General features: G+C 45.3%; 3 protein-coding genes and 1 long non-coding RNA gene across 5 annotated transcripts; 3 read left to right on the top strand and 1 right to left on the bottom strand.

Annotated features, from left to right (window-relative positions):
- The first annotated feature begins 12,374 nt into the window (after positions 1-12,374).
- LOC142881604 (uncharacterized) lies at positions 12,375-15,568 on the top strand. The gene is made up of 4 exons (XM_076015976.1): positions 12,375-12,538; positions 12,661-13,802; positions 14,309-14,419; positions 14,742-15,568. Exons 2-4 carry the CDS (start codon positions 13,061-13,063, stop codon positions 14,837-14,839), a joined length of 951 nt encoding a protein of 316 aa, XP_075872091.1. The 5' UTR covers positions 12,375-12,538; positions 12,661-13,060; the 3' UTR covers positions 14,840-15,568.
- A 905-nt stretch (positions 15,569-16,473) lies between these two features.
- psmd1 (proteasome 26S subunit, non-ATPase 1) lies at positions 16,474-43,255 on the top strand. 2 transcript variants are annotated; one of them, XR_012925606.1, is made up of 25 exons: positions 16,474-16,656; positions 17,313-17,356; positions 18,227-18,300; positions 18,403-18,572; positions 18,847-19,055; positions 19,180-19,323; positions 19,451-19,677; positions 20,246-20,306; positions 20,425-20,553; positions 20,667-20,755; positions 20,857-20,935; positions 21,053-21,226; positions 21,428-21,539; positions 21,677-21,873; positions 22,258-22,353; positions 22,700-22,764; positions 29,527-29,641; positions 31,755-31,871; positions 33,762-33,864; positions 36,416-36,585; positions 36,879-36,971; positions 37,285-37,371; positions 37,917-38,084; positions 41,129-41,370; positions 41,555-41,842. XR_012925606.1 is itself a non-coding variant. In XM_076015983.1 (25 exons), the coding sequence occupies exons 1-24, from the start codon at positions 16,641-16,643 to the stop codon at positions 41,273-41,275; spliced, it is 2,886 nt and encodes a 961-aa protein (XP_075872098.1). In that variant the 5' UTR covers positions 16,475-16,640; the 3' UTR covers positions 41,276-41,284; positions 43,029-43,255. The 2 variants fall into 2 exon arrangements, 1 of the variants encoding a protein (XP_075872098.1); XM_076015983.1 differs by lacking the exon at positions 41,555-41,842 and adding an exon at positions 43,029-43,255 and having other exon boundaries at positions 16,475-16,656; positions 41,129-41,284.
- LOC142881611 (uncharacterized) lies at positions 16,665-17,311 on the top strand. The gene is made up of 2 exons (XR_012925607.1): positions 16,665-16,997; positions 17,146-17,311. It is a non-coding gene; the product is annotated as an uncharacterized LOC142881611 (long non-coding RNA).
- htr2b (5-hydroxytryptamine (serotonin) receptor 2B, G protein-coupled) lies at positions 23,101-28,583 on the bottom strand. Its single transcript, XM_076015984.1, has 4 exons — positions 28,030-28,583; positions 27,053-27,634; positions 25,395-25,595; positions 23,101-24,959 (listed from the first exon to the last, which is right to left on the bottom strand). The coding sequence occupies exons 2-4, from the start codon at positions 27,315-27,317 to the stop codon at positions 24,013-24,015; spliced, it is 1,413 nt and encodes a 470-aa protein (XP_075872099.1). The 5' UTR covers positions 27,318-27,634; positions 28,030-28,583; the 3' UTR covers positions 23,101-24,012.
- Positions 43,256-69,267: the final 26,012 nt, after the last annotated feature.

The raw sequence follows: 69,267 nt of genomic DNA, 5'->3' as shown, positions 1-69,267 counted from the left end.
ATCTGCTGCCAATATAAACATATGTCTTCATCCTGAAAGGGTGATCTCCATTAACGGAGGCAAACGAACCTGTACCCTGCTGTCTGCCTGCAATAATTTTCAGTTTTATTGCCTCATTATAACCCTCAAAGGCCTGAGCCATGCTACTTATGCTCTCGCACTTAAAAAAAAAAAAAAGAAAAAAAGAAAAAAAAGGAAAAAGAAAACACAAACACACAGGTAGTGTTTCCCACCAGGAAGCCCGCTGGCTCGGCTCCCCCTCTGTGTCTGAGCGCTCGGCCCGGGTGATTTACATTGTGTGTGAAAGCAGGCGCTTGGCTGTGTCTTAATGCAGCGCTCCGTGATGGAGGGAGAAGTGGCCCGTAATGAATTGGTGTTAATGAGCTGTTAACTCTGCTCCGGCCCAAAGCACCACAGTAACCCCCTGCTGCCTGGCTTCCAGGGCAACACAAATATATCCACACAGTGGAATCCCCATGTTCGCTGACAACAAAAACTCTTGGCACGTCCAGACCTCACCTCGGCTACCGGCACGCTGAAGTTTTCCCTTGGTCGTCCTTATAGATGTATACGTAACGGTTGTATGCTCTTTTACACACACACACACACACACACACACACACACACACACCGTCCTGACACGTACTTACTCAATCAACCTTTTCCTCGTGTTGACGTGCGCTTGAGGACAGAGGATGCCCAAGGAGAGCTGCTGCTGTGAGCAGATCAGAGTCAAATAACATTTGCACATAATTGTCAGTGTTTGTTTTCCGCTTGTGGAGGGTCCAGTGGGAGGGCTTCACCATGTTGTGCCGACTGTCAGACAAGCAGCAGAAAGGTGTTTGGTCTAAACATGAACCTCAACATTTGTTGCACTAATATTTGGACGTGTGAGCCACATATACATGGCAAGATAAAACAACAACATATGATATACCTACGGTCAGTGTGCTACACACTTTATTTATACATTAGTCCAATAACTTTTGTATTTTTCTTCCATCCTATATGCTCTTTTCTCTTGTCTTATTTTTGAAAATATCTTTGTGAATATTCCTGGTTTGTTTGTTTTTATGCTGATTGCTATTTAGACGCGTCACCACTTGATTCCCTTGACACCCTGATGAAGGTGTAAAGAGCTTTAACAGGTCCCAGCAGGCCCTAGCAGCCATGTATTAATTATTGTTTTATATTTGTCTATGGGACAGTGTTTGATTGTGTTCAAGCTAACAGGTACTCAGGAAAACTGGCATGGAGTTAAAAACTCCCCAACAAATACATGGTTCCTTTATTTCTTGTTTTGTTTTTTTTTCTTTTACTTTTCTGAACCACACAGCGCTCCAAAGTTATTTCACGCAGTCCCACTCTGCGACGGACGGGAACACTCTTCCCTGCACACTGTTGTTCCCCTTGACAAGTGCTAGTTTCGGGAATGACGACACATCATTTTGACAAATCTTCATTATTTTAGCCATTTTGGCGAAGGTGCCGGCCAGTCTTTCCATTTAGGCAATTTTACGAGGCACATCTCAGCCAGTGCTTCATCTTGGCGGAGCCAGCCTGCAATCATGGTCCATGGACTGTATGCTAATTATGAGTGAGATCACCGTCCTTAAAAAGGGGAGGAAAGAAAATAACTCGGTGCACCTTGGGCCTCCGGTGCTGCCTCTGCACAAACATGTTCTCCCACGTTTAACTGTGTGAATATGACCGTGAGGAGAGCCAAGACTCTCTCTCTCTCTCACTCTCTTCCTCCCTCCGCACCCCCACAACGCTGAACACGAGCAAATCATCCTAACGCTGACGATCTGCCAGATGAGCCTCCCCAGCGCTACCTCCCTCCCCTCCACTGGGCAGGGGGAGGGTGAGGGGGGGGTGCAAAGGGAGTGAATCTGTTTGCTCCCGCCCACCTGCGAGTGCGCATTTCAATACGAAAGCATTTTTGTGCTGTCGTGCCAGTTTTACGCACACATGTGCGCCCCACGGAAGGCCCGTCGGAGGTAAAGAGAGCAATTATTGGAGGATGCTGTTAAGTCAATTTTAGAGGCGTCGCTGGAGATTTCGAAGGAAGGAAGAAAGATGCTCGCCCGCAAGGTGCTTTGATAGTCCCTGACAGCGGCTGGCAGCGCTTTATTGCTGGCAGCTGGTCCAGGTGTGAGCCACACATGCCCAGAAACGGTACGCCCGCCTCATTAGGTTGCACCTTAATGGGGTTGGAGGTCTGCTGCGCTCGCTGTGGTTTTAGGACCGACTCTGACGCTGTATGTATTTTAAGCTTGTGTGAACACCCATTAAATTGCGAGTGTGGCTTGCCTCGGAGGCGGGGGGGGGGGGGGCGGGGTGAGGGGAGGAGAGGAAGCGGGTGATTGGACTGGTTGTCATGCTCAGGCATTCAAATTGCCGTTTGTTGCGCCGCGTTAAACCCCCCCCCGGAAAACAACCGCTGCATTTATAGATTCTCCTCCCGACCACTGACGGGCTTTTACAGTTTTGCCGTTCGCAGTCATCATGACCACTAAATTTGTGTAGGTGTTGTCAGTGACCTTTGACCGCAAACCCCTCCCACACCCCCCAACACCCTTGCGGTATTGAACGCCAGCTTTGGTACGTGGAGGTCCACGCCCTGGAGTCCCTGGATAATTGAAGTGGGCGGGGATTGTTGCCATGTCAAAATAAAGGTGTTGCTCTAGTCCTCTTTTTTTCACCCACTCAAATGACTGAAAAAAAAAACTATGAAAAACCCGCATTAGGTCACTTTCATGCAAAGTGGATGATGAGTTCAACACAGCCCAGATATTGTAGGCGTCTTCTTTGACAGCAAGAAGTGTCAGGGTGTGCGCGCGTGTCTCTGTGGTGCATCACTATGCAATAATTTGTATTTTGACAATAAGTAGCTTAAGCAATGATGGGGACACCATGGGGGAAAGAATACAAGAGATTATCATTTTGGAGGGTGATGCTTCCCCTTCACTCCTCACCCCCCGCCACGCTGCCCTCTCTTGCCGGCCGAGGCCGACATTCACTTCAGGTCAGCTATATCTAATGTTACTGGACCTCTTCCTGGCGTAGAGTGACGGAACAAAAGTCTGGCCTGCATTCATGGCCTCGCTCTCTCCACAGGTCCGCTAATGAACATTACCCACCGGTTCACTGAGAAGCAAAAGGCCTGCGGGCGTTCGTCGCCACCCGCAGCTTCCTTAGAGACTAAAGATCCCCAAATAACTTTTTTTTTTTTTTTTCACAGGCCTTTCACTCATTAGAGTGGCCATCCTCTTACCGCCTAGATGCAACAGGAAATGTCCTGGTGCTCTCGTAAGACAGTGTGCCAAAAGAGTGAAACGAGATTCCCATTAATGGGAACAAATTTTGCAGATCAAAGTCTTGTCGAAGAAAGACGTGTGCCCCGTTGATAGGAATGTATTAATGTTCTGTTAGTGCTTGCATGCCTGCGGTTTCAGAAAGTTAGTGTCATCTGTAGCTGGTTCTTCCTGGCTCTGTCTCCGCTGTTCCGAGGAGTAGTATGTGACCTCACATCCTTGACGAATTATCTCGATGAAGTTGTTTGGGTTGTTACCAATTTTCTCACTGTCACGGTTTTAGAAAATAAGGAAAAGGAAAGAGGCGGTCCAACAGACATACAACCGAGATGTAGAATGTGGAGGGAAAAAAAGTAGCTGAACTCAGTTCTCTGTCCACCCAGACACCCACAGAACTCGTGCTTTGATCTGAGCATGAATGTGACTTTTTGTGCCTCTAATACTTAAGGCAGGAAGTCCAATCAGGCCTTTACATTTGTTGAGACAGTCAGATTTCAGGATGTGGTTTTTCTGGGGGATTTAGATCTAAAATGATACAGTAAGCCACAGGCGGCCTTTGTTTGTCATCCCACCCATTTTCTTCTCCCCCTTTGATGGTTTTCGAAACGTGTGCGAGTGAGGTTTTTTTTTTTTTTCCCCCAAATTCAAACGTGAAACTTCATACTCTTTCTGGCCGAGTTGAAAGCAGCTTCCTATATCACAACATTATGATAATCTGAGCGAAAACACATGCCGCCGAGGAAAACTTTAATCGTCCCTGCTATTTTTAACCTCCTGCGTCACTGTACATTTCAGCATCACAAAAGACAGTCTCCAGAAGCCTCGCCACAGGCGTGCGCTCCTCTTCATATGTGCGGGGCGCATGTGCGGGCGTGTGTGCGTGTGTCTGGATAGCGACATCACGGTTTTGGGCGAACCTCTCACAGACATGCCGGAACATGACACATAGTTCCTCCCGGCGTATCCTCATAAACCACAGCGGAGCGGCATTAATGATAAGCACCTGGATTCCCACAAGCTCCCAGTTAGGCCCAAATTCGCGGTAACTGATAAATTGGGATGAGTGGGAGTTAGACGGCAGGGCTCAGTGAATGAAGCCTTTTCAACGTTGGTTCGACGCAAAGGCGAGGAGATGAACGGGGCCTTTATGCCTCCAGCGTGTTCACATGAGAGGAGACCACACATTTGAGAGCAAATGCGATATTAAAGAAAAAAAAAAAAAAGAAAGAAAGAAGGAAGGAAGGGGGACAGTGTTTCCCCCGAGACGGCCCATGAGAATCCAATACACTCCCACGCGTCTGGGCTTGTGTGAGGCCGCCGCCGCCGCACGCAGCGCCGCATGTGACCGCGTTCATCCCCCCCCCCCCCCCACCCCCGGCGACAGCAACCCTTCGCTCCCTCAATCCGGGCCACGCTCCCCGCCGACTTTGATGCGTTTCTCCACTGCATGTGTACGACAATAATCTTTTCACCCCACCAAAAGAGCCGGGGCCACCGGCAAAGAAAAGGCCCGTGGCTCTGCAGGCTTTGCTTCTCTCCGGCGAGACAAAAATCGCTTCCACCAGCACCGCCGAGCGTCTGAACTTGTGGCTGAAAAGGGACGGCGAGCAAATCCCTCTCACGCGCGACAAAACAACACTGTAGCCCCCTTTATAGTGTGACTGGCCGCGAGGAAAGGGCCCTTTTCTGTGTGCGGCAGACACAGTGTCCATCTATCCGTCCGCTGCCCCCCACAGATGTTGACACTGTTTGTTGCGGGTTAAGATGCCCTCTCTAAAGGCCATTGTTCCCCTTGTATCTCCGCCGTTATTGAGGGGTTTTTTTTCTCTCTCCTCTCATTCCGGACGACGGGCCGGAGGTAGCGAGGAGAAAAAGTGCTGAAAGACCTCCGGATGGCAGCCGGCGCTCCAGGGGGCCTTTCTGCCCGGGGAGACCCCGGCAATGGTCTTCATTGTGGGGAGCAGCAGGCAGCCACTGAGGGCTGCGCGCTGGAAGTATTGTGTTGCTGCACACACACACACACACACACACACACACACACGAGTCCCTCTCCAGCACGAGGTCAGAGGTCACCCCCCTCTGTGCCGCTCCATACCTGCCCTGTCCCCTCTCCCCTCGCAGCCCTTTCCCACTCGTACATGCCAGCGAAGGCACAATGGGGAGCGGTCAGCACACCGCCGCCGAGGCCCTTGAAGACTGAGAGGTAGCAGAGCGGAGAGACTAATTCGGTGCACTCTCAAACTTTTCCGATGAATAGCTAATTCGATTAATGGCGCCCGGAAGAGGGATAAACGAGCGGCGGCGGCGGCGGGTCAGAGCTTCGTCTCCTCTCCTGGTTTACAGAGTCCGTCCTCGGCTCGGCTCCGCTGCCGGGATAAAAATCTTATCGCGGCCGCCGCAAAAACAAAACAAAGCCTTATCGACAGCATCTCAGCTGCTCATCTGCTTTGTTGATGAGGGGCCGAGTCATAAGGTGGTGTGTGTGTGTGTGTGTGTGTGTGTGTGTGTGTGTGTGTGTGTGTGTGTGTGTGTGTGTGTGACTGTGCGCCTGCGGATATGTAAGTTTGCCCGGCCCGCACAGACAATGGGACGGTGAAAGAGTGTGTCAAACATTTGCATCCGAGCTGAGCCAGATCCCCCGCTGTTATCGGCTTATCTGGACGCCCCCGTGCTTCCAGGGAATGGCTGTTCTCATGCCTCCGTGCATCATCAGCACCTCCAGCACAAAACACGCGCACGCGGCCACTCATTGGCCTGCACGCAGGCTCTCACGCTAAACTGAAAATGCCTTGTTTTTGGTGTTTGTCCCTGCACACTCACTCTCACTCTACTTCAGGATAGAGGGCTGATGATTTGTAAATGGGTGTTATTGTATTAGTGTATATTGAAGCAATAACGATGGGTTATACTGGTATTATAATTATTATATTTATACTGATACTCATATAAAACAAGAATTGCGAAGGAGTAGAGATTGGGGGTAGGAGTGTACCCCCAGCATATAAGTTTGCGTTTCTTCCAATTCCTTTTTTAAGCATGTTTCATTTCATTTTTACATTTTTACACATTATATTACAGTCCTTGTAAGAAGCATCAGTGAATAGGTAAGAAGTAAACTTTCATGCCTCACGCACCAATCAAAACTATTTTGGCCGTCTTTGGAACAGTTGGTTTATGCAATTTTTTTTTCTTCCAATTTCATCAGGTCAATGTCAATTTTAGTCATTAATAAAGATATAATAAACCATTTATTAGCCATAACAAGGCGTTGTTCTCACTTTAGATCCGATAGCCGCAAAAAGCACAATTAACTGTTAACAAGTGCATGGTTGTCTCATGTTAACTATATTAAGTCAGTGTTTTTAACGCTTGTTGTTGATAAGCATCTTATGGGGTACTTATTACCTATCAACTAATGCTTAATGCATGGACTGTAATATAAAGCGTTCCCATTTTTGTTTCTTTTGTTGACTTATCCACCATCTATTTCATCATTATCGACATTTTCTTTGTTTGGGTTTGTTTCAGTGTCACTGTTTACCCGTTCGAAGTGAAGATTTCAAATCTAATCAAATCACATCAGTGCTGAGGCCTCTGCAGTCACTGCGATTGAGCCTCTCCATCGTTTCCGCCGCTGACTCGCGGCGCCGAGGAAACATGCTGGATGTCATCACTGATTGGGGCTGTCAGCCGTGATGTATGAGTGTGACGGGGCATCTCTGACCTCAGATTAACAGTATATTAACCCTTTCCCAAGGCGAGGCCGGCGTGCCTCTTAAACCCTGACCTCCCGTCCCCTCACGCCACCACAGGGGGTCCTCATTCGCTGCACCCCTCCCCTCCAGTGTCTGCGAGATGCCACATTGTGCTCCCCGCGCGCTATTGTGCGCCGTGTTAAATAATATGCCTTCTGTGTGTCCGCCGACCCCCCCGTTCTCATGCTTAGTTTTAGGGACTGTCCAGGAGTCCACTTCTCGCTGACCAACAACTGCAGGTAGCTTTATGCCTTGCCAGCAGGCCGACTCCTCCACCCAGTCTCCTGCTGATAAAAATTTGTTGCCCTCTGGGTGTGTCTTTTTTCCGCGTGTCAACCGTGGGGGCCCCGACGGGAGATTTGTTGATATGATAACTCGATTAGACCGCAGAATGGATGACACTTTGGTAGGGAGCCAGGCAGCGGCACCCGGGGAGCCTCTGATTTGTCTTCTTAACCTCTCGTCAGGAGGCAACAATTAGTATTAGTAATTGGCAAATTAGTGGTGTTGCCACACGTGTTCTCTCCTCATTTTCAACCCAATTTCAGATGTTGGGGGACTAGAGAGAAACTGGGCATCTGGGACACTGTGCAATCCACAACTTCATGCCTGCTTACCACAGATCGAAATAAAAGCCTTTGAAAATGTTGTACGATTGTCCAGATATTTTCTTTAAAGTGAATGACCACACCGACCCACCCGCCCCTTTTTTCGCCTATTTCTCACTCTTTCCATTCTTGGTGTGTCTCTGTGCTTGCAGAGCAGGGAGGATAATTCAATTAATGCGGCCAAAGGCCTGCATTTCAAATCGTGGTCTTTTGTTTGTCTGCAAGATTTGCATGATGAAGCTTGTGTGTGTAGCACAGCTGAAGGTCCTCCGACATTGTGAGTTTTGTTAAGGTGGCAGAATGAAATGTACATTCATTTGAAAACAAGACCATCACCCCGCCACTGTGATGTCCTTGTTTTCTTTTCATAGCAGTGTTTCAGAAACTCCACAACGTTGCTCGACTGCTAATGCAGATTATAGTTTCTATCGCATTTTTTCCTATTTTATTTAGAAGTTCTCCAATTGCAGCCTTCATCTAAATCCTTAACACAAACCTTTTTTTTTTTGTTGAAAAACTATGAATTTTGCTGTGTGAGGTAATGTGTGTGCAGAGTTTCTTGTCACACCATGGCCTGATTTGGGGACATCAAATGTGTTTATTTATTAAGAGCCAAAGCCAAAGAGCCAAGCATCTTATAATCACACCTTGACATCTTAGTTTCCTTGCACCAACTATTAAAATGTGTGTTCATCTCCTTGTATGTGTGAATGTAATGTCTCTTTAGCACAACTGGCTGAGAGCACTGAAAGAAACAAAAGAGAGTGTGACTCATTTTGAGTTTGCAAAACTGTTGTATAGAAGGCAAAGTTTAATCATGTAGTTTTGTCCTATTCTAAATCCTTTTTTTAAAATAGATTTATCAAACATCATACACCTGCTGTTACAAATAAAACAATTCACTTAATGCACGTTTGACTGAAATCATTTTGCCATGTTTTCCTCAGCTGCTGAGTTCTTTCAAAGCAGCCGTTGTGCCACAAAAGCTCAGGAGCTCGGTGACCTCTGACCTGTCACGCTCTGTGAGTTTAGCCCGATGCATTCAAGGTGTTTTTATCCACGTCGCGCTCTGTGTTCAGGTTTACTAGCCTGGAAAAGTTGCTTACAGTGGACTGTTTGGCTTTGTAAATGTCTCGGGACGTGATGTGAGAGGGGGCGGGTGGAGGAGTCGCAGGGCTCCTGGAGGACACTTGTTGTTGTGTTTTCCCTCTTTTCAAGTTAACTTGTAACCCACTGACCTCTCCGTCCTTCTGTGTGTACCTGCACAGAACAAAAAGAACATTGTGCGTTTGCGTATTTCTATCGCTGCGCTATAAACTTTCCTGGAGATCTCTCTCATCAGTAGGGTTAACGGTTGGCTACAATTAATGGACACAAATTGAGATTGTGCTGAGAGTCACAACTGCCCTTTTTTTTTTTTTTTGATCTGGTCTTATGGCAAAATGTTGGATACAAGAGGCTGCAAATCTTTGCAGTAAGATTACATTAAAATTTTGCATAAAACTCATATTTCTAATCAATTTCTAACAGCAGAATATTGAGCAGCGCTAACCTCTCTGACTTTGTTTCAGTAAATGAGCACATATGCAGAAATGTTTATGCTAATGCTGTGGAGAGGCCAAAAAGGAGGCAATTTTCAGTACTTTCTGTATGTATGTATGCACACACACGCGCGCGCGCGCACACAGATACACACAGACACGTTTGTGTATATACTATTTGCCAGTGTGTTTCATAGCAGCTGTCTGAAAAACATCAGAAACCCTGCGTGAGGGAAGCCTCAAGCACTCTCCTCTGAAATGTGGAGAAAGTTAAATCATATTTCCGTACGTACAAAGATAACTCCCATCACCGTGAAGCCCCATTTTCCAAGTCGGCCCTGCACAGCAGGGGGGGGGGGGGCGGGGGGGCTCTTCTAAACCAACAGTGGGTGACTAACACAGAGCGTGATCTTCCCAGAGGTCTGGGACACAGGAGCAAATCCAACACTGTCCGGTGTTTTCCAGATTGCATGCCTGAAGACTCCCCAGGCTGCCGGGGTATTCCCTGCATCTGATGCGAGGCCGTGGCTGGATATGGACTGTTGTGAGCTGAAAAACATCTTTTGATGTAAGTTGTAATGACCTCTGTGTGGTTTGAACACTCTCTGGCAATAAATGTACAAATCAGCCACTTAACCAGGGAAACTATATCGCAAAGCATTAACAGATGGCGCTGTGGTTTCCGCACGCAGCCAGGACATTCTCCTCCGAGTGACGTGATCTCCCGTAAAAGAACGTCACCGCGGAAATACTCTTCTTCTCTTCGTCATCTCCGCGTCCCCATCTCCCAGAGAGACTTCGTTGTGTTGTGACGCGCTGACAGTGAGTCAGCTTGGTGGGACTGTCACTTGGTGGCGCACTGTGCTGCCCCTGACATATGTCATCATGACAGACGAGGGTTTCCCACCACTTGAGTGACTGCAGCGTTGTACTCTCTCAGAACGTCGCGATGATCACCAGAAGTGGGTAGACAGTGACACCTGGTGGAGAAACGGCGTCGTAACAACTACTTGCTTGAAATTTAGCTTGCTGAATTTGTAATGCAAGCCTGCCATCTAGTGGTTAGTGAAGAGAAAATGAAAAACTGGGACGAACGAAACTGAGGGGGCATGAAAAAAAATAATCACGAGTATACGTTCGGAAGGAATATTGAAATATGAGTGCTATTTCACACTGCTTATTTCGTGCAATTGGTCACATGATATGGTTTAAAAATATCATGCAGAACTGAAAAGTTCTGGAGTTTCCCAACATGAAACCACCACTCCCCCTATGCAAAGGCTTTTGTAAGAAACACAAAAACATGCTGGAATTTAACACCCACTATTCTTCTGTTGAGACCAGGTCATCAGAGTATTTCATTCCCAGACCTTCTCATCAGCGAACCACCTCAAAGCTTGCTCGGGAGAAATGCTGTTTAAAAGATGGATCATGGTTGCCTTTTATCGATTGATCCTACTGTTGATTATCGGACCGTCGTGTGTTGGTAAGAAAGTTCCTCCACTCTTTCAAACAATTCCAGAGAGACTTAAAATCTGACATGGCATTTTTCATGCACTTCTTCGGAGAGTATGAGCAGGCTCATCAGTATATTAGTTTACATACACATTCCAATTTGACCTTTATTTTACCAGGAAAGTCCCATTGAGATTAAAAAACTCTTTTCCAAGGGAGTCCTGGCCAAGAGGCAGCAAAAAATAAATACATTAAAAAATATATATCTTTTTCTGTCAGTAACAAAGAGTCACTGGTGCAGTATCAGTCAAACGTATGGACTCATCTTTTCATTCAATGTCTGAAAAGGTGTCATTAAAGCAGCACTAACCCTAATAAGGAAAATAATCACTGAAAAAGAACGTATGTCTAAACCTGTGACTGGCACTGTATGTTGCAAATGTATTTTTAGTAAACAATATTCATATTTTTAAAGGAATAATTAAATGCCTGATTGGTTATGTCTCCACAGGTTTACCAAAGTCACTGAGTCTGCAGGACACCAGGACGGGAAACTATGTCAGAGAGAAAAGCTCCTTCACAGACACTGACGACTTTCCACCAAAGATTTTGACTGCCGCTCACCTCTCCTCTCTCAGGGATCTGTTGTCTGACAAAAAAATTACAGGTGAATTTTGTTGTTGTTGTTGTTGTTGTTGTTGTTGTTGTTGTAAAGCTCGCCCGTATAAGTCAAGCGGTGATGCAGCATATCAGCCTCAGCTGTCAAAGAAAATAGTCTCAGAGAATACAATTTATAAAGAACAAATGATTTGACCTTGCCAGAGGAGCAAATACAACACCAACCAAACTGGCAACATAGATAATTACCTAAGAGATAAAACAATGATTTTCTCATCAAGTAGAACCTAATATCGTTGTGTAACTAATATTAAACTGTCCATGTACTGATGTTATGAACTGATTGTGATTGTAAAAAAATGCATTTTTCATCTTTTGTGATGTGCGTGCACATCACAACTAAGATATGTTTCTTAAAGCTAAAAAAAAAAAAAAAAAAAAAAACTCTGGATGTTATCATATCAATGTTATATTGACTTGTTGGACCATAGCATGAAATGATCTGCGTTTTCTATTTCAGTCAAAAATCGTTAAACTTTTTTTCACAGTTCGTTTGGGCCTTCGGATCAAAGTCAGTGGTCCACGCGAGCACCTTGACCCTCAGCTGCTCCACGTCCTGTACAGAGAGGTCAGTATTACCAAAGATTGGTCGCAATAAACAGGCAAAGTTTGCTTCTTAAGGTTCCATGTCACAGAAAGCTGAAAGCCAATCCCTCTCATGGTATGGACCAAAAGGCACTGATAGCCACTGACAGTCTCTAGCAACAACCAAACATTCCTCACATTGTCAGTGTTAGTGTGTGAATTTATACTGAGCTGCTACAACTTTTATCTGGTCCGTTTATGTGTTCAGGAAATGATTGTAGGAAAATGAACTCATGTGTATGAACCTGTGTGGGATTGTATGCCTGCATGGATATGATTACTCAACTGCACGGAGGCTTTGTTGAGCCAGACAACAAACACACCTCCCAACTAATCAATGTTCAGCCAGTCTAAAGGTTGAAGGCCATTTTAGTAAGACAAGCTCTGGTAAACACACACACACACACACACACACACACAGACTACAGTTATTCAATTCCGACTCATGAAATCGGAGACATTTCAGACTGACAGCGACCATTAATCAAAGAACAGGCCTGTGTGGATTAAAAGATTAACGTCCAGACAACTCAACGTGCAGCTGATGGGAGGGTTTTCAGGGTGAAAGGCATTCCTGGCTCCCCTACAACTAAAGGCAGGTACTGCTGAAGCTTATCGAGCCATTGTTTCGCGGCAAAAGAGCATTTTGTATAAAGAGAACTCTTGTGGTTGAAGCTGGTACTTATGTCTGCCCTCTCTGTGTTTCTCTCCCCTCTTGGAGCAGCAAGGCATCTACAACATTGGAAAGGAGCCAGGCCTGTTTTCAATGAGAGTAGTGGGAATAGAGAGAGAGAGACCCCTGCACGACGATCTCCATCCTTAGGTTCGTCACGTGACAACATAACCTAGACTCGGTACCTCGCAGGTCACCTGTGTATCACAGCTCAGCGTCATCGTCTCATATCAAGCCTGTGACGTGTCAATCGCCGAGGAGCGGCCCCGCCCGGCTGTTTAGAAAAACCCCAATAGAAAAGCACGTCTAGGCTTCAGCGCCGCCCTCCGGGCTGGACCGTGTGATGACCATGAGGTAGTTTTAAGCGCACTTGACTGGCCATGAAGGTGGGAGTGTGCGGCCTGACGCCTCGGTGTCAATAGCAGCGGCTCTTCGCGATTGCGACAGGATGGCGGAACCCTTGGAGGGCACGCTGCCCGAGGACGACGCGGACTTCCAGAAGACCGTGGCTCAGATCGGCGGCAGGGAGCGGATCTATCTGGTGAGCGAGCCCCTCAGCGACAAGGACGAGCAGGACGAGAGCGGCGCCGAGATGGTGCACGAGTTCATCCGCGACATGTTCCCAGGCAGCCTGGCGGAAGGCAGCCTGCAAGCCCGCTTCCTCTCGGCTGCCGCCCCTCGCAGCCGCCGCGGCGACACCGTAGGTGCAAAGCAGCCGAACGGCAGCGACGCCGCGCTGACGGTCGGCCTCGAGGACTCGCAGGGCGCGGAGGAGAAGGAGCAACTGTCGACGTGCAACGGCAGCGTGCAGAGGAGCGCGGCGACGAGAGCCAGCGCTCACTGCTCCCAGCGAGCCATAGACTCCCCCGTCATCGTGTTCCTCTTCAGGGAGACGTACCTCAGCAAAATCCCCAACCACGTGTGCCTTAAGGAGATCCTGAAGGACGTGAAGGCGCGCACCAGGCGCGCCTCAATCGCCCGGCCGGCTTTGATTGGATTAATCGGCGCCAGCGAGGAGAGCGCCGACACTCGCCGATGCGCGCAGCTTCTGGAGCTGCTGCTGCGCTCCGTCTTCCACAGACACTCGGCGGAGACGGTGTGGGTCGGCACCTACATCCCCTCCGCTGACGCCAGCGTGCTCGGCATCAAGAGGAACGCCTGCCGAGTCATACGCTCGTCTCAAACAGCAGGTGTATGAACTAGCGTGTCATTTCCTCTGTGTGTGTGTGTGTGTGTGTGTGTGTGTGTGTGTGTGTGTGTGTGTGTGTGTGTGTGTGTGTGTCATTTATGATTGCTCAAACGGCAAGCCAGCAAGACAACGTGAAGTTTGAACCCTAGTTTGTTTACCTGGGTGCATAAAATGTCACAGTCCAAAAAAAAATAGATATTAACTCAATGCCTAAATATTTCAGTCAACGGTCACCTGCCAAGTTAGCGTTGTCCTATAAGGCGTTGTTGCTGGCGAATGAAATTAACACACATACTCACTGAAAAGGAAGAGAAAACTCATTCATTTGGAAAACATCGTAGTGCCAGGGGGTTACTGTGCCCCAGGTCAAGCCATGACATTCACAAGACCACACAATTCTCTTCCCAGCCAGGCCTACAAAGGCCACGGAACAAAAGAACTATTCATGGGACAGTCGGGCCCTCAGATAAGCTGCCAAAATCTTAAACTCTTTAAACTGCCTTTCAGAAAATACCCGACATAGAGGGAACCCAATTTACTGGCCATTCCAGTGTTTTTCTTGGCCCAGGAGGAGAGGGACTCGAGGCCAGGCCAACAATTCAGCCAGCAAGGAAAGAGGTACCTGCACAATCGTACATAATTTTGCATTTTTGTTTCATTTGTTCGTTTTTAATTTTTCATCCTCATTTTAAATTTATCCTACTGAATACTTCCGACTGAAGTACTAAAAGCCACACCCTAAACGCACTAGGCAGATAACGTGATTGATGTGATCGGCAGCCCTTTAGCACAGTGCTTATTTATAGCCTGGTATGACTTAACACAACTGAACCAGTTTTCATCATACCAGTCTCATTTTAATACATAGTATGTAATTATTTGTTTGGTAGGTCCACTTATTTATTTATTTTTTTTACTGACTCTTTTGCCTTTTCTTCAGAAAACAGCGGCAGTAAAGAGGAAAGCATCCCCCTGAAGACCAAGCCCATATCTGCCAACCCTCCTGTGGATGAGGATGCAGCTGCTGGAGACAGTTAATGATGGCCTGACATGTGATCTTTGAATGGAGGACTATCCATGATAACACTCTCACTGTTTAGTCAATCACATTGTGTAGGACAGATCTATTGGCCTATTAAGGTATTATTTCATAGTGCTTGTATGTGTCGCTGTCATCAGATTTCTTGCCATCTTTTTATTTGCTTGTCACATTTTGTGTGTGTCATAGTGACACAGTCCACGGGTATATGTAAGAAAGAAGTTTATTTAAACTAGTTGTTTGTCTTTTATTTACTGAAAGAAATTTCTTGACCTTTCAGATTAACAGAGATCTAAGATGAACTGAATATTTGTCATCTGTCGAAAATGGCTTGAAAATGGCTGTTCTGGAGCCCTCAGCATTATAGTACCATCTGGTTACTAATTTGCTCAGCAGTTCTCTGAATGTGAATGCATGAATCACAAAATTTCCATTTCTGATGAATAATGGTAATTAGATGCTTCAAGTGAGGTTATACTGTACTTTAGAAAAAGGAGTCAGCTGTGTTTGTTGTTTGACATATTGCCACTTGTGAACCCTATCAGCATCCATCACCCCCAAACACACACACACACACACACACACACACTTTAACTTGTAATTATGTGCCTTAGATGATTGCTACAACACTGATTATGTGACTTTTTTCAGGTGTTACATATTTTTGCTACTTCTTTTTTTTTTTCAAGATTAATATACGTTCGTAAATAAAGATGTTTGAATTCCAAGGAGTGTGCATTTGTGGTGATGTTTCGGGTTGGATGTTTAACAGATATTTCTTTTGGCATTCTTTTGGGAAAATGAACAGAATATTATTTTATACATCACTTACATATTTTGTTTTCATTTTCATCAAGAGTTGAAGATTGTTATTGAAGAATTTTGCCCCACGGCTCATGTACCATTAAGTATATTTAATTTATTTTACACTGAACCTAATCAAAATTGTAATTTATTTTTTTTTTTAATGCCAATACATTGATTTTATGTAGCCATAAAAAAATAGTTTATAGAACCATAGGCCCATGGTTTGATTACTGTTGCCAACTTTCCTTCAGAAAAATAAAGAACACCTCCCGCAGTGCTCTGAGCCATGGTCATCACAGGCCTGTGGTTCGACACTCCAAAGGGCTGGCTCAATTTGTGGCAGTGTGTCACTAGTGCCCCGACTACCGGTTGGCAACTAAGGGACGACTACGGGAGGTTGACAACTAGGTGTGATGTCTAATGTCATTCATTGCAAATGTATAAAATGTAATAAGTAATAGAAATCAAACTTAAAATATACCACTGTTCATAGCACACATGACACACGAAACTATTCGACTATTCGTTAATCGTGTTTTTGACTAATTTTGCCAGTCAGTGACGAGTCGGCGCAGAAGGATTCATCGCACTTGAGTACGTTTGAAGAAGCCAGACCATAAATCGTGTTGAGTGTATTCACACGTCTCAAAAGTACATCGAAATAAGATGGAAAATGCAATATTACAGTCAAAACAAAAAAAAAACTATCAACCAAATTATCGGTGAATATTTTGTTGCATTATTATCATCATCATCATCATTATTATTATTAGTTTTATATTCAGGCGAGAAAGGGGCAGCTAACACTTTGGTCCTTTGGAAGGGGAGTTGCGGCAGTGGACAAAAAGAAGTTAGCGCAGCAGCGGGGCGCTGCATTTACTGAGATATATTTTCCTAGAATACTAACAATTCAGCAATATTTTCTGTTTAAAAAATCTCGCGCATTCAACATTAAGTCACGTTTCTGGGGCAGGTGGGACGAAACAGCCAAACATGATAACGTCTGCTGGTAAGTACTGGTTCGTGTCTTTTGCTAGCCGTAGGTTTAGCTGTCTGCCATTGATTTAGCTGAGTCACATAGCTAATGTAGGGCTTGTCGTTGCGCCCATATCAAGTGATTGGTCTTAAATTTATTAAAATAGACACAATAGTGAAGCTCCCTCCTTATTTTTATTTCTGTAAATATAATATCCCTATATAGATTCTATCACTACTAATGCTATCTGTCCGTCCCCGGTAGGCAAGTTAGCTGTGTGTGTGTGTGTGTGTGTGTGTGTGTGTGTGTGTGTGTGTGTGTGTGTGTCATGTAGTCTAAAAAAAAAAAAAAAAAGTCAGATGCTAAACTGCAAGGTAAATGTATCTTTACTGTAATGTTGTTAAAGAAACAATTACAGATCATTTCAGTTACTGTCATGTAGGATAAATTTTAAACTATTTTCTTACTCTAGATAAAACTTAGTATTGGGCCAAGTTGTTGGTAATTTGATCGTTGTTCAAGACACAAAAATTGATGTGTACGTTTTTATTTAATGAACCTGCTGACTTAAATGTGTGTCGATGTTTTTTTTTTTTAATGGATGGATGGATATATAGATAGATAGATAGATAAAACGTTATACGAGTGCATAACTAATATAATTTCTCTCTTAAAATAAAAATAAAAAGCTGGAATCATTTCTCTCCTGGATGAAGAGGAGCCACAGCTCAAGGTAAGCGGTGGTCTCAAGGAAAACCTAGTTGCCAGATATGTTAAAAATGTGAATCTTTGTCAAAAGCCCTTTCGATGTCAGATGGGTGGGTGTTGTGTAGAAATGTGTACACAACTTAGTTAAAGAGGTGCACTTTTTGATTATTTTTTTCCCCCAAAATGCACATTCAATTTCAAACTGATGGCCCTAAGCAAAGCCAATGATACAATCTTCTCTGTCAAACTCAATTTAATATCTTCTCAATAGCAACTCAACATCTTCACATCAAAAGTGGCAGAGGTCACAAACTTGACATGTTTTCTGTGACAGTCAAAAGTTGTTTTGGGTTTAGAAATGTTAAAGAACAAAATGCCTACATGGCAACTTGTGATAAAATGGTAAAGTTATTGCGCACACAAAGTACGTCCACTTTATATTTGTAGTTTGACTCTTTTTAGATGCTTTGAAAGAATTAAGTCCGTTTTCATAACACTCAAGATATGAGATGTACCTTTAACTTTTAAATATTTGGATCTTTTCATTTTAATATTACTTTAAAATGATCAGCAGCCACAGATTTTTTTTTTTTTTTTTAATTCAATGGGTCCACCCGCTGTATGCAGATGTTAATAAATAAATAAAAAAACAGATTTTCAGATGGCCCATTAGTCACAAAGTTTTTCCATGCCACCCTTCGTCAGCAGAGGGTGCTGCTACATCCTCAGACCCCTTCCGTTGGCCCAGAGGTCACTACCAGTTCAAATATCTGTTTACACATGTCTGAGAAGATGACAGAAAATTTTAAGTTTGATTGTAGTGAAACGACAGGGTCACAAAAGTTACCAGATAACTGATATTTAAATTTGTCCGACATCTGCATTTCTTTTGCAGGAGTTTGCTCTTCACAAGCTAAACTCTGTCGTGAATGATTTCTGGGCTGAGATTTCAGGATCAGTGGATAAAATGTAAGTGCTATTGATATAAAAACTAACATTAATTGCGATATTATGGAAATAAGACGTTACATTACACCACCCAGGAACCAATTATCTGTCTATTATTTACAGCGAGGTCCTGTATGAAGATGAGACTTTTCGAAGCCGAGCATTTGCTGCCCTGGTGGCCTCAAAGGTTTTTTATCATCTTGGAGCTTTTGAGGAATCTCTGAACTACGCTCTCGGTGCTGGAGACCTCTTTAATGTCACTGATGAGTCAGAGTATGTGGAGACCATCATCGGTAAGTGTCTAACACCCATTCAGCAAGATTACAGCTTGAAATAATGTTTCCTTTTGTGAGACATGGAGAAAAGACTGAGGATGTCTCCTGAAAAGCTGGTTTCACCTGCAGTAAATACAGTTATTAATGAGTGTCTGTTAGTGCATCTTATCAGTGGAGATGGTTTTCTCAAAATTTCACATCAATAGTGATGCCTAGTGAGTCATTTTGTATAACAGGAAAAAAACAGTTCCAGTCTGTTTGCTCCAATCCCTTTTTGTCTGTCTCCTCCTAGCCAAGTGCATTGATCATTACACCAAGCTGCGTGTGGAGAATGCTGAGTTGCCAGAAGATGAGGAGAAGAAAAGCATCGACCCTCGTCTTGAGGGCATCGTCAACAAGATGTTCCTCCGTTGCCTTGACGATCACAAGTACAAGCAGGCCATCGGCATCGCCCTGGAAACCCGACGACTTGACATGTTTGAGAAGACCATCCTGGAGTCGGTCAGCATTGCAGATCCTCATTTTGCCTTTTACCCTTGGACATGCACATCTAATTTCAGAGCCACGAAACAGCTTGCACTGTCATGATGAAACATCCTGATGGCTTTTCTCTCCCCGTGTACAGAACGACGTCAGTGGCCTCCTTGCTTACAGTCTGAAGGTCTGCATGTCCCTGATGCAAAACAAAAAGTTCCGCAATGAGGTGCTGCGGGTGCTGGTTAAGCTCTACATGAACCTGGAGAAGCCGGATTTCATTAATGTCTGCCAGGTACCACGCAGCTCTTTTACATGCATTGCCTTCCTAATGGAAAGCCTACATTTTATTTGATACTGACGATATCTAACGCAACGTAAAATCAGTTAATTCATGCATGTTTTTTCTTCACCTCCTCCAGTGCCTCATATTTCTCGATGACCCACAAGCTGTGAGCGACATCCTGGAGAAGCTTGTGAAGGAGGACAACCTGCTGATGGCCTATCAGATCTGCTTTGACTTGTATGAGAGTGCCAGCCAGCAGTTCCTTTCCTCAGTCATCCAGAATCTGCGCACTGTTGGAACACCCATCCCCGCCGTTCCTGGCTCAACAAACACTGGCACTGTGCCCTCTGCAGACAAAGATAGGTGAGAGGGGGAATAAATCAAACAATAATATTACCAAGATTGAAGCCCTGTGTTATGTCCACAGTTCACCACTAATAGCACACATGTAAACTTCCTAGAGAGTATTGAGAACTTCAAACCTGTAATGCTTGGCAGGAAACATTTGGTATACACAGGCTAAGATGAAACCCAGGGAATGGTTTGTAATCTTGGTAAAGTATTTTACATCTGCAAATGCAATTTCTGGCATCTGAAAAGGAGAATTTGTCACTATGGTGCTTATCTTATATTTGTAAGCTATGCTACCATTCAAAGGTTTGCACACCTTCTCATGCAATTTTTTTTAACCTTTCTAGCTTTCCACACTGCAGATAGATACCGAAGCAAAGAAAAAACTTGCAATGTCAATAGTCATGCGAATGAAATAAAATACATTAAATTCATAGTGTCCAAGCTTTTGACTGGTAGTGTATATTATATGGTCAGTGAGCCAGTCAGTAATTTTTTTTTGTGAGACATTGCCTAAAGTTATATCTGCAATAAAATACTTAATCAGAAACTGTCATTGTATTTTTTTATTTTGTTACAGTGATGCAATGGAGACAGATGAGAAGGCTGGAAGCTCGCCTGCTGGAAAACCAACTGAAAGTGTAAGATTACTTATTTTAACTTCAGCACTTTCATGTCATGCTGTCTTTTGTCTCTCCGTGTTTATAGGTGGAGTACTCCGCATATGCTTGAGCATTATTTTATTTTTTTTTATTTTAGAAAGATGAGCCTAAAGACCAGAATGCCAAGATGATAAAAATCCTCAGCGGAGAGATGGCTATTGAGCTGCACTTGCAGTTCCTCATCCGAAACAACAACACAGATCTAATGATCCTGAAAAACACAAAGGTAAAACTCAATTGGCTGAAAAAAAGAATAATGATATATTTAAAAAGGCTTTTCATACTATTCATTGCTATTCGTAATGAGCTTTAAATAACAGACTTTTTCTGGCACCCCAGGATGCGGTCCGAAATTCAGTTTGCCACACGGCCACGGTCATTGCCAACTCATTCATGCACACGGGGACAACGAGCGACCAATTTCTCAGGTAACTCTTCTGTAAAGACTTACATTTCATAGCTTACCTGGACAAGTTTTGGAACTAAATCAAATACTGTGACCTTGTTAATATTTTTTCTGACTTTGTAGAGAAAACCTGGAGTGGCTTGCCAGAGCCACAAACTGGGCAAAGTTTACTGCCACAGCAAGTCTTGGTGTCATCCACAAGGTAGATTAAAATCGACTCAAATGTTTAGCAGAAAACATTGATATTGCAGTTACATATGCAAATACAGAAATAATATTTTATTAACATACATGATATTCTTGTATCATTTTAATCCAGGGCCACGAGAAGGAGGCTCTCCAGTTAATGGCCACCTACCTGCCCAAAGACACGTCCCCTGGCTCCGCCTACCAGGAGGGAGGAGGCTTGTATGCTCTTGGACTCATTCATGCCAACCATGGTGGCGACATCATTGACTACCTGCTCAGTCAGCTTAAGAACGCCAGCAATGATGTAAGGATTTCATATTAATGTGACTCATGAAAGTCTTTAATCATGAATCATGTGCCTCAAATCATAAATACAGTGCATGTTTGTGTGGCTTATGAAATGAAAAATAAGTTTCTTTTTTTTTTCAGTCTCATTGGTTTTTCAGTTCAGCCTTTAACTTATATATATATATTAAAAAAATGTTCCCATATTTCTGGTTAACAGATTGTCCGTCACGGTGGAGCCCTCGGCCTCGGTTTGGCCGCGTTGGGTACAGCCAGGCAGGATGTTTACGACCTCCTTAAGTCCAACCTGTATCAGGATGATGCTGTCACTGGTATGTAACTGTGCTTTTGTAGACTCTCAAGACTTGTCCCACTTTCTCTGTCAGATCAGTTTTTCAATCACAGAAACAATGATTTATTTGAAATGCTTTTTACTGTTCGCTTAACACAAAACCATCTGAAATCCCAGGTGAAGCTGCAGGCCTCGCCCTCGGCCTCGTCATGCTGGGCTCAAAGTCGGCCCAGGCCATCGAGGACATGGTCGGCTATGCCCAGGAGACGCAGCACGAGAAGATCCTCCGCGGTCTGGCCGTGGGTATTGCCATGGTGATGTATGGACGCATGGAGGAGGCAGATGCCCTCATTGAAAGCCTTTGTAGAGACAAGGTAAGGCCTGTTGTGGTGAGTTAGGGTTTATTTTCAAGCTGCTTTGTTTGGTCTTCGTGGCATGTTGTGACACATGTATCGATTTACGTGTAAACACATAGAAAAATACTCATCTATACATCAAAGTTGCAGACAGAAGTGCCAGTTGGGTTTTTGTAATTAAGATAGTTTAAAAGGCGTGTGTAATGTAAAATCAAATGTTGACACGATCACTGCTTTGTCCTCATCCCTCTCCTGGTTTTTGTATATACTTGTGAATACACGAAAGGCTTTCCTTCATACTCTGTGCCAAGAATGTGTAGGAGGTTGAGGTGTCTGTCGATGGTTGTTACTCGTCAAAACACAATGTTTTAAAGCTCTGCCTTGCCTCACTGTCTATAACAGGACCCCATCCTTCGACGCTCTGGTATGTACACCGTTGGTATGGCTTATTGCGGCTCGGGGAACAACAAGGCTATCCGACGTCTGCTTCATGTTGCTGTAAGTGGTTTTTGGTGTTTATTTTTGAACACTACATTTTACTTTTATGTTTCCAATTAAGCAGATGGAGTTGGAGTGGCGCCATAAGAAATATTAGGTTTATGTTGTTAACTGTTAAGAGGCTTAAAATAACTGACATAAGAATTTGAGTTATTCGCCATGAATGCCAGAGCACTAGTCACTCAGTGTTGTGAGCGCGTTCCATCCTGCAGGTGGCACCTTCATCAAGCTTAAGTTCTTATTTAATGTGGTCGTGGTGCACATTGCCTATGCTGTGTGCTAAGTGTGCTAATTCAGAATTTCAGAATTTTGTGCTCATTTCAGTCATGTGCTTGTGTTAAATCAGGTGAGTGACGTGAACGATGACGTCAGAAGGGCTGCTGTCGAATCCATTGGTTTCATCTTGTTCAGGTAAGACCCATACTGTTGTAATTGCATGAGCCCTCTTTTTGTTTCTATGTTGACATTTGAAGCTTCCCGAGTCATTTTTTTAATTTGCTGTATCTGCCACATTTGGAATTGTTTACCATTCGTTGCCTGGTCTTTTAGAATTCAATTTACCGTTTACACTTCAATTGATGAAGTTCTCAACAAAATTCAGCTTATTTGACTCGAGGAGAAAATATAACTGTGTAAATAGCAAGTGAAATGTGTCAACGCACACCCTCAGTGTTTCTTCTCCATGCACAAATTTAAAACTTTTTTCAATCCCCAAACTATTGTCTTCATAAATGGTAATACACTTGGTTCCACTTTTTTCTTGTATATTTGTAGTCATTTGTCACACTCGGTGTACAAATATTAGGGTCCACATTGTTACGTCCAAAAAAGGGTATGAGAAATTCTGTGTGATCAGTTGGCTATAAGACGAAACGTGTGTAAATCTCCAGTGTTTAGAAAAACTACTGAACCAAAACAGTGCTGTGACTTCCAGCTCCAACCCTTGTGTGGCCCAACAGTAACTTCCTCCACTCCACCATGTGGTATTGCTTCCAGACAGACCTCTGCTTTAAGCACATGTATAAGTTAACTTTTATCAAGGACCACAAGGAAGAAAAATTTACCTTTTAAGTCGGTGACACCAAAAACATTGTTTTGTTTTTTTCTTCCGATGTCCATTCTGTAAGGAGTTTTTTTCATTTAATGTACAGTCTTTATTTGGAACCCTTCAACATATGAAACATCAGCTGCATTACATGTAGAAAAGGCCTAAAAGACTTGATGGTTTATTGCATACTCATGTATTTATATCAACAAACTTAAAGTTATCAACTGTATTGTATGTGGTGTTTGCTATGAAAGCTGCCATCTGATAAATATTTTTTTGTTTGTTTTTTAAGTCCCTTTAAATGGCCTACATTTAGTGGTTTTGTGGAAGTAGAATTGAATTATAGAGGCAGTTGTGCAGCCCTCATTCTTATATGTTCAGTAATTAGTCGTCTTGCTGGGTTTGAATACAGAAAAAATTGCTTTTCAAGCTGCGAAAAATTATCCAATGATGCAAATCATTCCAAAAAGATCGTAAATAAATACAGCTACATTGGCTTGAGTTAAAGAAAACCTGATGCCCGAGAGCGACGGCTCAGATTTTCAGGGTTGTCGTGTCCCGGTAGCGCTGACATCAAAAACGGTAAGGTTTCCTTTGTTCCCCTGCCATCCCTAAACACGGCTGACATCTTCCTCCCGCTTGCCCCCTTCGTTTTCAGTCAGAAGCATTGTGTCCAATGCAAGACCGTTAGACACGAACTGTGCCGCTCCTTGCTGGAACCTCCGCGGGCTTTGGCAGCTGTTTTTCATCCCTCGCCTCATGAGGCGTTTCGAGTTCTCCGCCACGGAAGTTCTCAGTGAAATCCTTGCAAAGTTTTGCTCCGTGACCGACGCCCTCGATTGCCACTCCCGCGTGTGATTAGTGCAGTTTTTGTAATTGCAGGTGATGTATCGCGCAAAGGCTTGCCGGAAAGTTTTATTAAATAAGGTGTAGACCAGCGGGTTGATGCCCGATGACACATAACCCACCCAGACAAAGATTTCCATGAGGCGGCCAATCACTTCACCATCGCAGCTCGTGCATAGCGCAGAGGTGACGTTGGTGATAAAGAAAGGACACCACATCACCACGAACAGGAGGAATACGATGCCCAAAACCTTTGAGGCGCGCTGCTCGTTGCTCAGAGTCTGCATTGATTTCTTGCCCACCGTCGACATCCTTCGGAAAGACGGATCATCTCCGGTCGGAAAGTGCGTTCGCTCACACGCGTACGTTTTTCCCTCCGTTCTGGGCGGTCTGTTTTCCAACATGTGGAGCTGCTCGGCAGCCGAGGGCGGAGTCTGCTCCCTCTGGAAGACCGCGGTGATTGTCGGGTAGCTGGGGCGACGAGTGACCTTTGACTTCAGGAGATAGACCTTTTTGCGTAGCACCTGGACAGTCAGCAGGTAGGTGATCATCATGATGCTCAGAGGGACGAAGAAGGCCAACAAAGATCCGTAGATGATAAAGTCTCCGAAGGTGTCCTCCCTCAACACGCACTTGTGGTCGGTGGTGAACGTAATGTTGTTGGGAAGAGGGAAGTTCTGCAGTCCTTTGATTGGAATTGGAATTGCAATACCTTTAACAAAAAATAAGGGAATTGGCAATAAATGCAAACAGACAAGTTTTAAACATACCTCCGCAAAAGTTTGATTGGGTTCAATGAACCTAGATTTTCGTCTTTGAAAAAGACATTGTCTGTTTTGCCCAATGTAATTAATTAGTCGGGGCAAGGTAAAGATGCTTGTCTCATAATGTCAAAGCATATTGTTCTATTACTGACTCATCTGCTATCAACTGTCCTGTTGGGTAATGTGTGCTGTCAGAACGTGAACATTCCTACAAATAAGTTTCCCGTCTCAGTAGCGGCACTGCTTTTTCCTTCTTTTTTTTTTTTTTTTTTTTTTCGGTTGCACTGGATAAAATCCATAAAAGCTGGTTTAAATGAGCTTTCAGTATCCAGCTGCACTTGCAGAGTGTCAGAGTCATGTGAGGCTTGAAGTAATGAGCTTACCAATGGATATAAGCCACACCAGGCCAATCTTCAGCAGTGCTGTACCTCTGGATTTGTATTGGCTGTGCTGAATTGGTTTCTTGATGGCGACGTAGCGATCCAAGGAGATGGCGCACAGATGCATGATGGACGCAGTAGAAAACAACACGTCGAGGAAAATCCAAATTGGGCAGAGAGGCTCCGGGAGAGGCCAGTCAGAGCCTGGAGAGAGAATAGGAAGGAAATCAGTCCCATCCAGTAAGCTTGTTTAATTAGTGAAACTCTGTAATGGACTCAGACTCTGACCCTTTGTCTCAAATACTTTAAGGTCTATATACAAGCAGGGAGATGCACTACTATAGCGAGGAGTTGGAAAGATTGGTGTTTGTTTATCTCCATGAGGACTGACCTTGGAGGAAAAAAGGAGTCTGGCTCTTTTTCTCTGGCTGTTTATGGAGCTAAAAAGCTCTTTATATAGATCTGCTGCAGATTGAGCGCAACTGTAGTGTTTATTTTCAGTTCCAGGCATAGAACCGGTAAGTAATTGTTCTGGCGTTTGTCCTGCAAACATTAACATTGGAACTCTTTCTTTACATAATTTTCTTTCATCGCACCACCGCCCCCAACCTCCCTTTTTTCCCCCCTCACGCCACTTTCTTGACGCTGTGGTGGGAAACTTTGAGTCATAGTTTGATGAATTTTCATCTGGAAGGCTTATTGTCAAACGCTTGCTCTAAGAGTCGGCCCTCTGTACCTGTTAGAAGAAGTGTTTAATACTGTGCCAGACTCAATCAACTGTGCAGCTTTTAAGCTCTTTGAGGGCTTTAGTTGAATTGAATTATCCGTCTATCCACTTATCTTTTTCTTTTTGGAATTTAAAATTCTCATTCTGTCTTTTCACATCGCGATTTAAACAACAGATGTCCTTCACAGACATTTCAATGTGCCTTTCATACATCTGCTCAGCAGATGACTTACTGGACTGTGAGTTAGTATAGGTGTCACTCTAGTCCATTTCAGTTTTACACATACCAGTTAATGGAATAAATTTGCCTTGTCATAAATGTTGAAAAAGCATGGGGATTTTCCTCTTGGTTTCAGTCTTGCACGATTGTGTCGATCTGTTTCTCCTTAGTGTTTGCTGATGGGTTGAGAACAAGCGGTGTGTATTTTGATCATCCAGATGTTTGTTATTCATTGTTTCATGATCGAGGCCCTCTATTGATCTGTTTTTTGTCATGAAAACTTTTGCTAATTAACTCTTCCATGCATCTTTTATTCCAAAAATCTGAACTTTATTATCCCAAGTGACCAGTTGGTGTCAGTCTAGAGCAATTTCAATTCCGCCTTTATTCTTTGGAGTGATTTATATAACTTTTTTAGACTTGGTTAATTCCTTTTTTTTTTATCCTTATTTTTTATATTTTATTATGTTCAACCATTTTTTGGCGGCTTGTTAGTTTTACAATTCCAGCTAACAAGTTTGAGCCATTCATCAAGTGTCCTTTACTGCGCAATGTGTTTTTCTGTAACTCAGATTTATTTGACTGACGCATAAAAACTGAAAATAGTCCAATTGCAGCTATAATTACAAAGCCACAGTTTATTGTGTGTGTAGTTCAGATAGTAAAAAACAAACAAACAAAAAAAAAAACCCCAGAGCTTCATGCCTAACTCACCATATAAAATAGTGACAAGGGCAAGGGGCATCACCAGGACTCCCACCAGCAGGTCGGCCACAGCGAGCGACATGAGAAAGAAGTTGGTAGCGTTGTGCAGCTTTCTCTCGAGTGAAACGGCGAGGATGACCAGGATGTTTCCTCCGATGGTTGGGACGATGACCATGATGATCAGCAGGGCAGCCCAGTTTAGCTCAGTCCCAGGCGCCGCCGCCGCGGGCTGCGAGCTGTTGCTCTCCAGCAGGGCTGCGGCTGCTCCAGACATGGTGCTGCGGCGGGGACAGCAGGCCTTAGCTTGGGTCGAGGCTCTGATCTTCCTTGTGTTGGACACTCGGTCAGCATGGTCACTGGGGTCCCAAAAGGCAAAGAGGACGCTGGGCAGGGCGGGTCAACGCGCGGGACTGGGAGAAATCAAAATTAAAATAAGATCCTCTGCTCGGAAGGAGCGGCAGGTCGGCTCCAGCGATGTTTGATCCAGTTCTGACGATAATCCCAACACAGTTGGTCGGTGAGACGGTGGGAGGGGTCATCGGTTTCCCAGAGAGCGACTAGTGTTGCCCTCCGCAGCAGCAAAAGACGGATCTGGGAAAAGAGCAGATATTTCCTTCATCATTTGCCTAATCTGTCTGCACAATGACACGAATAGAGGGAGACATTTGTTGTTACAAATGAAAAGTCGACTATTGTTGTTGCCACTGTTATGGAAATTCAGTTTGGCCTGTTGGAAAAAGCCTTTGTCTTGTTGTTATAGTCAATTAACTCATTAATGAATGTGCGATAATGTAATTCAGATGCCTAAGAAATAGGATGTGGCTCTTCCCCCATTTCCTAACAGGTAGAGTATATAAATACCGTTTAGAAATCATCATATAAAGTCTCTTGTCAAGGAGTCTGCCTTCATTTATTTGAAGATATGGAATTGGCATTCACCCAGATTTAAAGATTTGAAGGTGTTGATATCAAAAGTTTTCTCTTACCTTTTACCAGAGGTGACATCTGTCCCACATAAAAAAAATCCTTGGCCCAAGTCACTACATTCAACCAAAATGAATCCTTTAGGAGAATATTGCAGCCTCCAGTGCAGTCGCAGATCACGGCTTCACAGCTGAAAAATCCCACAGTCTCATCTTTAATTTTCTGCCTTGGCCAAATAAGAACAAACAAAGAAAAAAATGCTCTCCCCTCTGCAGCAGAACTTCAATCTGTCTCTGTCGTCGGTAGCGCGTGAAGTGGAGTCTGTTCTGCTTCCACCCGCTGGAGGAACCCCCAGTCTTGCGTCGCATCAGCTACTGCGATCGCAGCCTTAAAACTCTCAGATGTTGCCAAGTCTCGCTCGCTGCCTCTCGTTTGAAAGCCTGCGATCTGCTCGAATTCTTGGCCGTCTCTGGCTCTCTCGCCGCTCCCCTCCCTCGCCCGTGACTCAGGCTCGGTGCAAAACAGATGAATGTCTTGGTGTTGGCGCCACGCCAGGGGCTCTGGGAGGTAATTTTCCTCTGCATGGCCGTCCCACTGTTTAGATTTGTCACTTTCTGCTCTCCCCAGTATTTGAAGACGCGGCGAGCAGTGAGTGTTCTTTAAGAGGAGCCGCTGCTTGCTCATCATTTTGTACTGCTGCAGTGAAAACAGAACGGAAGAATATTAGTAACATCCACGTCCATCCATTAAAGAAAAGAAAAAAATCCAGTGAAAGTAGAGGAGAAATTTGAATATTTCGGCCGAAACCCAAAACATCCATCCAGTGTTTATAAATTCCTTCATCTTTCTTAAGTAGGTGGAAGATATTAAGAGTGAAGAAAAAGTTGAAATCATCCAGTTTATCTGGGTTGCTGGAGCAACTCCAGAGTTAACAGAACTAAATATTATTCCAAAAATATTCCTGCAGCTCTTGGACTCGTGCCATTCAGTGTTTGTGTTCAGTCCTTGTGTATGAAGTCAAATACGTTCTGTTGTTGACTGGGAAGCAGCACACTTAAAGTAGAATTAAGGGTTTTCCCACTCAGAGCCCTTTAAGAATCAATTAAGTTTAGTTTTCCTACCCGCTAATTCCTCGTGTGCTCCCAATCAAGAATCCTGCCCGAGACTCAAAACAGTGTTGTTTTGTTTTCGTTCTCTTTTTAGGATCAGTTAACCAAAACATTTGATACAATTTTATTTGGCAAAGAAGAAGAAGATCCTGACAAGCAACAGCATTTTCATACCTTTGTTTCACACAAGATTTGGCTGAAATTTCTGGCTCGGATTTTTTTCATTCTTTACTCCGAGACGGTACCAAGAGGAGAAACCGCATGAGCTTGAGAGCTTTCACACGCTCAAACAAAGCAGCAGCAAAATTAAAGTAACACATTTTTGATTCAGGAAAACGGTCATCAAATATGTGTTTTTAATCCACCTCTGTCATTTTCAGATACCTGTGTCTGACTGGGACTTTGACTCACTCTCCCTGTCCCTTTCATTGTCTCTCCCCCCCCCCCCAGGACTCCTGAGCAGTGTCCCAGTGTGGTGTCTCTTCTGTCCGAGAGCTACAACCCTCACGTGCGCTGCGGGGCGGCCATGGCTCTGGGCATCTGCTGCGCTGGAACAGGCAACAAGGTCAATTAAGATTTCACCTAATAAATCTCTGGCAACGTGTTTATCCTTGAGATTCCATTAGAACTGGATTTAGAGAACACCCGGCATGATGAACCAAACATTACAGCAGATAACGCCTCAAGTATGCGCCGCTGTTTGATTTTTTTTTTTTCCTCCTTTTTTTTCCGTCAGCACATCCGCTGTATAAACAATGAGCTATCTTTCTTTCTCTTTCTTTTTTAATTGAGCACTTTTTTCCCAGCCATTATCAGCCCCGCTGCCCTCGTTTATCCTCCTGCATCACTGCCGTTAAAACGACAAGTTCTACGATTCACGGCTTCGCTTCAATGAGGGAGCGCAGCCTCGTTTTCTGTGGCTGCCATGGAAAGTGCTGAGAAGACTTTTTTTTTGGTTTGTTTGTCTATTTGAATAATTATAATGATGCAGAAATAATGATAATACAAATATTATTTATAGAGCGCTTTTCAAAGTCCTGAAAGACACGTTGCATAAAAGAAAGGGGTAAAAAAAAAAAAAAAAAAAAGAAGTTAATCGGAATAAAATTTGCAGTTGAAATACTTAAAAATATACCAACAAATAAATCAATAAGGTGGAGTAAAATGAGATAAAACAGGGAGGTGAGTGTCAATTGTATTTAATAAGTAACATAAAAACAGTAATTAAGCATTAAAAGCAGTACAGAAAAGATGTGTTTTGAGTAGTGATTTGAATGATGGCAGGTCAGGACATTCAGGGATGTAGGTTGGGAGGCAGTTCCAGAGGGTGGGAGCAGCAACAGAGACAATATGATATATGTCCCTTTTTTTTATCATTAAGGCAAAACGCTCCATCAAAGTTGTGTCAGGGGCGTTTTGGAAAGATTGAAAAATGACAGATGATTTTAAATGAGAGGAATTTGTCCTCACCCAGCTTTGTAGGCTGACCAGAGCAGAGGAAGAACCAAGTAAATATTTTGATCAGGGTGGGACAGCGATGTGCACCAGGGCTGATAAAGGCACAAAGCTCAGTTGCATTTGAGAATAACGCCACTGCGGTAAGACAGGTGGGTCACCTGTTGAGTGGCAAAACATTCACTTTTTGGCGTTGCTTCTGTCGACCTAGCCCAGGGAGAAAAGCTTTTCTCTGCACAGAAAACCCATTATGACCTTTTCCATACCTGCCGTCTTCACGTCAACTGGGTTCCAGAAAGCAACTGTGTTTATGCGCTCCAGCCCGTTCTGTAAATTGGAAAGAGCCACACACACAAGCTGTTCAGAATTCTGCCACGTGAAGCTGTTTTACAAATATGCATGCAAATGGAAATGGTGTTGTTTTCTGCACCGCTCCATTTATTTGCACAAGCTTTACGCCAGCGCTCGGCTGCACTGGGTTGGATCTCCTCCTGCAGCCCAAGTCACGCTAGCTTGAAGAAAACGCTCCGCGTGCGTGTGTGCATTCGTGCGTGCGTGCGTGCGTGCGTGTGTGCGCCCCCCCCCCCCCCCAACCTGTGCACGCAACAGGATGTGGTCAGCCGGTGTGACTTTGCTTTCCTGGAGTATCACCCCACTCCGGCACAGAAAGACAGATTTATTTTGTCTGCGCTGTGATCACTCTTGTTTGTTTGTCTGTCCTGCGTTAAGCCGACGCCTGCCCCCGAGTGCTGCTGTTGTGGGCTGCAGTCATTACAGCAAAGGGGCGCGGATAGCTGCAGGACTGCAGGGAGATAACGGAGGAAAGATTTCCTTTCCTCAGAAATCATCGCGAGGGGGCACTGAAGGAGGCGGAGTTTGTCGCAACTGTCGCCCTGGGCAACAAGACACTAATGATGTTAATTTGTTTGTTCTGGATGGGGATGTTTATAATTTCCAGGCCTGTATTTACCCAAAGAACAGCCCCCCCCACCCTGTCCTGATATCAGTGACAAAGTGTAAACTGACTCAACAAATTGTCAATTAAGGAACAATCCCCCGGGTGCAGAGCTCGGTCTCTGTCCTACAGCAATTCATTGCATTTTTTTATTTATTTATTTATTTTTTAAATATGCTGGTGATTGTTAGCAAGTGCAGAAACAAATGGGAATATTTTTCCAAGAGCCTCTCATTTAAAGGCACGTTGCTGTTGTGTCTTTCCACAGGAGGCCATCAACCTGCTGGAGCCCATGACCAACGACCCGGTGAATTATGTGAGACAGGGCGCCCTGATCGCCTCTGCCCTCATCATGATCCAGCAGACTGAAGTCACCTGTCCCAAGGTACGCCACTCGTCTTCTTCATTATATCTTCCGAGACGCTAGCTGTGTTTCCATTACCCCTACAATTGTACGAAACCTAAATATCGCAATAAAAAAAAAAATAGGTAATGGAAACGCCCGAACTTCAAAAAAAACCTCAAATATCGCTAAAGGATTTTTATGCTCTCATGAGGTGGTTTTTCAGACCTATCGATATATCGAGGTATATCGCAAAAGTCTCATGAAAACACTTTGGAGACAAAGTGGAGACATTTGACTCCACCTCCACGGTTCAATGTTATCACACACCTCATTAAACGTAATCCCGGGGTCGTTCTAAAGTTCTGAATCCACAATTCGTCTGTAAATTCCTCGGTGACGATCCTCTCCCAGAAATCCCTTTTTCATGTCCACTCCCATACATACGGACTTTGCCTTTGAGCTATCACCCGCTGCCTTCGTCTCCTGTTGATAACCGCGGCAACAGCAGCAGTGGCAACTTCACTAGCTGTTCCAAAATGCAAAATGTAAATGGAAAAGCCTGCAAATGTCAGTTGTACTTTGTTGACATTTTCGAAATATCACTTTTATTTTGGGAGAATCAGTAATGGAAACGCAGCTACTGTGAAATAATGCAGCGCAAATACTAAGAGCACAGTGTGAAGGAAAAGTGGAGAAAAAGAAGGGCCGGGGGGGGATGGAGTGGCGGGCGGGGGGGGGGGGGGGGTGTCTTGACACGACACAGAAGAGATCAGAACTCTTCAGGACCTGTGACCAGGACCCACTTCACACCCGCGCCGCACCAACTGCTTTGACAGACCTGGTTGAGATTTACCAGACATTCAAAAAAAACAAAACACCTCTCCATCTGCACAGCCAGTTCTTAAAGCTCAGGGCGGCATGCACAATTGTGCAACAGGCAGGGTTTTTTTTTAAACAGTGGAATTCCAGAAGGTACAACATCTCTGACTGTTTATTTCACTGTCCGACTTTTTCTTTGCGCGTGTCTTTCGGCCTCCAGTTCCACTGGGCCGCGCTGCCTCTGTTGGCCTACTTCTCTCCAGCTGAGTGTTTACTTCAAGCCTCTCACCCTCTGGTGAGAGGCTCGCTGGGCTTTCTGCGGCTATCGCAGCGTTAGTCAGTTAGGTGTGGAAACAGATGGACAAGTATGGATGTTTGTGTATCAAAAAAGTTAAGTTAAAGTAAGAAAGCACAGGTTCCGAAATGTACTTTGAAGTGTACTGCCATTACTGAAACAATACATTTGTTGCTAATTTTGAACAATCTGGAGTGAAGTGACCCGAGGTCTTCATGAGCATCTGGATCATTTTTAGCAGTTTTGCTACTGTCAATACTTAAGTTTTCTTTTGTTTTTCTTTTACAACTGCAGCACAACCAAACCAATGTTATTTTGTACACGTTTATTTTTCTCTGTACTTAAAAACTGAACAGTGACCCCAAAGCCAAGGTACTCCAAGGTCTTAGAAAATGCTGTCCCTTTTAAAATATGATCCAGTTTTTGTATTTAACTACACAACGCCATAGTTCAAGTGGCTCCACTTCAAGCAACAAAGCTAAATAAATAAGTGAATTCCTTGAAACAGAATTTTGTCTTTTAAACACATAAGGAACACACGTTTTGTTATACAAAGTAAGAAGTACAGCTATTTGTGTAGAAATGGAGAGTAAAAGTAAAGTACAGGTATCTTAAAAACATACTTAAGTACAGTAACACAGTATTCATTCTTTGTTACTTCCCACCTCTGGTCCACATTACTGTAATAAACCCACATTGTAATCAATCAAAAAGATGGAAATGTAAGAGAGAAAAGGAAGCTGTGATTGACCTTATTTTTTAAAACCCCAACACCACCAGTGTTGATGTTAATGTGTCTCTCCCCGCTGTCCCAGGTCAACCAGTTCAGGCAGCTCTACGCCAAGGTCATCAACGACAAGCACGACGACGTCATGGCCAAGTTCGGCGCCATCCTGGCCCAGGGAGTCCTCGACGCAGGTCGGCCTCTCCAAATAACCCCAACACCCCCCAATAACCCCAACAACCCCGCAGGGAGCTCTTTCCCCGAGTGGCAGCGACAGCAGCTTGATCCAATCAGAAAACGTATCCATCTGTTGGTGAGCGACGGGGAAGGAGGGAAGAAAAAAAGAACCCAAATGGCGGTGAAACAAGTGAATGGGTGTAATTGCAGTTGTTGCGGCGGCGTGTGTTTGCGCGCCGCTGATTAGCGTTCCTTCTGCGCACGAGCTGACGCGGGCGAGTTGCTCCGCGCGCTCCCTTCTCTCCGGCCACCCGCGCCGCCGCCGCCGCCGCCGCTCCTCTGGAACAGATCACGCCAAGGTGCATTAACGCCTGGCGCTCCCACCTCGGCTCCGCTCCGCTCGGCTCTGGGCCATATGGCCCCACACTGCCCCCCCCCCCACTCCCTGGTGATTGCTGTTTTTCTGATGGCCTCTATGTTTGTGTGTTTGAGTGTGTGTGAGGTCCCCGAGAGCTGCACATCATCATCATCATCATCATCATCATCATCAGCTGCGCACTCGTACACAAGTCCAGCCCACCGCCGTCGCACCCGCTCCTGCGTGCGTGCGTGCGTGCGTGCGTGCGTGCGTGCGTGCGTGCGTGCGTGCGTGCGTGTGTGTGTGTATATATATATATATATATATACACACTATCCCCGAGCCGTAATGCACGTGGGAGCAGAAATCTGTTTTCTTAATGCTAAACTGGCTGCATTTACCACACAGTCGGGTGTTGAGACTCGCAATCGCTGCAGCTGCTGTGCAGCAGCACTTCAGAGGACAACACAGGCGCTCTGTTTTACAACAACTACTAATGCTACTACTCCAACTACTACTGCAATTACTACTACTACCACTGCTACTACTACAGTTATTGCTACAACAACTACTACCTCTACAAAAACAACAATTACTACCATAACACTTACGACTCTAACGAATACTACTACTACTATGAATACTACCACTACTACTACTGCAAATATTACTGCTACTACAACAACAACCACTACTACAACTATTAACACTATAACTACTACTACTACTACTACTACTGCTACTACTACAACAACAACTACTATTACTACAGTAACAACAAGTATTACTACTACTAATATTACTACAACTGCAACATCAACTACTACTACTACTCCTGCAACTACTACTACTACTACTATTACTGCTACTACTACTACTACTACTACTACTACTACTACTACTAGCAGCAGTAGTGCTAGTTGAACAGTCATTTTCTCTCTTGGCAGCTCAGCGTCCTGTCCAGCTGAATCAGGTTGGCTCCTGTGGCTCCTGCGTGTGTGTTGTCACTGTCTCGGAGTGCCTGGACTTCAGAGGGTTTTTGGAGGTGCACAGACAGGAAATGGCTTTTGATTGGGCTGGCGGAAGTGATTAGAGCTCACTGGCGCTCATTACGCAGGAAATGTCTTCTGCTCGTTTGCTCGGCCCTCTCTCCTTCACTCAGAGGCGTTGTGCCGGTCTGAGCTTCGCCGGCTGCCCGTCATCCCTCCTTCTCTCCCCTCCCCCACAACCCCCCCCCACCACCACCACCACCACCACCCTCTCGTCATAGAACATTAGAACACAGACATCTGCGATGACGTCTTTTCTTTTCCTTGTTAAAGCAACAGCAGAGTGACTCTATGTGTCTCCGTCGAGCAGCTGTGCAGCAGCAGCGAGGGCTCTCCACCTCGTCTCATGTTATGTTCTAAGACATTTTAAGAGACTCCCTGAACGCGCGCCGCGTGTTTGGTCAGTGAACGCCGCAGATGTCAAGATAAGGAGGGGTTACAAATCACCTGGAAGGCTTAAGGCCCCCCTGCATCCTTTGACCGCTGCCATCTGGCTGTGACGAGCGACTCCCTGCTAACCTGAGCCGTCTGCAGACTTTACTGCCTCCCTCTCCCTTTGTCTTCGCACATTATTTTTATGAACCAGTTCACATCTTGACCTCCCAACCCCTCCCAACCTCTCTGATTTAGCAGACTCATTTTAGCTTTTTATCATCTTCTTGTAATTAATGACGGTTTAAGACAAGCGTGCAGGATGCCGAAAACAATGCATTCCCGGGTTGAACTCTCATTTATTTCCACTGGCGTGTCAGCAAGTGCAGGAAGTGAAGTGAACCGAGCAGACAGGTTGAAGTCGGAGGCAGACAGAGTGGACAGGGTGGTGTCTATCCTGTCGCCCGGCCTTGTTAACCTTCCACTCCTCCAGCTACCAATCCCTGTCAAGAGTCTCTACATGGAACTGTCAGATCTCTCTGAAAACTGAGGGGGGGATGAAAATATATATATATATCTGCTGCTCATATTCGAAAGCAATGAAATATGTTTTTGAGTTTTAAAAGAATATAGGAAGTCTACACTGTTTGTGAAGCAGCCTTTCCTTAAATTTTATCTAGCAGTTTCCCATCTGGATTTTTAGTCTTTTAATTATTATTTTTCATGATCGGATTTCTGCTGTGAATCTCTTTGAATGCTGAAAGTGAATCGGCTCCTTCTGTTCTCCAGGTGGACGTAATGTAACCATCTCCCTGCAGTCCAGGACAGGTCACACTCACATGCCCTCAGTGGTCGGCCTGCTGGTCTTCACGCAGTTCTGGTTCTGGTTCCCCCTCTCCCACTTCCTGTCTTTGGCCTTCACACCCACTGCTATTATCGGCCTCAACAAGGACCTGAAGGTACGGCGATCCTTTTGAAAACATCATTTGATGTAAAATATCTACCAATGGACAGAATTTCATTTCCTTTCTTTTTTTTTTTTTTTTTTTTGCTAAATGCTGAGCCAAACTTTTATTTCAGTTGGAGATTCTGATATTTTCTCTGACTCACTCCAACATATTGGCCCCTCCGGCACAGCTGCTCGATGCAGTCAGGGCCTCTCCAGTAATCGATGGCGCTCGCTTGCTCTGATACGGCAACGCGGCTCCATCGCGATAAACGCTTCTGACCCCGGTTTTCTCGTTGCCTTCAGATGCCCAAGGTGCAGTATCGCTCCAACTGCAAGCCCTCCACCTTCGCCTACCCACCTGCCCTGGAGGTGCCCAAGGAGAAGGAGAAGGAGAAGGTGAGGACAGAGTGACGAAGGTCCACAGCAACACAAGCTCGTTTTTGGCTTTCAAGTTTTTTTGATTTTATCCAATTTATGTTAGCGTGCTGATTTTCCAGCCCCGTCGCATATTTATTTCTTAAGACATCTGCAGCTCGATAGTTTTCGGTTCCTTCGTCTCTCGGTCTGCTGTTGGCTGGAGAGCAGAATGAGAGGCGAAGCGGAGGTTTTTTACGCTGCGGTCGGCTGGCGGCGTACAGTCGTTCCGGCAGCAAACGCGCTGTATTGTCTCTCCCTGTGGAAACATCTCCGCTCTCTCCTCACATGGAAGGTATCCACGGCTGTTCTGTCCATCACGGCCAAAGCCAAGAAGAAGGAGAAGGAGAAGAAAGAGAAGGAGGAGGAGAAGATGGAAGTGGTAGGTGGAATTGCCAACATATTTCCATATTTTTTTATTTTTTTATTTTTAGATCAATATTTTTTTTACTTAATGTTTACGTTCTATTTGTTTAGTTTAACAGAAGGGAGCAGTAAAGGTCAGCAGTAGTTTGGCACATTGATAAGATGCACTAAAATAAATTTGCAAGGTGATCAAGGACTTTTAATGAATCGCCAACATTGAGTCAGAGGACGACCTTGACCTTTATCAGTAAATCTGCAGAAGATGTGGTTTGGTCCTAAATACTGAACTTTTACTAAATTGTTGTTGTATGTCCTTTTTTTCTTACTGCCCTTCTTGGGGTTTCTGGTGTCTGTTCTGTCAGATGGCCCGAGCAAAGTTTAAAAAAAAAATTCAAAAAAAAAAATTTTTTTTAAACGAAAAAAAAAAAAAGCCCTCTAGATTTATTGGTCATGACTCACCCTGCCAGGAAGTGAGGAAGAAATGAATGGAAAACTGGAATGCACACGCTGGACAATTTGGGCCGACTCACAAAGCACCTTCCTTTTCCTCGTCCCCCTCAGGAGGTGCAGGAGGGCGAGAAGGAGAAGAAGGACGAGGAGAAGGAGAAGGAGAAGAAGAAAGAGGCCGAGCCCAACTTCCAGCTGCTGGAGAACCCGGCCAGAGTGATGCCGGCCCAGCTCAAGGTTCTCATCATGCCGGAGAGCTGCCGCTACCAGCCCTTCAAACCGGTAGGAGCCTCAGGCCAATCGCGAGGCGTTCAAATGTGGACTTTGTGTATCCACACTGGCTATTCAATACAAAACCAGTCAAGATAAGAGTCTAGATAAGAACATGTACATGCCGGTACGTTTAAGAAACAAAACCAACCAGATCAGATTTATCAGGTTTTTTTCACATTTCAAGTGAGTCCTTCACATAAAGATCTCTACGTCCAAAAAGTAGAAAGACTTTCCAAAAACTTTTCTAGTCCAAATATATGACCAAGATATGTGGATCAATGTGGCAAAATAAAATAAAATACCTAAGTATGTTCTATATATCTTTAATATGAAGGGTGGCTCGTCTAGATCATCTAAAATATAAAACTTGTTGAGTTATTTCACAGTTTTTTTTATTGAATACATATTCCATACGTGTTCATTCATAGTTCTGATGCCTTGAGTGACAGTCTGCAATGTGAACAGTCAGGCAGGTATAAGGTTGCATACATGAACACATTCATACATATTGTAAAACAAAGTGAGACGTGGCTCTCGTCAGTGCCCTGATACATTTCGGCCGCTGCCTCTGTTCAGTGTTCTGATCTTTTTGCCTGCCGTCTGTGATTTATTGAGATCAAATATTGAAGGAGAGAATGGAATAACAAGCGTCTTAGAAAACCAAAGCATTTTCACCATAAATAGCCAGAATTGCGCGGCGGCGGTGCGACATTTTATGAGCAGAGCTCCCGCGTCTAGTGTGACACTTCCTGAGTAACCTGCTGAAAAATCCTCTTGATAAACAACTCTCACATCTTGGAATTCCTGAAAATGAAACGCGACGGTCTCAAAGAGACTTTATTTTATCTTACCCCTACCCACGGCCAAGTAGCGTTTGACTGGTGATTTATTTTGGCCGAGCGTCCACATCCAGAACCCCCCCCCCTCCCCCCTTCCCTTCCTCCGAGGCTCCATAAACCAGACGAGTGCCGCGCCGCCGTAAACGCCGACAGTTTTCCGCTGTAAACGGCGGGACGGCCGTGAAGCCGCCCAATGAGAGGCGGCCGCAGCCCGGCGGGGAGGAAGTGCTGTTTGATTTTATTTCCAGTCCGCTGAGCTCCCAGCATCACGTCGCGATGTGTGACTGGCTGCGTCCAGCGCCAGAACAGTGTGTTTAGCTCAGTGATGCGGCTTCTCCTTTTAAGGGTGCGCTTGCTCATCGGACCGATGGCCGAGGAAGTGAGGAGTTTTTACAGACTGATCCTGAAATCTGAGTCCGAGTCTGTCTGGAGGTTTATTGGAGACCACGATGTGACCGGACCTGAAACATTTTTGTCGGATTTGATTTCTCACCAGCCGGGCCTGGGAGAGAGAAATCCAACTCTTATCGTTGTAAATCAAGCAGGAGGGTCACTTGATTTCCAAGGGCGGTTTTCTCGTTTTGGCCCATTTTTCTGACAGAATTTCTCGTCGTGGAATTTCAGCAGACACTTTCCTGCGTCGCCATTTTTTTTTTTGCATCGGTATCTTTGCTCTTTTCCACAACATTAATATTATTTTTATTATTATGAGCAGTCACAGAAAGTTTTGACTGTGGTCTTGTCGTTTCGACGGCAAAGACGATCCAACTAAAGGGGAACTAAGGGCCTGTTCACACGGAGGCAGTTTTTTTCGAAACTGCACATTTTCGTAACCGCACTCGAAAAACAAACGCGTTTACACGAAGCAGTATTCCAAAAATTCTGGTTTACACGGATACGATGGAAACAACTGAAAACAATGTAGTACCAAGTTCAGCCAGGTGCGGCGACGCAACTTTAGTTCGCTAACATTTTTGTCATTTAGGTTTCCTGCCTCAATATCCCAGTCCGCCCCCCCACCCCCAAAAAAAAAAAATTATTTTCAATTTGCTCACAATCCACGATGGATCCACGAGCACCGTGCGTTACTGTTCACTATTGTTTGCGGTTTGTTGTAGTGGAGGTTAATGGGAAGACTGCAGGCTGATCATTAGTAGCAGTAACAGGTTGTCTGTGCCTCAAGGCGGGAGGCGGGGTTTAGAGCTGCGACATCAGCGTTTCCAAAAAAACCATCACTTTGGGCGTTTACACGACCTCAGGGCAGGGCGGCATTTTCAAACTTATCCACCCACTTTTTTTTCCAGATGCGTTTTTGGTCTGTGCGGTTTCAGTGAAAACGCCGGTTTCGTGTGAATGCAAGGCCGAACCGCATAAATATTTGTGCCTTTTCTGCGAAACCCGTATTTGTGTAAACGGGGCCAGAGAGCAGAAGTCAGCCCAAAGGATGACGAGCCAGTGGGAAGGTTTGACAGCGTGCAGCCGTAAAAGGTGGAGAAGTTTATTTTCAAATGGTGAACATAGAGGGAAGAAATGCATCCGGTCGTTATTCATCAATCTGGGTCACCGTCCTACTGTGTGTGTGTGTGTGTGTGTGTGTGTGTGTGTGTGTGTGTGTGTGTGTGTGTGTGTGTGTGTGTGTGTGTGTGTGTGTGTGTGTGTGTGTTGCCATTTTGATTGACGTCAATTACGAGATGCGCTGAACCGGAGCAAACCGGCTGAAACGCAAACACGGCACTCAACCTCACAAGTGCGTCGGCCTCTTTTTCACACGTAGACGGACGGACGGACGGACAGACAGAGGGTTGGAGACGGGGGGCCGCCCTCAGTTACTGGGACACAGGCGGCTTTGCTCGCTCTCTTACTAATTCTGTATTTGGCCTCAACGTCTCATCGTGAAATTATTCAGCTTCTTTTTCAAGCAATGCAACGGTGAAAATGGAAAAAAAAAAGTGAAAAAGTAATTACGCTTTCCGGCTTTTTTTTTCTCACAAAGCCGAACACACAACCACAATCTGAAATTGGCGTTTATCACATGAGGTTTTACCCAACAAATTTCTGCAGCGTGACCCTGAAATACACAGGTGTTAAGTGCAGCGCTGGTGTGTAAACAGAACGGTTGGCTCGGCTCGGGTGCAGTGATGATCCTCTAAACATGCAGTGAAGTAACCCTCCCATGTGTCTGTCTGTCTGTCTGTCTGTGTGTGATGTTACCAGCTCAACACCGGCGGGATCATCATCATGAAGGACACCAGCGAGGAGGAGGAGGAGCTGGTGGAGCCCGTCTCCGCTCACGGCCCCAAAATCGAGGAGGAGGAGCAGGAACCGGAGCCGCCCGAGCCCTTCGAGTACATCGACGAGTGAGAAGCCAAGGTGCGTTCAGGGAACCCTCCGCCGGTCCCGCTGGCGTAGTGCGTTCGTCGTAAATCGCAGCCTCAAGTGTTTATTGATACTAGGAGGTTCTTCATCATACGCAGCAGCAAGTTTTATAGGCCCCAAATTATTACGCTTTCACAGCTGCCAGACTGGCGGAGCAGCTTCAACTGATGAACTGGTAAAAGTGAAAAAAAAAAAAAAAAAGATAAGTAATAATGAAAAAAAAAAATAAACAACTTCGCATTTTCTGAAAGGAGACTCAAATAGGAGTTCCCATTTCTGGGGAGTTTTTTTGACAAGATTGAAAACCTTTAAAACAGCTCCACCTGCCTGAAGTGGATAAATAAAGTCTTTTGAATAGAATAGTATAGAATAAACTTTATTGACCCCCTCCAGGGGGTCCGCTGTGGTGTTGCAGCAACAACAGATACACACACCAAGACGGAAACAGTGAGTTATGTACGAAAGAGGATTAGGGCCACAAGAAGAGGAAAAAATATTACAGGAAGGAGATTTTTATTTAAATTTTCATTTGGAGTTTTAAGTTGGAATTTTGTGAATAAAGTCAACATTTTGTGAAAAAGTCGACATAAAAAAATTACATTTTGTGAATAAAGTCAGCGTTAAAAAAGACGAAATTTCATGAATAAAGTTGACACAAAAAAGTGGGAATTGCCAAGTAGACTGGATGGCTGGTGGATTAACCCAGTTAGCCACAGTTAAGGTACAGTAAACTGCAGAAAACAGAAGTACTTCACGAGACTTCACATTGACGTTAACTGCAAAATTGTGATTTTTTTTAATTTTTTTATTTACTTCAACATTCCCGAAGTTTCGACTTTAATTTCTAAATTTCAACTTTGTTCTTGAATTGGAAAATTTGGGGGGGGGGATTCTACCTTTATTTTTTTCTCTTCTTGTGGCCCTAATCCTCTTCCGTAGTTATATGAGCCAAGGTAAAGACAAAATCCCAGTGAAAAACACAAAAACCTATGTGCAATTTAAAGTGCTTTGTGTGCGTGTGCGCATGTGAGAGAGTGAGAATCTACCTCCAAGATCGAGCACAATTTAAGTGTTATGTAACACCAGGTGACTGATCCCCACAAACACACACACACACACACACACACACACACACTCCAGCAGGGCGTCCCCACAGGAAGTAGCATTGTGCGATAAGAGACAATGGAGCCGTGTGCTGTAGTTTTCAAGCGTGGCCCACTCTGACCCACCGCCACTGCAGAGGAAAAATGTAAACACGATGGTTAAACACGAGCTGCTGGCAGGGCGAAGCTGCTGACTGCAACAGAGCCGTGCTTAATGATTCCTGCCAGCTCCAGGTGTTTGTGTTGGGCGTGGGCGTGTGTGTGTGTGTGTGTGTGTGTGTGTGTGTAAAATGAGGTGTTGATGGCCAAATTATGTCCCGTGTCAAAAGTAGGTCACTGCCCTATGAGGTTTCAGTGCTGTATAATTAATTATTTTACTGATTGATTTTAAAGTGATTTTTATTCATCATCATTATTATTGTTTCCATATTTATTTGTTTTATAATGCCAGTTTTCTTCCTTCTTTCGCCAATTGCTAAAACCATACGGTTGTTGTGGGTAATTAGTTTGTCTTGTTATGTCACAGATATGCGATTTCCTTCTTGGGTGACCAGAAACGGCTCGTTCTAGCGTCTCTTCTCTCCTGTGTGATTGGGTCCGAGTCACTCAACTGGTCTTTCCTCTCCTCCCTGCAGGTGTGGAGTCCAGTGGACCTGCATGTCATATCCCATCCTCTCCCGGCTCTTCATGTATTCGCCTCCTCCCCCTCAGTCTCCCTCCCGCCGCTGCACTTCTCTTCATTTCACCTGTTTTTGTTTTTTTTTTCACCCAGTCTAGCCTCTCCGTTGTCAGACAGATCTTTTACATGCTCCAAAACTGTGTAATTTTATCTCCATATAATAAAAATATAATAAAAAAAAAACGGAAGAACAAAGTCTGTGTATTTTTGGAAGACGTTTCACAAAACGTGATTTGAGGGATTTTGTTTTTCCTTTAGGTTTCATGTTTTCTTTGCTCCAGACAGCAATGCAGTGTGTGCAGACTGTACAGCCCCTCTGCCTGTTGGAAAGCCAGTTTGCTTTCAAGCAACTGGTTTTCTGGCTGTTTTTAACCGGAACCCCAGAGAAAAGTGTTAGATTTTTCCTTGTAAGTGATTTGGAGTTCGGAGTAAAAGCCTGAACTTTGGGTTCATCATCTCAGTGCCAGTGGAACTGAATTTTATCACCTAAACTATTCCTCGAAACCCATCGCCTCTATGGCCTATTTCTGGACAACATGGCTCCAAAACAACTGAACAACTGAGCCGGTGAACCCAACGACTTTATGGGATGTGAAACGCTGGAGTTTTGGGAAGTGTGAAGGCCACGTTTCTCCGCCTGCAATGTTTCCATTCAGCCTCTCTCGTGCTTCACCCACATCGTAAAATAACCTTTTGTGCAGCTGAGGTTTGTGCAAAGTCACGTCGACGTGTTTGTGCTGACAAAATAGTTTATTTTGACATGTCGGATCATCAGCTGAGGCAGATTAGAGCTCAGCTGGGTTGTGCACGAACCCAAACTGGTGGTGGTGCAGAAAAACAGGAACCATCAGAGACCTCTGGTTCTCCTTGTGTGCTCGTTCTCATTTGCTTCATTGACACTAGAACCGCGTTTCTCAACTGGTGGCTTACGACCCAAAAGTGGGTCGCAGAGCTGTTTTGATTGGGTCTTTGTGGGCAGTTTCCCCTCTTTTTTTTTTTAAGAAAAAAGTAGGGGGGTTAAATGTGTTCAATACATATAGAGAGAAAATGTTGGGAATTTGTTTCCACGCTCGCTTCCAGCTCCTCTTCCCGTACATCCCGCTGAACCCGTGGGCGGTACAAGATGCAGACTCATCGGCCTGTGTGGAAACTCTGCTGCCTCTGTACATCCCTGCGTCCCGTCCATCGGGCTATTTAAACACTCACATGTTTTCCAGGATGAAACACATGTCCCTGTTCTGTGCTAGGAAAAACTACCACTGAATCAGGATATGAATTGTGTGTTGATGTGAAATGTTGTCGTTGTTTTATAATAATAATTTTTAAAAATGGAGATTAAAAGACAGATGAGCAGTGGCAAAACTAAGCACTAGGGTGGTTGTGTGTGTGTGGGGGGGGGGGTGTTGGTTGGTTCCTTCCTGTGCTGGACAGGTGGAGTTGGCAAATTCTTTTTGTGTAAGTATAACCATGTCAAAATAGATAACAAATAGATATAAACATAATTTAATAAATAGGATTAAAACGTTAAAAAAAGTTTAATATTAATTAATGCAACAAAAAAAAAAGTAACAATAATAATTTAATATAAAAAATATGAGGATAGAGAATTGACGTCACTTCCGCTTTCGGTGACTGCTGAGACGCAGCACCTGGTGACGCTGCAGCAGAGACGGAGCAGATGAGAAGAGAATTGGGAGAAACGAGCGGCGACCAATTAAGCAAATTGATTTCGGGAAAAAGCATTTACCTGTTCGGGAACCGACAGGTATCATAACGAAACTAAAACTACGTTGGTTTCGGTGAGTTTGTGTTTGTTTTATTGTATTTTACCGTGTCATGTTTTTTTCCCCCCACTCTTAGCTGTCTGCGGTTGAATTCTTTGTTGCACACTGTTACCAAGTTATTATCAAGTTATTATTTTGTTGTTTATGACTGAGTGATACTGTGTATATCGTATGAATGTTGCGTATTACGTAGTTTTGTCTGAGACGGAGTGAGTTGGATTTTGGACGTGGCGAGAAGCAGCATCGGTGTGCAGGCGTGCACGCACGTGAACGAGGCGAGCCAGACCCAAGATTTCATTTGGTAACTTCTTACCAAAGGGGGTAGGAGTTCCAGACTTTAGAGCGGAGATTTTTGTTTTGTTTTTGAGCTGAACCGGGAACGGAGATTTTTGTTTTTTTTAATTGAACTGAGAACTTTGAATTTTGACTTTGAATTTTGATTAGTTGCAACATTCTTTCTTTTTTTTTTTCTCCTTGAACCAAATCGGACTGAGTTTTTTTTTATTGAACTTTTGAACCCACATTTTAGTTGAGCAATTGATTTAAGGTGGAAAACTTTTCTTTACTTTTGTACTTGTTTACTTTGAATGTGCTTTGAATTGTAGTGGTCCACGGTTATTTTCCTTTTAAATTTAAGTTTATTTACCGTGCAGGGAAAGAAATTAAATTTAACTACTAAATAGAATAAATAGAAATAAAATAGGAGTCCTAAATAGTTCTAACCTAGAGAGGTCAAACAGAACTTAATTTACTTTAAATTAGTTCCTAAAATAGCTAAAAGAGGGAAAGTGACTAAAATACTTTCATTTATTTTTTTCTGCTTTGTGTCTTATTACTTTTCTTTTTATAGAACCTGCAGGAAATGTTCTTTGTGTATTGTGGTTTTTCCATGCTTAACTTTTTGTAGTAAACAGCCGGCCTTTTGTATAAAGTGAATGTCCCTGAGTCGTCAATCTTACTCCTACTCCTCCGACCCTAGAACTGGTCGAGTGTTGCAACACTTGGGCTACGTAAGCCACAGTGCGCCACCTAGGGGCATGTCAGGGCACCTGCAGCCGGCGTTGCGGTGAATTTTCTGTGGCCTCTGATGGTTGTTAACAATCAATTGTCTTTGCAGCGCTTCCTTAAAAAAAGTTCAGTCTCTTAAAAGCAGACAGGCGTTAATTAAGAGCGCATAATAGAAGAACAGGCTTTGTCTACGAATGAACAAAGAATAGATTAAGCTTGATTAATGATTAAGGTTCTTATTTTAGTTAAAAAGTGATGTAAATGTAAAGTGATTCCACACAGCGGTCAAATTGCGGAATTTTTTTGAAGGTGGAATCGAAACCTAAGAAGCAACTTCAGCATCGTCTTTTTGGGGAACTCCTCAGTTGACAACTTTACCATTGACATCACAATATTTTTCAAATTTGACGTGGGTGTGTCTTGGGGGCTCCTGATGAACCTGCAAGTGGCCCCATGTCTCTAGGACAAAGTGGAAATTTCACCCCATAGACTTGCATTGAATTAGGGTTTGGATAAGGCTGAAGCTAGGGTTAGGGTTAGGGTTCCTCAAGTACTAGAAGCCCCAAATTTGGTGTGGGTGCTTCTTGGGGGCTCCTGATGAAAAAGCAAGTGGCCCCGTGTCTCTAGGACAAAGTTGAAATTTCACCCCATAGACTTGCATTGAATTAGGGTTTGGATAAGGCTGAAGCTAGGGTTAGGGTTAGGGTTAGGGTTCCTCAAGAACTAGAAGCCCCAAATTTGGTGTGGGTGCTTCTTGGGGGCTCCTGATGAAAAAGCAAGTGGCCCCGTGTCTCTAGGAAAAAGTTGAAATTTCACCCCATAGACTTGCATTGAATTAGGGTTTGGATAAGGCTGAAGCTAGGGTTAGGGTTAGGGTTAGGGTTCCTCAAGTACTAGAAGCCCCAAATTTGGTGTGGGCGCTTCTTGGGGGCTCCTGATGAAAAAGCAAGTGGCCCCATGTCTCTAGGACAAAGTTGAAATTTCACCTCATAGACTTGCATTGAATTAGGGTTTGGATAAGGCTGAAGCTAGGGTTAGGGTTAGGGTTAGGGTTCCTCAAGAACTAGAAGCCCCAAATTTGGTGTGGGTGCTTCTTGGGGGCTCCTGATGAAAAAGCAAGTGGCCCCGTGTCTCTAGGAAAAAGTTGAAATTTCACCCCATAGACTTGCATTGAATTAGGGTTTGGATAAGGCTGAAGCTAGGGTTAGGGTTAGGGTTAGGGTTAGGGTTCCTCAAGTACTAGAAGCCCCAAATTTGGTGTGGGCGCTTCTTGGGGGCTCCTGATGAAAAAGCAAGTGGCCCCATGTCTCTAGGAAAAAGTTGAAATTTCACCCCATAGACTTGCATTGAATTAGGGTTTGGATAAGGCTGAAGCTAGGGTTAGGGTTAGGGTTAGGGTTAGGGTTCCTCAAGAACTAGAAGCCCCAAATTTGGTGTGGGCGCTTCTTGGGGGCTCCTGATGAAAAAGCAAGTGGCCCCATGTCTCTAGGAAAAAGTTGAAATTTCACCCCATAGACTTGCATTGAATTAGGGTTTGGATAAGGCTGAAGCTGGGGTTAGGGTTAGGGTTAGGGTTCCTCAAGTACTAGAAGCCCCAAATTTGGTGTGGGCGCTTCTTAGGGGCTCCTGATGAAAAAGCAAGTGGCCCCGTGTCTCTAGGAAAAAGTTGAAATTTCACCCCATAGACTTGCATTGAATTAGGGTTTGGATAAGGCTGAAGCTAGGGTTAGGGTTAGGGTTAGGGTTAGGGTTCCTCAAGAACTAGAAGCCCCAAATTTGGTGTGGGCGCTTCTTGGGGGCTCCTGATGAAAAAGCAAGTGGCCCCATGTCTCTAGGAAAAAGTTGAAATTTCACCCCATAGACTTGCATTGAATTAGGGTTTGGATAAGGCTGAAGCTAGGGTTAGGGTTAGGGTTAGGGTTCCTCAAGTACTAGAAGCCCCAAATTTGGTGTGGGCGCTTCTTAGGGGCTCCTGATGAAAAAGCAAGTGGCCCCGTGTCTCTAGGAAAAAGTTGAAATTTCACCCCATAGACTTGCATTGAATTAGGGTTTGGATAAGGCTGAAGCTAGGGTTAGGGTTAGGGTTAGGGTTAGGGTTCCTCAAGAACTAGAAGCCCCAAATTTGGTGTGGGTGCTTCTTGGGGGCTCCTGATGAAAAAGCAAGTGGCCCCGTGTCTCTAGGAAAAAGTTGAAATTTCACCCCATAGACTTGCATTGAATTAGGGTTTGGATAAGGCTGAAGCTAGGGTTAGGGTTAGGGTTAGGGTTAGGGTTCCTCAAGTACTAGAAGCCCCAAATTTGGTGTGGGCGCTTCTTGGGGGCTCCTGATGAAAAAGCAAGTGGCCCCATGTCTCTAGGACAAAGTTGAAATTTCACCCCATAGACTTGCATTGAATTAGGGTTTGGATAAGGCTGAAGCTAGGGTTAGGGTTAGGGTTCCTCAAGAACTAGAAGCCCCAAATTTGGTGTGGGTGCTTCTTGGGGGCTCCTGATGAAAAAGCAAGTGGCCCCGTGTCTCTAGGACAAAGTTGAAATTTCACCCCATAGACTTGCATTGAATTAGGGTTTGGATAAGGCTGAAGCTAGGGTTAGGGTTAGGGTTAGGGTTAGGGTTCCTCAAGAACTAGAAGCCCCAAATTTGGTGTGGGTGCTTCTTGGGGGCTCCTGATGAAAAAGCAAGTGGCCCCGTGTCTCTAGGAAAAAGTTGAAATTTCACCCCATAGACTTGCATTGAATTAGGGTTTGGATAAGGCTGAAGCTAGGGTTAGGGTTAGGGTTAGGGTTAGGGTTCCTCAAGTACTAGAAGCCCCAAATTTGGTGTGGGCGCTTCTTAGGGGCTCCTGATGAAAAAGCAAGTGGCCCCATGTCTCTAGGACAAAGTTGAAATTTCACCCCATAGACTTGCATTGAATTAGGGTTTGGATAAGGCTGAAGCTAGGGTTAGGGTTAGGGTTCCTCAAGAACTAGAAGCCCCAAATTTGGTGTGGGTGCTTCTTGGGGGCTCCTGATGAAAAAGCAAGTGGCCCCGTGTCTCTAGGAAAAAGTTGAAACTTCACCCCATAGACTTGCATTGAATTAGGGTTTGGATAAGGCTGAAGCTAGGGTTAGGGTTAGGGTTAGGGTTCCTCAAGAACTAGAAGCCCCAAATTTGGTGTGGGTGCTTCTTGGGGGCTCCTGATGAAAAAGCAAGTGGCCCCGTGTCTCTAGGAAAAAGTTGAAATTTCACCCCATAGACTTGCATTGAATTAGGGTTTGGATAAGGCTGAAGCTAGGGTTAGGGTTAGGGTTAGGGTTAGGGTTCCTCAAGTACTAGAAGCCCCAAATTTGGTGTGGGCGCTTCTTAGGGGCTCCTGATGAAAAAGCAAGTGGCCCCATGTCTCTAGGACAAAGTTGAAATTTCACCCCATAGACTTGCATTGAATTAGGGTTTGGATAAGGCTGAAGCTAGGGTTAGGGTTAGGGTTCCTCAAGAACTAGAAGCCCCAAATTTGGTGTGGGTGCTTCTTGGGGGCTCCTGATGAAAAAGCAAGTGGCCCCGTGTCTCTAGGAAAAAGTTGAAACTTCACCCCATAGACTTGCATTGAATTAGGGTTTGGATAAGGCTGAAGCTAGGGTTAGGGTTAGGGTTAGGGTTAGGGTTCCTCAAGAACTAGAAGCCCCAAATTTGGTGTGGGTGCTTCTTGGGGGCTCCTGATGAAAAAGCAAGTGGCCCCGTGTCTCTAGGAAAAAGTTGAAATTTCACCCCATAGACTTGCATTGAATTAGGGTTTGGATAAGGCTGAAGCTAGGGTTAGGGTTAGGGTTAGGGTTAGGGTTCCTCAAGTACTAGAAGCCCCAAATTTGGTGTGGGCGCTTCTTGGGGGCTCCTGATGAAAAAGCAAGTGGCCCCATGTCTCTAGGACAAAGTTGAAATTTCACCCCATAGACTTGCATTGAATTAGGGTTTGGATAAGGCTGAAGCTAGGGTTAGGGTTAGGGTTCCTCAAGAACTAGAAGCCCCAAATTTGGTGTGGGTGCTTCTTGGGGGCTCCTGATGAAAAAGCAAGTGGCCCCGTGTCTCTAGGACAAAGTTGAAATTTCACCCCATAGACTTGCATTGAATTAGGGTTTGGATAAGGCTGAAGCTAGGGTTAGGGTTAGGGTTAGGGTTAGGGTTCCTCAAGAACTAGAAGCCCCAAATTTGGTGTGGGTGCTTCTTGGGGGCTCCTGATGAAAAAGCAAGTGGCCCCGTGTCTCTAGGAAAAAGTTGAAATTTCACCCCATAGACTTGCATTGAATTAGGGTTTGGATAAGGCTGAAGCTAGGGTTAGGGTTAGGGTTAGGGTTAGGGTTCCTCAAGTACTAGAAGCCCCAAATTTGGTGTGGGCGCTTCTTAGGGGCTCCTGATGAAAAAGCAAGTGGCCCCATGTCTCTAGGACAAAGTTGAAATTTCACCCCATAGACTTGCATTGAATTAGGGTTTGGATAAGGCTGAAGCTAGGGTTAGGGTTAGGGTTCCTCAAGAACTAGAAGCCCCAAATTTGGTGTGGGTGCTTCTTGGGGGCTCCTGATGAAAAAGCAAGTGGCCCCGTGTCTCTAGGAAAAAGTTGAAACTTCACCCCATAGACTTGCATTGAATTAGGGTTTGGATAAGGCTGAAGCTAGGGTTAGGGTTAGGGTTAGGGTTCCTCAAGAACTAGAAGCCCCAAATTTGGTGTGGGTGCTTCTTGGGGGCTCCTGATGAAAAAGCAAGTGGCCCCATGTCTCTAGGAAAAAGTTGAAATTTCACCCCATAGACTTGCATTGAATTAGGGTTTGGATAAGGCTGAAGCTAGGGTTAGGGTTAGGGTTAGGGTTCCTCAAGTACTAGAAGCCCCAAATTTGGTGTGGGCGCTTCTTAGGGGCTCCTGATGAAAAAGCAAGTGGCCCCGTGTCTCTAGGAAAAAGTTGAAATTTCACCCCATAGACTTGCATTGAATTAGGGTTTGGATAAGGCTGAAGCTAGGGTTAGGGTTAGGGTTAGGGTTAGGGTTCCTCAAGAACTAGAAGCCCCAAATTTGGTGTGGGCGCTTCTTGGGGGCTCCTGATGAAAAAGCAAGTGGCCCCATGTCTCTAGGAAAAAGTTGAAATTTCACCCCATAGACTTGCATTGAATTAGGGTTTGGATAAGGCTGAAGCTAGGGTTAGGGTTAGGGTTAGGGTTCCTCAAGTACTAGAAGCCCCAAATTTGGTGTGGGCGCTTCTTAGGGGCTCCTGATGAAAAAGCAAGTGGCCCCGTGTCTCTAGGAAAAAGTTGAAATTTCACCCCATAGACTTGCATTGAATTAGGGTTTGGATAAGGCTGAAGCTAGGGTTAGGGTTAGGGTTAGGGTTAGGGTTCCTCAAGAACTAGAAGCCCCAAATTTGGTGTGGGTGCTTCTTGGGGGCTCCTGATGAAAAAGCAAGTGGCCCCGTGTCTCTAGGAAAAAGTTGAAATTTCACCCCATAGACTTGCATTGAATTAGGGTTTGGATAAGGCTGAAGCTAGGGTTAGGGTTAGGGTTAGGGTTAGGGTTCCTCAAGTACTAGAAGCCCCAAATTTGGTGTGGGCGCTTCTTGGGGGCTCCTGATGAAAAAGCAAGTGGCCCCATGTCTCTAGGACAAAGTTGAAATTTCACCCCATAGACTTGCATTGAATTAGGGTTTGGATAAGGCTGAAGCTAGGGTTAGGGTTAGGGTTCCTCAAGAACTAGAAGCCCCAAATTTGGTGTGGGTGCTTCTTGGGGGCTCCTGATGAAAAAGCAAGTGGCCCCGTGTCTCTAGGACAAAGTTGAAATTTCACCCCATAGACTTGCATTGAATTAGGGTTTGGATAAGGCTGAAGCTAGGGTTAGGGTTAGGGTTAGGGTTAGGGTTCCTCAAGAACTAGAAGCCCCAAATTTGGTGTGGGTGCTTCTTGGGGGCTCCTGATGAAAAAGCAAGTGGCCCCGTGTCTCTAGGAAAAAGTTGAAATTTCACCCCATAGACTTGCATTGAATTAGGGTTTGGATAAGGCTGAAGCTAGGGTTAGGGTTAGGGTTAGGGTTAGGGTTCCTCAAGTACTAGAAGCCCCAAATTTGGTGTGGGCGCTTCTTAGGGGCTCCTGATGAAAAAGCAAGTGGCCCCATGTCTCTAGGACAAAGTTGAAATTTCACCCCATAGACTTGCATTGAATTAGGGTTTGGATAAGGCTGAAGCTAGGGTTAGGGTTAGGGTTCCTCAAGAACTAGAAGCCCCAAATTTGGTGTGGGTGCTTCTTGGGGGCTCCTGATGAAAAAGCAAGTGGCCCCGTGTCTCTAGGAAAAAGTTGAAACTTCACCCCATAGACTTGCATTGAATTAGGGTTTGGATAAGGCTGAAGCTAGGGTTAGGGTTAGGGTTAGGGTTCCTCAAGAACTAGAAGCCCCAAATTTGGTGTGGGTGCTTCTTGGGGGCTCCTGATGAAAAAGCAAGTGGCCCCGTGTCTCTAGGAAAAAGTTGAAATTTCACCCCATAGACTTGCATTGAATTAGGGTTTGGATAAGGCTGAAGCTAGGGTTAGGGTTAGGGTTAGGGTTAGGGTTCCTCAAGTACTAGAAGCCCCAAATTTGGTGTGGGCGCTTCTTAGGGGCTCCTGATGAAAAAGCAAGTGGCCCCATGTCTCTAGGACAAAGTTGAAATTTCACCCCATAGACTTGCATTGAATTAGGGTTTGGATAAGGCTGAAGCTAGGGTTAGGGTTAGGGTTCCTCAAGAACTAGAAGCCCCAAATTTGGTGTGGGTGCTTCTTGGGGGCTCCTGATGAAAAAGCAAGTGGCCCCGTGTCTCTAGGAAAAAGTTGAAACTTCACCCCATAGACTTGCATTGAATTAGGGTTTGGATAAGGCTGAAGCTAGGGTTAGGGTTAGGGTTAGGGTTAGGGTTCCTCAAGAACTAGAAGCCCCAAATTTGGTGTGGGTGCTTCTTGGGGGCTCCTGATGAAAAAGCAAGTGGCCCCGTGTCTCTAGGAAAAAGTTGAAATTTCACCCCATAGACTTGCATTGAATTAGGGTTTGGATAAGGCTGAAGCTAGGGTTAGGGTTAGGGTTAGGGTTAGGGTTCCTCAAGTACTAGAAGCCCCAAATTTGGTGTGGGCGCTTCTTGGGGGCTCCTGATGAAAAAGCAAGTGGCCCCATGTCTCTAGGACAAAGTTGAAATTTCACCCCATAGACTTGCATTGAATTAGGGTTTGGATAAGGCTGAAGCTAGGGTTAGGGTTAGGGTTCCTCAAGAACTAGAAGCCCCAAATTTGGTGTGGGTGCTTCTTGGGGGCTCCTGATGAAAAAGCAAGTGGCCCCGTGTCTCTAGGACAAAGTTGAAATTTCACCCCATAGACTTGCATTGAATTAGGGTTTGGATAAGGCTGAAGCTAGGGTTAGGGTTAGGGTTAGGGTTAGGGTTCCTCAAGAACTAGAAGCCCCAAATTTGGTGTGGGTGCTTCTTGGGGGCTCCTGATGAAAAAGCAAGTGGCCCCGTGTCTCTAGGAAAAAGTTGAAATTTCACCCCATAGACTTGCATTGAATTAGGGTTTGGATAAGGCTGAAGCTAGGGTTAGGGTTAGGGTTAGGGTTAGGGTTCCTCAAGTACTAGAAGCCCCAAATTTGGTGTGGGCGCTTCTTAGGGGCTCCTGATGAAAAAGCAAGTGGCCCCATGTCTCTAGGACAAAGTTGAAATTTCACCCCATAGACTTGCATTGAATTAGGGTTTGGATAAGGCTGAAGCTAGGGTTAGGGTTAGGGTTCCTCAAGAACTAGAAGCCCCAAATTTGGTGTGGGTGCTTCTTGGGGGCTCCTGATGAAAAAGCAAGTGGCCCCGTGTCTCTAGGAAAAAGTTGAAACTTCACCCCATAGACTTGCATTGAATTAGGGTTTGGATAAGGCTGAAGCTAGGGTTAGGGTTAGGGTTAGGGTTCCTCAAGAACTAGAAGCCCCAAATTTGGTGTGGGTGCTTCTTGGGGGCTCCTGATGAAAAAGCAAGTGGCCCCGTGTCTCTAGGAAAAAGTTGAAATTTCACCCCATAGACTTGCATTGAATTAGGGTTTGGATAAGGCTGAAGCTAGGGTTAGGGTTAGGGTTAGGGTTAGGGTTCCTCAAGTACTAGAAGCCCCAAATTTGGTGTGGGCGCTTCTTAGGGGCTCCTGATGAAAAAGCAAGTGGCCCCATGTCTCTAGGACAAAGTTGAAATTTCACCCCATAGACTTGCATTGAATTAGGGTTTGGATAAGGCTGAAGCTAGGGTTAGGGTTAGGGTTCCTCAAGAACTAGAAGCCCCAAATTTGGTGTGGGTGCTTCTTGGGGGCTCCTGATGAAAAAGCAAGTGGCCCCGTGTCTCTAGGAAAAAGTTGAAACTTCACCCCATAGACTTGCATTGAATTAGGGTTTGGATAAGGCTGAAGCTAGGGTTAGGGTTAGGGTTAGGGTTCCTCAAGAACTAGAAGCCCCAAATTTGGTGTGGGTGCTTCTTGGGGGCTCCTGATGAAAAAGCAAGTGGCCCCGTGTCTCTAGGAAAAAGTTGAAATTTCACCCCATAGACTTGCATTGAATTAGGGTTTGGATAAGGCTGAAGCTAGGGTTAGGGTTAGGGTTAGGGTTAGGGTTCCTCAAGTACTAGAAGCCCCAAATTTGGTGTGGGCGCTTCTTAGGGGCTCCTGATGAAAAAGCAAGTGGCCCCATGTCTCTAGGACAAAGTTGAAATTTCACCCCATAGACTTGCATTGAATTAGGGTTTGGATAAGGCTGAAGCTAGGGTTAGGGTTAGGGTTCCTCAAGAACTAGAAGCCCCAAATTTGGTGTGGGTGCTTCTTGGGGGCTCCTGATGAAAAAGCAAGTGGCCCCGTGTCTCTAGGAAAAAGTTGAAACTTCACCCCATAGACTTGCATTGAATTAGGGTTTGGATAAGGCTGAAGCTAGGGTTAGGGTTAGGGTTAGGGTTAGGGTTCCTCAAGAACTAGAAGCCCCAAATTTGGTGTGGGTGCTTCTTGGGGGCTCCTGATGAAAAAGCAAGTGGCCCCGTGTCTCTAGGAAAAAGTTGAAATTTCACCCCATAGACTTGCATTGAATTAGGGTTTGGATAAGGCTGAAGCTAGGGTTAGGGTTAGGGTTAGGGTTAGGGTTCCTCAAGTACTAGAAGCCCCAAATTTGGTGTGGGCGCTTCTTGGGGGCTCCTGATGAAAAAGCAAGTGGCCCCATGTCTCTAGGACAAAGTTGAAATTTCACCCCATAGACTTGCATTGAATTAGGGTTTGGATAAGGCTGAAGCTAGGGTTAGGGTTAGGGTTCCTCAAGAACTAGAAGCCCCAAATTTGGTGTGGGTGCTTCTTGGGGGCTCCTGATGAAAAAGCAAGTGGCCCCGTGTCTCTAGGACAAAGTTGAAATTTCACCCCATAGACTTGCATTGAATTAGGGTTTGGATAAGGCTGAAGCTAGGGTTAGGGTTAGGGTTAGGGTTAGGGTTCCTCAAGAACTAGAAGCCCCAAATTTGGTGTGGGTGCTTCTTGGGGGCTCCTGATGAAAAAGCAAGTGGCCCCGTGTCTCTAGGAAAAAGTTGAAATTTCACCCCATAGACTTGCATTGAATTAGGGTTTGGATAAGGCTGAAGCTAGGGTTAGGGTTAGGGTTAGGGTTAGGGTTCCTCAAGTACTAGAAGCCCCAAATTTGGTGTGGGCGCTTCTTAGGGGCTCCTGATGAAAAAGCAAGTGGCCCCATGTCTCTAGGACAAAGTTGAAATTTCACCCCATAGACTTGCATTGAATTAGGGTTTGGATAAGGCTGAAGCTAGGGTTAGGGTTAGGGTTCCTCAAGAACTAGAAGCCCCAAATTTGGTGTGGGTGCTTCTTGGGGGCTCCTGATGAAAAAGCAAGTGGCCCCGTGTCTCTAGGAAAAAGTTGAAACTTCACCCCATAGACTTGCATTGAATTAGGGTTTGGATAAGGCTGAAGCTAGGGTTAGGGTTAGGGTTAGGGTTCCTCAAGAACTAGAAGCCCCAAATTTGGTGTGGGTGCTTCTTGGGGGCTCCTGATGAAAAAGCAAGTGGCCCCGTGTCTCTAGGAAAAAGTTGAAATTTCACCCCATAGACTTGCATTGAATTAGGGTTTGGATAAGGCTGAAGCTAGGGTTAGGGTTAGGGTTAGGGTTAGGGTTCCTCAAGTACTAGAAGCCCCAAATTTGGTGTGGGCGCTTCTTAGGGGCTCCTGATGAAAAAGCAAGTGGCCCCATGTCTCTAGGACAAAGTTGAAATTTCACCCCATAGACTTGCATTGAATTAGGGTTTGGATAAGGCTGAAGCTAGGGTTAGGGTTAGGGTTCCTCAAGAACTAGAAGCCCCAAATTTGGTGTGGGTGCTTCTTGGGGGCTCCTGATGAAAAAGCAAGTGGCCCCGTGTCTCTAGGAAAAAGTTGAAACTTCACCCCATAGACTTGCATTGAATTAGGGTTTGGATAAGGCTGAAGCTAGGGTTAGGGTTAGGGTTAGGGTTAGGGTTCCTCAAGTACTAGAAGCCCCAAATTTGGTGTGGGTGCTTCTTGGGGGCTCCTGATGAAAAAGCAAGTGGCCCCGTGTCTCTAGGACAAAGTTGAAATTTCACCCCATAGACTTGCATTGAATTAGGGTTTGGATAAGGCTGAAGTTAGGGTTAGGGTTAGGGTTCCTCAAGAACTAGAAGCCCCAAATTTGGTGTGGGTGCTTCTTGGGGGCTCCTGATGAAAAAGCAAGTGGCCCCGTGTCTCTAGGACAAAGTTGAAATTTCACCCCATAGACTTGCATTGAATTAGGGTTTGGATAAGGCTGAAGCTAGGGTTAGGGTTAGGGTTAGGGTTAGGGTTCCTCAAGTACTAGAAGCCCTAAATTTGGTGTGGGCGCTTCTTGGGGGCTCCTGATGAAAAAGCAAGTGGCCCCGTGTCTCTAGGAAAAAGTTGAAACTTCACCCCATAGACTTGCATTGAATTAGGGTTTGGATAAGGCTGAAGCTAGGGTTAGGGTTAGGGTTAGGGTTAGGGTTCCTCAAGAACTAGAAGCCCCAAATTTGGTGTGGGTGCTTCTTGGGGGCTCCTGATGAAAAAGCAAGTGGCCCCGTGTCTCTAGGAAAAAGTTGAAATTTCACCCCATAGACTTGCATTGAATTAGGGTTTGGATAAGGCTGAAGCTAGGGTTAGGGTTAGGGTTAGGGTTCCTCAAGTACTAGAAGCCCCAAATTTGGTGTGGGCGCTTCTTGGGGGCTCCTGATGAAAAAGCAAGTGGCCCCATGTCTCTAGGACAAAGTTGAAATTTCACCTCATAGACTTGCATTGAATTAGGGTTTGGATAAGGCTGAAGCTAGGGTTAGGGTTAGGGTTAGGGTTCCTCAAGAACTAGAAGCCCCAAATTTGGTGTGGGTGCTTCTTGGGGGCTCCTGATGAAAAAGCAAGTGGCCCCGTGTCTCTAGGAAAAAGTTGAAATTTCACCCCATAGACTTGCATTGAATTAGGGTTTGGATAAGGCTGAAGCTAGGGTTAGGGTTAGGGTTAGGGTTAGGGTTCCTCAAGTACTAGAAGCCCCAAATTTGGTGTGGGCGCTTCTTGGGGGCTCCTGATGAAAAAGCAAGTGGCCCCATGTCTCTAGGAAAAAGTTGAAATTTCACCCCATAGACTTGCATTGAATTAGGGTTTGGATAAGGCTGAAGCTAGGGTTAGGGTTAGGGTTAGGGTTAGGGTTCCTCAAGAACTAGAAGCCCCAAATTTGGTGTGGGCGCTTCTTGGGGGCTCCTGATGAAAAAGCAAGTGGCCCCATGTCTCTAGGAAAAAGTTGAAATTTCACCCCATAGACTTGCATTGAATTAGGGTTTGGATAAGGCTGAAGCTAGGGTTAGGGTTAGGGTTAGGGTTAGGGTTCCTCAAGTACTAGAAGCCCCAAATTTGGTGTGGGCGCTTCTTAGGGGCTCCTGATGAAAAAGCAAGTGGCCCCGTGTCTCTAGGAAAAAGTTGAAATTTCACCCCATAGACTTGCATTGAATTAGGGTTTGGATAAGGCTGAAGCTAGGGTTAGGGTTAGGGTTCCTCAAGAACTAGAAGCCCCAAATTTGGTGTGGGTGCTTCTTGGGGGCTCCTGATGAAAAAGCAAGTGGCCCCGTGTCTCTAGGACAAAGTTGAAATTTCACCCCATAGACTTGCATTGAATTAGGGTTTGGATAAGGCTGAAGCTAGGGTTAGGGTTAGGGTTAGGGTTCCTCAAGAACTAGAAGCCCCAAATTTGGTGTGGGTGCTTCTTGGGGGCTCCTGATGAAAAAGCAAGTGGCCCCGTGTCTCTAGGAAAAAGTTGAAATTTCACCCCATAGACTTGCATTGAATTAGGGTTTGGATAAGGCTGAAGCTAGGGTTAGGGTTAGGGTTAGGGTTCCTCAAGTACTAGAAGCCCCAAATTTGGTGTGGGCGCTTCTTAGGGGCTCCTGATGAAAAAGCAAGTGGCCCCATGTCTCTAGGACAAAGTTGAAATTTCACCCCATAGACTTGCATTGAATTAGGGTTTGGATAAGGCTGAAGCTAGGGTTAGGGTTAGGGTTCCTCAAGAACTAGAAGCCCCAAATTTGGTGTGGGTGCTTCTTGGGGGCTCCTGATGAAAAAGCAAGTGGCCCCGTGTCTCTAGGAAAAAGTTGAAACTTCACCCCATAGACTTGCATTGAATTAGGGTTTGGATAAGGCTGAAGCTAGGGTTAGGGTTAGGGTTAGGGTTCCTCAAGAACTAGAAGCCCCAAATTTGGTGTGGGTGCTTCTTGGGGGCTCCTGATGAAAAAGCAAGTGGCCCCGTGTCTCTAGGAAAAAGTTGAAATTTCACCCCATAGACTTGCATTGAATTAGGGTTTGGATAAGGCTGAAGCTAGGGTTAGGGTTAGGGTTAGGGTTAGGGTTCCTCAAGTACTAGAAGCCCCAAATTTGGTGTGGGCGCTTCTTAGGGGCTCCTGATGAAAAAGCAAGTGGCCCCATGTCTCTAGGACAAAGTTGAAATTTCACCCCATAGACTTGCATTGAATTAGGGTTTGGATAAGGCTGAAGCTAGGGTTAGGGTTAGGGTTCCTCAAGAACTAGAAGCCCCAAATTTGGTGTGGGTGCTTCTTGGGGGCTCCTGATGAAAAAGCAAGTGGCCCCGTGTCTCTAGGAAAAAGTTGAAACTTCACCCCATAGACTTGCATTGAATTAGGGTTTGGATAAGGCTGAAGCTAGGGTTAGGGTTAGGGTTAGGGTTCCTCAAGTACTAGAAGCCCCAAATTTGGTGTGGGTGCTTCTTGGGGGCTCCTGATGAAAAAGCAAGTGGCCCCGTGTCTCTAGGACAAAGTTGAAATTTCACCCCATAGACTTGCATTGAATTAGGGTTTGGATAAGGCTGAAGTTAGGGTTAGGGTTAGGGTTCCTCAAGAACTAGAAGCCCCAAATTTGGTGTGGGTGCTTCTTGGGGGCTCCTGATGAAAAAGCAAGTGGCCCCGTGTCTCTAGGACAAAGTTGAAATTTCACCCCATAGACTTGCATTGAATTAGGGTTTGGATAAGGCTGAAGCTAGGGTTAGGGTTAGGGTTAGGGTTAGGGTTCCTCAAGTACTAGAAGCCCCAAATTTGGTGTGGGCGCTTCTTGGGGGCTCCTGATGAAAAAGCAAGTGGCCCCATGTCTCTAGGACAAAGTTGAAATTTCACCCCATAGACTTGCATTGAATTAGGGTTTGGATAAGGCTGAAGCTAGGGTTAGGGTTAGGGTTAGGGTTAGGGTTCCTCAAGAACTAGAAGCCCCAAAGTTGGTGTGGGTGCTTCTTGGGGGCTCCTGATGAAAAAGCAAGTGGCCCCGTGTCTCTAGGAAAAAGTTGAAATTTCACCCCATAGACTTGCATTGAATTAGGGTTTGGATAAGGCTGAAGCTAGGGTTAGGGTTAGGGTTAGGGTTCCTCAAGAACTAGAAGCCCCAAATTTGGTGTGGGTGCTTCTTGGGGGCTCCTGATGAAAAAGCAAGTGGCCCCGTGTCTCTAGGAAAAAGTTGAAATTTCACCCCATAGACTTGCATTGAATTAGGGTTTGGATAAGGCTGAAGCTAGGGTTAGGGTTAGGGTTCCTCAATTACTAGAAGCCCCAAATTTGGTGTGGGTGCTTCTTGGGGTCTCCTGATGAAAAAGCAAGTGGCCCCGTGTCTCTAGGACAAAGTTGAAATTTCACCCCATAGACTTGCATTGAATTAGGGTTTGGATAAGGCTGAAGCTAGGGTTAGGGTTAGGGTTAGGGTTCCTCAAGAACTAGAAGCCCCAAATTTGGTGTGGGTGCTTCTTGGGGGCTCCTGATGAAAAAGCAAGTGGCCCCGTGTCTCTAGGAAAAAGTTGAAATTTCACCCCATAGACTTGCATTGAATTAGGGTTTGGATAAGGCTGAAGCTAGGGTTAGGGTTAGGGTTAGGGTTAGGGTTCCTCAAGTACTAGAAGCCCCAAATTTGGTGTGGGCGCTTCTTGGGGGCTCCTGATGAAAAAGCAAGTGGCCCCATGTCTCTAGGACAAAGTTGAAATTTCACCCCATAGACTTGCATTGAATTAGGGTTTGGATAAGGCTGAAGCTAGGGTTAGGGTTAGGGTTAGGGTTAGGGTTCCTCAAGAACTAGAAGCCCCAAAGTTGGTGTGGGTGCTTCTTGGGGGCTCCTGATGAAAAAGCAAGTGGCCCCGTGTCTCTAGGAAAAAGTTGAAATTTCACCCCATAGACTTGCATTGAATTAGGGTTTGGATAAGGCTGAAGCTAGGGTTAGGGTTAGGGTTAGGGTTCCTCAAGTACTAGAAGCCCCAAATTTGGTGTGGGCGCTTCTTGGGGGCTCCTGATGAAAAAGCAAGTGGCCCCATGTCTCTAGGACAAAGTTGAAATTTCACCCCATAGACTTGCATTGAATTAGGGTTTGGATAAGGCTGAAGCTAGGGTTAGGGTTAGGGTTAGGGTTAGGGTCCCTCAAGAACTAGAAGCCCCAAATTTGGTGTGGGCGCTTCTTGGGGGCTCCTGATGAAAAAGCAAGTGGCCCCATGTTTCTAGGAAAAAGTTGAAATTTCACCCCATAGACTTGCATTGAATTAGGGTTTGGATAAGGCTGAAGCTAGGGTTAGGGTTAGGGTTAGGGTTAGGGTTCCTCAAGAACTAGAAGCCCCAAAGTTGGTGTGGGTGCTTCTTGGGGGCTCCTGATGAAAAAGCAAGTGGCCCCGTGTCTCTAGGAAAAAGTTGAAATTTCACCCCATAGACTTGCATTGAATTAGGGTTTGGATAAGGCTGAAGCTAGGGTTAGGGTTAGGGTTAGGGTTCCTCAAGAACTAGAAGCCCCAAATTTGGTGTGGGTGCTTCTTGGGGGCTCCTGATGAAAAAGCAAGTGGCCCCGTGTCTCTAGGAAAAAGTTGAAATTTCACCCCATAGACTTGCATTGAATTAGGGTTTGGATAAGGCTGAAGCTAGGGTTAGGGTTAGGGTTCCTCAATTACTAGAAGCCCCAAATTTGGTGTGGGTGCTTCTTGGGGTCTCCTGATGAAAAAGCAAGTGGCCCCGTGTCTCTAGGACAAAGTTGAAATTTCACCCCATAGACTTGCATTGAATTAGGGTTTGGATAAGGCTGAAGCTAGGGTTAGGGTTAGGGTTAGGGTTCCTCAAGAACTAGAAGCCCCAAATTTGGTGTGGGTGCTTCTTGGGGGCTCCTGATGAAAAAGCAAGTGGCCCCGTGTCTCTAGGAAAAAGTTGAAATTTCACCCCATAGACTTGCATTGAATTAGGGTTTGGATAAGGCTGAAGCTAGGGTTAGGGTTAGGGTTAGGGTTAGGGTTCCTCAAGTACTAGAAGCCCCAAATTTGGTGTGGGCGCTTCTTGGGGGCTCCTGATGAAAAAGCAAGTGGCCCCATGTCTCTAGGACAAAGTTGAAATTTCACCCCATAGACTTGCATTGAATTAGGGTTTGGATAAGGCTGAAGCTAGGGTTAGGGTTAGGGTTAGGGTTAGGGTTCCTCAAGAACTAGAAGCCCCAAAGTTGGTGTGGGTGCTTCTTGGGGGCTCCTGATGAAAAAGCAAGTGGCCCCGTGTCTCTAGGAAAAAGTTGAAATTTCACCCCATAGACTTGCATTGAATTAGGGTTTGGATAAGGCTGAAGCTAGGGTTAGGGTTAGGGTTAGGGTTCCTCAAGTACTAGAAGCCCCAAATTTGGTGTGGGCGCTTCTTGGGGGCTCCTGATGAAAAAGCAAGTGGCCCCATGTCTCTAGGACAAAGTTGAAATTTCACCCCATAGACTTGCATTGAATTAGGGTTTGGATAAGGCTGAAGCTAGGGTTAGGGTTAGGGTTAGGGTTAGGGTCCCTCAAGAACTAGAAGCCCCAAATTTGGTGTGGGCGCTTCTTGGGGGCTCCTGATGAAAAAGCAAGTGGCCCCATGTTTCTAGGAAAAAGTTGAAATTTCACCCCATAGACTTGCATTGAATTAGGGTTTGGATAAGGCTGAAGCTAGGGTTAGGGTTAGGGTTAGGGTTAGGGTTCCTCAAGAACTAGAAGCCCCAAATTTGGTGTGGGTGCTTCTTGGGGGCTCCTGATGAAAAAGCAAGTGGCCCCGTGTCTCTAGGAAAAAGTTGAAATTTCACCCCATAGACTTGCATTGAATTAGGGTTTGGATAAGGCTGAAGCTAGGGTTAGGGTTAGGGTTAGGGTTCCTCAAGTACTAGAAGCCCCAAATTTGGTGTGGGCGCTTCTTAGGGGCTCCTGATGAAAAAGCAAGTGGCCCCATGTCTCTAGGACAAAGTTGAAATTTCACCCCATAGACTTGCATTGAATTAGGGTTTGGATAAGGCTGAAGCTAGGGTTAGGGTTAGGGTTAGGGTCCCTCAAGAACTAGAAGCCCCAAATTTGGTGTGGGCGCTTCTTGGGGGCTCCTGATGAAAAAGCAAGTGGCCCCATGTTTCTAGGAAAAAGTTGAAATTTCACCCCATAGACTTGCATTGAATTAGGGTTTGGATAAGGCTGAAGCTAGGGTTAGGGTTAGGGTTAGGGTTAGGGTTCCTCAAGAACTAGAAGCCCCAAATTTGGTGTGGGTGCTTCTTGGGGGCTCCTGATGAAAAAGCAAGTGGCCCCGTGTCTCTAGGAAAAAGTTGAAATTTCACCCCATAGACTTGCATTGAATTAGGGTTTGGATAAGGCTGAAGCTAGGGTTAGGGTTAGGGTTAGGGTTCCTCAAGTACTAGAAGCCCCAAATTTGGTGTGGGCGCTTCTTAGGGGCTCCTGATGAAAAAGCAAGTGGCCCCATGTCTCTAGGACAAAGTTGAAATTTCACCCCATAGACTTGCATTGAATTAGGGTTTGGATAAGGCTGAAGCTAGGGTTAGGGTTAGGGTTCCTCAAGAACTAGAAGCCCCAAATTTGGTGTGGGTGCTTCTTGGGGGCTCCTGATGAAAAAGCAAGTGGCCCCGTGTCTCTAGGAAAAAGTTGAAACTTCACCCCATAGACTTGCATTGAATTAGGGTTTGGATAAGGCTGAAGCTAGGGTTAGGGTTAGGGTTAGGGTTCCTCAAGAACTAGAAGCCCCAAATTTGGTGTGGGTGCTTCTTGGGGGCTCCTGATGAAAAAGCAAGTGGCCCCGTGTCTCTAGGACAAAGTTGAAATTTCACCCCATAGACTTGCATTGAATTAGGGTTTGGATAAGGCTGAAGCTAGGGTTAGGGTTAGGGTTAGGGTTAGGGTTCCTCAAGAACTAGAAGCCCCAAATTTGGTGTGGGTGCTTCTTGGGGGCTCCTGATGAAAAAGCAAGTGGCCCCGTGTCTCTAGGAAAAAGTTGAAATTTCACCCCATAGACTTGCATTGAATTAGGGTTTGGATAAGGCTGAAGCTAGGGTTAGGGTTAGGGTTAGGGTTAGGGTTCCTCAAGTACTAGAAGCCCCAAATTTGGTGTGGGCGCTTCTTAGGGGCTCCTGATGAAAAAGCAAGTGGCCCCATGTCTCTAGGACAAAGTTGAAATTTCACCCCATAGACTTGCATTGAATTAGGGTTTGGATAAGGCTGAAGCTAGGGTTAGGGTTAGGGTTCCTCAAGAACTAGAAGCCCCAAATTTGGTGTGGGTGCTTCTTGGGGGCTCCTGATGAAAAAGCAAGTGGCCCCGTGTCTCTAGGAAAAAGTTGAAACTTCACCCCATAGACTTGCATTGAATTAGGGTTTGGATAAGGCTGAAGCTAGGGTTAGGGTTAGGGTTAGGGTTAGGGTTCCTCAAGAACTAGAAACCCCAAATTTGGTGTGGGTGCTTCTTGGGGGCTCCTGATGAAAAAGCAAGTGGCCCCGTGTCTCTAGGACAAAGTTGAAATTTCACCCCATAGACTTGCATTGAATTAGGGTTTGGATAAGGCTGAAGCTAGGGTTAGGGTTAGGGTTAGGGTTAGGGTTCCTCAAGAACTAGAAGCCCCAAAGTTGGTGTGGGTGCTTCTTGGGGGCTCCTGATGAAAAAGCAAGTGGCCCCGTGTCTCTAGGAAAAAGTTGAAATTTCACCCCATAGACTTGCATTGAATTAGGGTTTGGATAAGGCTGAAGCTAGGGTTAGGGTTAGGGTTAGGGTTCCTCAAGAACTAGAAGCCCCAAATTTGGTGTGGGTGCTTCTTGGGGGCTCCTGATGAAAAAGCAAGTGGCCCCGTGTCTCTAGGAAAAAGTTGAAATTTCACCCCATAGACTTGCATTGAATTAGGGTTTGGATAAGGCTGAAGCTAGGGTTAGGGTTAGGGTTCCTCAATTACTAGAAGCCCCAAATTTGGTGTGGGTGCTTCTTGGGGTCTCCTGATGAAAAAGCAAGTGGCCCCGTGTCTCTAGGACAAAGTTGAAATTTCACCCCATAGACTTGCATTGAATTAGGGTTTGGATAAGGCTGAAGCTAGGGTTAGGGTTAGGGTTAGGGTTCCTCAAGAACTAGAAGCCCCAAATTTGGTGTGGGTGCTTCTTGGGGGCTCCTGATGAAAAAGCAAGTGGCCCCGTGTCTCTAGGAAAAAGTTGAAATTTCACCCCATAGACTTGCATTGAATTAGGGTTTGGATAAGGCTGAAGCTAGGGTTAGGGTTAGGGTTAGGGTTAGGGTTCCTCAAGTACTAGAAGCCCCAAATTTGGTGTGGGCGCTTCTTGGGGGCTCCTGATGAAAAAGCAAGTGGCCCCATGTCTCTAGGACAAAGTTGAAATTTCACCCCATAGACTTGCATTGAATTAGGGTTTGGATAAGGCTGAAGCTAGGGTTAGGGTTAGGGTTAGGGTTAGGGTTCCTCAAGAACTAGAAGCCCCAAAGTTGGTGTGGGTGCTTCTTGGGGGCTCCTGATGAAAAAGCAAGTGGCCCCGTGTCTCTAGGAAAAAGTTGAAATTTCACCCCATAGACTTGCATTGAATTAGGGTTTGGATAAGGCTGAAGCTAGGGTTAGGGTTAGGGTTAGGGTTCCTCAAGTACTAGAAGCCCCAAATTTGGTGTGGGCGCTTCTTGGGGGCTCCTGATGAAAAAGCAAGTGGCCCCATGTCTCTAGGACAAAGTTGAAATTTCACCCCATAGACTTGCATTGAATTAGGGTTTGGATAAGGCTGAAGCTAGGGTTAGGGTTAGGGTTAGGGTTAGGGTCCCTCAAGAACTAGAAGCCCCAAATTTGGTGTGGGCGCTTCTTGGGGGCTCCTGATGAAAAAGCAAGTGGCCCCATGTTTCTAGGAAAAAGTTGAAATTTCACCCCATAGACTTGCATTGAATTAGGGTTTGGATAAGGCTGAAGCTAGGGTTAGGGTTAGGGTTAGGGTTAGGGTTCCTCAAGAACTAGAAGCCCCAAATTTGGTGTGGGTGCTTCTTGGGGGCTCCTGATGAAAAAGCAAGTGGCCCCGTGTCTCTAGGAAAAAGTTGAAATTTCACCCCATAGACTTGCATTGAATTAGGGTTTGGATAAGGCTGAAGCTAGGGTTAGGGTTAGGGTTAGGGTTCCTCAAGTACTAGAAGCCCCAAATTTGGTGTGGGCGCTTCTTAGGGGCTCCTGATGAAAAAGCAAGTGGCCCCATGTCTCTAGGACAAAGTTGAAATTTCACCCCATAGACTTGCATTGAATTAGGGTTTGGATAAGGCTGAAGCTAGGGTTAGGGTTAGGGTTCCTCAAGAACTAGAAGCCCCAAATTTGGTGTGGGTGCTTCTTGGGGGCTCCTGATGAAAAAGCAAGTGGCCCCGTGTCTCTAGGAAAAAGTTGAAACTTCACCCCATAGACTTGCATTGAATTAGGGTTTGGATAAGGCTGAAGCTAGGGTTAGGGTTAGGGTTCCTCAAGAACTAGAAGCCCCAAATTTGGTGTGGGTGCTTCTTGGGGGCTCCTGATGAAAAAGCAAGTGGCCCCGTGTCTCTAGGACAAAGTTGAAATTTCACCCCATAGACTTGCATTGAATTAGGGTTTGGATAAGGCTGAAGCTAGGGTTAGGGTTAGGGTTAGGGTTAGGGTTCCTCAAGAACTAGAAGCCCCAAATTTGGTGTGGGTGCTTCTTGGGGGCTCCTGATGAAAAAGCAAGTGGCCCCGTGTCTCTAGGAAAAAGTTGAAATTTCACCCCATAGACTTGCATTGAATTAGGGTTTGGATAAGGCTGAAGCTAGGGTTAGGGTTAGGGTTAGGGTTAGGGTTCCTCAAGTACTAGAAGCCCCAAATTTGGTGTGGGCGCTTCTTAGGGGCTCCTGATGAAAAAGCAAGTGGCCCCATGTCTCTAGGACAAAGTTGAAATTTCACCCCATAGACTTGCATTGAATTAGGGTTTGGATAAGGCTGAAGCTAGGGTTAGGGTTAGGGTTCCTCAAGAACTAGAAGCCCCAAATTTGGTGTGGGTGCTTCTTGGGGGCTCCTGATGAAAAAGCAAGTGGCCCCGTGTCTCTAGGAAAAAGTTGAAACTTCACCCCATAGACTTGCATTGAATTAGGGTTTGGATAAGGCTGAAGCTAGGGTTAGGGTTAGGGTTAGGGTTAGGGTTCCTCAAGAACTAGAAACCCCAAATTTGGTGTGGGTGCTTCTTGGGGGCTCCTGATGAAAAAGCAAGTGGCCCCGTGTCTCTAGGACAAAGTTGAAATTTCACCCCATAGACTTGCATTGAATTAGGGTTTGGATAAGGCTGAAGCTAGGGTTAGGGTTAGGGTTAGGGTTAGGGTTCCTCAAGTACTAGAAGCCCCAAATTTGGTGTGGGTGCTTCTTGGGGGCTCCTGATGAAAAAGCAAGTGGCCCCGTGTCTCTAGGAAAAAGTTGAAATTTCACCCCATAGACTTGCATTGAATTAGGGTTTGGATAAGGCTGAAGCTAGGGTTAGGGTTAGGGTTAGGGTTCCTCAAGAACTAGAAGCCCCAAATTTGGTGTGGGTGCTTCTTGGGGGCTCCTGATGAAAAAGCAAGTGGCCCCGTGTCTCTAGGACAAAGTTGAAATTTCACCCCATAGACTTGCATTGAATTAGGGTTTGGATAAGGCTGAAGCTAGGGTTAGGGTTAGGGTTCCTCAATTACTAGAAGCCCCAAATTTGGTGTGGGTGCTTCTTGGGGGCTCCTGATGAAAAAGCAAGTGGCCCCGTGTCTCTAGGACAAAGTTGAAATTTCACCCCATAGACTTGCATTGAATTAGGGTTTGGATAAGGCTGAAGCTAGGGTTAGGGTTAGGGTTAGGGTTCCTCAAGAACTAGAAGCCCCAAATTTGGTGTGGGTGCTTCTTGGGGGCTCCTGATGAAAAAGCAAGTGGCCCCGTGTCTCTAGGAAAAAGTTGAAATTTCACCCCATAGACTTGCATTGAATTAGGGTTTGGATAAGGCTGAAGCTAGGGTTAGGGTTAGGGTTAGGGTTAGGGTTCCTCAAGTACTAGAAGCCCCAAATTTGGTGTGGGCGCTTCTTGGGGGCTCCTGATGAAAAAGCAAGTGGCCCCATGTCTCTAGGACAAAGTTGAAATTTCACCCCATAGACTTGCATTGAATTAGGGTTTGGATAAGGCTGAAGCTAGGGTTAGGGTTAGGGTTAGGGTTCCTCAAGAACTAGAAGCCCCAAATTTGGTGTGGGTGCTTCTTGGGGGCTCCTGATGAAAAAGCAAGTGGCCCCGTGTCTCTAGGAAAAAGTTGAAATTTCACCCCATAGACTTGCATTGAATTAGGGTTTGGATAAGGCTGAAGCTAGGGTTAGGGTTAGGGTTAGGGTTCCTCAAGAACTAGAAGCCCCAAATTTGGTGTGGGTGCTTCTTGGGGGCTCCTGATGAAAAAGCAAGTGGCCCCGTGTCTCTAGGACAAAGTTGAAATTTCACCCCATAGACTTGCATTGAATTAGGGTTTGGATAAGGCTGAAGCTAGGGTTAGGGTTAGGGTTCCTCAATTACTAGAAGCCCCAAATTTGGTGTGGGTGCTTCTTGGGGGCTCCTGATGAAAAAGCAAGTGGCCCCGTGTCTCTAGGACAAAGTTGAAATTTCACCCCATAGACTTGCATTGAATTAGGGTTTGGATAAGGCTGAAGCTAGGGTTAGGGTTAGGGTTAGGGTTCCTCAAGAACTAGAAGCCCCAAATTTGGTGTGGGTGCTTCTTGGGGGCTCCTGATGAAAAAGCAAGTGGCCCCGTGTCTCTAGGAAAAAGTTGAAATTTCACCCCATAGACTTGCATTGAATTAGGGTTTGGATAAGGCTGAAGCTAGGGTTAGGGTTAGGGTTAGGGTTAGGGTTCCTCAAGTACTAGAAGCCCCAAATTTGGTGTGGGCGCTTCTTGGGGGCTCCTGATGAAAAAGCAAGTGGCCCCATGTCTCTAGGACAAAGTTGAAATTTCACCCCATAGACTTGCATTGAATTAGGGTTTGGATAAGGCTGAAGCTAGGGTTAGGGTTAGGGTTAGGGTTCCTCAAGAACTAGAAGCCCCAAATTTGGTGTGGGTGCTTCTTGGGGGCTCCTGATGAAAAAGCAAGTGGCCCCGTGTCTCTAGGAAAAAGTTGAAATTTCACCCCATAGACTTGCATTGAATTAGGGTTTGGATAAGGCTGAAGCTAGGGTTAGGGTTAGGGTTAGGGTTCCTCAAGAACTAGAAGCCCCAAATTTGGTGTGGGTGCTTCTTGGGGGCTCCTGATGAAAAAGCAAGTGGCCCCGTGTCTCTAGGACAAAGTTGAAATTTCACCCCATAGACTTGCATTGAATTAGGGTTTGGATAAGGCTGAAGCTAGGGTTAGGGTTAGGGTTCCTCAATTACTAGAAGCCCCAAATTTGGTGTGGGTGCTTCTTGGGGGCTCCTGATGAAAAAGCAAGTGGCCCCGTGTCTCTAGGACAAAGTTGAAATTTCACCCCATAGACTTGCATTGAATTAGGGTTTGGATAAGGCTGAAGCTAGGGTTAGGGTTAGGGTTAGGGTTCCTCAAGAACTAGAAGCCCCAAATTTGGTGTGGGTGCTTCTTGGGGGCTCCTGATGAAAAAGCAAGTGG

This window comes from Nelusetta ayraudi, unplaced genomic scaffold (assembly GCF_046127955.1).
Source record: "Nelusetta ayraudi isolate G7.1 ecotype Tasmania unplaced genomic scaffold, CSIRO-AGI_Nayr_v1 ptg000205l, whole genome shotgun sequence".
Taxonomy (NCBI): domain Eukaryota; kingdom Metazoa; phylum Chordata; class Actinopteri; order Tetraodontiformes; family Monacanthidae; genus Nelusetta; species Nelusetta ayraudi.
This window is presented reverse-complemented; position numbering and strand designations above follow the sequence as displayed.

Coding starts and splice junctions, on each gene's coding strand:
- LOC142881604 (XM_076015976.1), top strand. CDS start 13,061: ATGGCGGAACCCTTGGAGGGCACGCTGCCCGAGGACGACGCGGACTTC. Junction 13,803..14,308: donor ACGCTCGTCTCAAACAGCAG/GTGTATGAACTA, acceptor ACTGCCTTTCAG/AAAATACCCGACATAGAGGG. Junction 14,420..14,741: donor TTCAGCCAGCAAGGAAAGAG/GTACCTGCACAA, acceptor CCTTTTCTTCAG/AAAACAGCGGCAGTAAAGAG.
- psmd1 (XM_076015983.1), top strand. Junction 21,540..21,676: donor TCAGGATGATGCTGTCACTG/GTATGTAACTGT, acceptor CTGAAATCCCAG/GTGAAGCTGCAGGCCTCGCC. Junction 38,085..41,128: donor GCTACCAGCCCTTCAAACCG/GTAGGAGCCTCA, acceptor TGATGTTACCAG/CTCAACACCGGCGGGATCAT.
- htr2b (XM_076015984.1), bottom strand. CDS start 27,317: ATGTCTGGAGCAGCCGCAGCCCTGCTGGAGAGCAACAGCTCGCAGCCC. Junction 25,596..27,052: donor CCTTGTCACTATTTTATATG/GTGAGTTAGGCA, acceptor TTCTCTCTCCAG/GCTCTGACTGGCCTCTCCCG. Junction 24,960..25,394: donor GGTGTGGCTTATATCCATTG/GTAAGCTCATTA, acceptor TTTTTGTTAAAG/GTATTGCAATTCCAATTCCA.